Below are 70,988 nucleotides of genomic sequence, written 5' to 3'. Positions count from 1 at the left end.
CTTCCTTTTCCAGCTTGCTCAGCCAATCCGTCCTGTCCTCTGGTTCTCCTCCTCCTCCCAGGTTGCCACCGCAATACAGCTCTGCAAGGATTAATGTGTCTTACTGAGAAGCACTGTCTGTTTCTGTTTGCATCTGTTCCTGTACACCATACTGCCTTTACAGGGTGTGGCAAGATGACTCGCTCGGCTGCTTCCGGAAGTAGACTCAGGAACCCGGGTTTTCTCTGCAGGCTTTATTAAACAGCATAAAGCTCTACACTCCAGCAAAATAAGCACGGCCTTACTGGCAAAATGACAAAACAAAAGAATAAACGATAGCAGAGTCCATATGAGTATGGATTCGCCCACACAGCTTGTAGTCCTAGCCTTCAGCTCTGTTCTGCGCTGAAGCTCTCCCAGTCTGGAGACCTTGCCTCTCCAAACCTCACACAGAGAAAAAAAAAACAGGACTGAACATTTAAAGCTTGCTCAGCCACACCCTGAGGTGGAGGTATGGGGAATGACTTCCCTCCCATATCTATGTCATTACCCTAAAATCACACTTTTTAAAGAGTTAACCCCCAGCATATATCATACCAGTGACTCGTGTCACAAGGGGTTATAGAAATAAAACATCAAACATAGCAGCTAGCACTGCAGCATGTCAAAGCCAACAACCAGAAGCGCAACAGACTTGTGGCTTATTGGGCAAATGGCTGTTAGTTTATTTTCAACTAAACTGCCATCCGAGAGAGAGAAATGACTAAACTGACAGTTCATGATGCAGCTCGTTTAACAGCTAATGATGTTCTTAATGTCTGGGCAAAGGCAGGTGTCCTCACGAGACTGAAAAACATGTGGTTGAAAAAGTGGAAAGTCACTTCAAAGAATATGACAAGCTGAAGAAAAGCAAAGAGAACTAAACTAAACTTTCTGAAGGAGAAGGAGGAAGAAAGGAAAACAGGTTTAGAGAAATTGTTTGATATCACGCATGCTGGGGCTGTGGATATGACAAGAATACCTGAAGACAAGGAGTTTTGGTAGCTCGGAGACAAACTGGAGGTCGTGAAAAAAATGGGAGGGGTTGACAAAGAGTTTGAGAAAAAATAAAGAAATGTTTTATAGAGAGAAGCAAATTGCAAGAAAAGAATTGAGAAAGAGAGATAAGAATGAAATGCGAGAGGAAAAGTTGGTGTTGGAGTTGTCATCTGATGAAGTAGATACAGAAGACGATGAAACATGAATCGTCAGGGGTACTACTGTCAGCAAAACAAGCCAAAAGAGGAAGAGTTCGTGTAGTAGATGACAAACTGTCAGCAAGCCTTGACTTGGCCAAAGAGAGTGACAGAAATGCAGCATTAATTCTCACACAAACACTACAGCACCTTGGCCATGATCCTTCTGATTACAATGTAAATCATTTATCAGTATGTAGAGGAAGAATAAAACGCCCTCAGACAATGACGCTAAACCTGAAACAATAATTTCAGCCAACTTTACCTTTTAGCTTACCATCACAGTGAATTGTTCTTAGAAGTCTTCAGCAGTAGGAAAACTGTAGACAAACTTCCCATTCTGGCATCAGGAGTTGGCATGGATCAGTTTCTTGGAGGTCTAAAGCTTGCCGAAGGAACAGGAGAAGATTGTGCTAATGCTGTTTAGGCTGCAGCAGCGACCTGGATTGTTACTGACAATGTGAAGTGCATTTGTTTTGATACCACATCTGTCAACATGGGTTTCAGGAACGGCACCTGAAAACTTCTAGAGCAGAAGCTTGGCAAGGACATGCTGTGGTTTACATGCCGCTATCATATTGTAGAAATAGTGCTAGAAGCTGTGGTTGTTCATTGCCTTGGGTCCGTCGAAAGGTCCAGAAAAAATGATCGCAGGTGGTGCATGTGGTTCGGGGACCCACTGTGACACAGACCGTATTTACCCTGAAGGGTCCTGACTAAGCATCTACTTTGGTGTTTGCTGGAGCATCTAGTGGTGAGGTCAGGCTTGTGAGGCAGGTAGCTGCCAGGTGCCACTCCAGGGTGCGTCTGGTAGTAGCAGCTGCCCCTAAGTATCAGCAACATTAATACAGATTCCCAACAGTGCAGGTCTGCCACTTGAGGCAGGTTCGGACAGGAGGGCCACTTGAGGCAGGTTCGGACAGGAGGGCCACTTGAGGCAGGTTCGGACAGGAGGGCCACTTGAGGCAGGTTCAGACAGGAGGGCCACTTGAGGCAGGTTCAGACAGGAGGGCCACTTGAGGCAGGTTCAGACAGGAGGGCCACTTGAGGCAGGTTCGGACAGGAGGGCCACTTGAGGCAGGTTCGGACAGGAGGGCCACTTGAGGCAGGTTCGGACAGGAGGGCCACTTGAGGCAGGTTCGGACAGGAGGGCCACTTGAGGCAGGTTCGGACAGGAGGGCCACTTGAGGCAGGTTCGGACAGGAGGGCCACTTGAGGCAGGTTCGGACAGGAGGGCCACTTGAGGCAGGTTGGACAGGAGGGCCACTGAGGCAGGTTGGGACAGGAGGGCCACTGGGCAGGTTGGGACAGGAGGGCCACTGGGCAGGTTGGGACAGGAGGGCCACTGGGGCAGGTTGGGACAGGAGGGCCACTGGGGCAGGTTGGGACAGGAGGGCCACTGGGGCAGGTTGGGACAGGAGGGCCACTGGGGCAGGTTGGGACAGGAGGGCCTCTGGGGCAGGTTGGGACAGGAGGGCTCTGGGGCAGGTTGGGACAGGAGGGCTCTGGGGCAGGTTGGGACAGGAGGGCCTCTGGGGCAGGTTGGGACAGGAGGGCCTCTGGGGCAGGTTGGGACAGGAAGGGCCTCTGGGGCAGGTTGGGACAGGAGGGCCTCTGGGGCAGGTTGGGACAGGAGGGCCTCTGGGGCAGGTTGGGACAGGAGGGCCTCTGGGGCAGGTTGGGACAGGAGGGCCTCTGGGGCAGGTTCGGGCAGGACGGCCACTGGGGCAGTTCGGGCAGGACGGCCACTGGGGCAGGTTCGGACTGTGCGGACAGGATGGCCACTGGGGCAGGGTCAGACACACTGGTTTCGGGTAACAATTCTGATACCGCCCATGCGGCCACGGGTACAAATACTGCGGACGCAGTTACAGATGCATGGTTCAGGACAGGGTAGCAGACAGGTACCGCCAATACGGTTTAAGGATACGGACGTTGCCAAGGCGGTCACAGGGACATGGACAAACTATACTGGACTAATTGGATACAGGAATTACTTTAACAGACTAGGGATGGGGGACCTGGAAACTTACAGTTGCTCACCAAACCACCTAATAACTATAGGAGTTACTCAGACATCTCCCTATTGGGGAGGGTACCTTTTATACAGATGTCTGCCATCAATTGGCTTGGAAACACATTGCAGGTGATTACTTTAACAGAATGCTGTCAGCTGGGGGCATTTTGCCATGTGCGTGCGCTGACCCTTTAAGAACAGGGGAGCACACGTACTAGGCATGCTTCTGGAGCACAGTGCAGCTTGCAGAGGCGTAAGGAAGACACGCGCAGGGACCACAGTGGAGGGTCAGGGCGGTGAATAAGCCAGGGTCTCTGCATGAAGGGAGAAGAGACACTATGCAGGGGCGCCGGCAATGGCTCTACAATTTTCTTCCAACAGATTCAGGAACAACGGGCATATCATTGACTTGACTACCTTTCAGGCAGCACTGTCAGGACAGATCATGTCAACAGGAATTTCCCACATTGCAGCTGAAATGATAGCCTTTGTGTAGATACAATTGCTTTAGTACCAACCCCGCGAGGACTACCGAAAATTATTGGAGTTAATAATCATTTTACTTGGTGGTGATCCATCTAGAGGAATTTCATTTAGAGCTCCAGCTGGACTTCACAGAGCCAAGTGAATGGCAAAGGCCATCTGTGCGCTAAAAATGTGGATGTTCAGGAGTCAGTTCCTGCTGACAAATGAAGAAGAAAAGGCCATCACAGCCATCTGTCAGTCCGCTTTTTTGATCTATGTGAAGGTGTGGTTCCTGTCGCCGTCAGCACCATCAGCTCAACGCATTGATCTCCAGCTGCTCAAGGACATCTATCTGTACATGGAACAGAACAACTCCGTGTCAGAAGTCACGATAAAGAAGATAAAAAGACACTTATGGTACTTATCCGAGAAACTGATCGCTCTATCCTTGTCTGATGCTGACTCAAATGACACAAAACGTCTGATTGTGACATCCTACACACACCAGCTGCAGAACATCTTCCCAAGAAGATAACTGTCGATTCAGCATCAGTTGTGATGAAGAACCTGAAAGACTTTGTTACTCAGAAAATCTACAGGTTCTTTAGCATCACCGGCATGTCATCGGTGTTCCTGTCCAAAAATGTAGATCTATAGTCTGCAGATGAAGGCTACCAGGCTGCCAAGAAAACACTCAGGGGTATGAGAGTGACTAATGATACTGCAGAAGGAGGAGTAGCACTGATGGAAGAATATAACAAGATGCACACAACAAAAGAAGAACAGAAACTATTTCTGCTGCTGGTAGTCAAGGAGTATGAAGAACAATATGGAGGCACTCATGGAATAAGACACTCATGGACTGCAAATATTACCGTATTTTTCGGAGTATAAGACTCACCGGACCATAAGACGCACCTAGGTTTTAGAGGAGGAAAATAAAAAAATAAAAATCTAAGCAAAAAATGTGGTCATGATGCACTTTTAAAGGGGAGGGGGGTCTTCTGTTGACACTGGTATAGGGGTAATGTCCCTCAATTCTGACAATATCCCCCATCCTGGTATATATGCCGCCCCCCTTCCTTTTATACGTGGTCCCCACCCTGGTATGCCTGGCATCCCTCCATCCTGGTATGCATGGCACCCCTCATCCTTATCCTGGTATGCATGGCACCCCTCATCCCTGTCCTATTATGCATGGCACCCCTCATCCCTGTCCTATTATGCATGGTACCCCTCATCCCTGTCCTGGTATGCATGGCACCCCTCATCCCTATCCTGATATGCGTGGCACCCCTCATCCCTGTCCAGGTATGCATGGTACCCATCATCCCTGTCCTGGTATGCGTGGCACCCCTAATCCCAATCCTGGTATGCATGGCACCCCTCATCCCTGTCCTGGTATGCATGGCACCCCTCATCCCTGTCCTGGTATGCATGGCACCCCTCATCCTTGTCCTGGTATGCATGGGCCCCTCATCCCTGTCCTGGTATGCATGGCACCCATCATCCCTGTCCTGGTATGCATGGCACCCATCATCCCTGTCCTGGTATGCATGGTACCCCTCATCCCTGTCCTGGTATGCATGAGCCCCTCATCCCTATCCTGATATGCATGGGCCCCTCATCCCTATCCTGATATGCATGGCACCCCTAATCCCAATCCCGGTATGCATGGCACCCCTCATCCCTGTCCTGGTATGCTTGGCAATCCTAATCCCTGTCCTGGTATGCTTGGCAACCCTAATCCCTGTCCTGGTATGCATGGCACCCCTAATCCCTGTCCTAGTATGCATGGTCCCCCTAATCCCTATTATGCTGCACATTAAAAAATAAATAAACAGTCCTACTCACCTTTATTCTCTCCTCCAGCGCTGCGTCCTGTCTGCCCGCACTGATCTCTCCATGTGAGCCGTGCATGACGTCACTGCCATGCGCGGCTCACAAGGAGAGATCAGCTGCCGGAAGTCACTGCTCCCCACGCCAGGTCTTTGTGCGCGGGGAGCAGTGACTTCACTCTCCTTCATAGCCTGCACACAGCGGAGCCACGCTGCGGCTGCTGCTGTTGCTGGCTGTCTCTTGTGCCCCCTCATTAAAGGTAATGAATATTCACCCCCTCCCCATGCCCATGGTTGGAGAGAGGTTGAATATTCATGCCCTTTAAGAGCGGGCACAGGAGATAGCTGGCAGCAGCCGCCGCGCGGCTACACTGTATACCGCTATTAAAGAGCATGAGTATTCAGTGCTCCCCAGCATGAATATTCATTTTCTTTAGCAGCGGGGACAGTGTAGGCTGCAGCGGGCGGCTGCTACCTCCTGTGCCCCGCTCCTCCACCGATACCGCTCCCCCCACACCACACACAAATATACACCCCCCCCCCCCTCCCAACATTCGGACTATAAGACGCACCCCCCATTTTCCTCCAAAATTTTGGAGGAAAAAAGTGAGTCTTATAGTCCGAAAAATGCGGTAAGTGTTTTTGTTAAGAAATAAACATGATTTGTAATTGCCGATCATAATGGTTCATTTTTACCAAGATATATTCAAACTACATATCTTGATTGGTAGGGAACTGTAAAATTGAAAAGATTTTTAAAATGTTTGTGGTAAATTTAGTTTTTTACTCAAATGAATCATTTCAGAGAGTGCTCCATCCAAAAATGTAAAATATAATTTTTTGCTTGCATTAAGGACCACCTTATTGCTCACGCAACAATTTTAACCACTTCGCGCCAGAGCCTGTTTTTGCCTTCGTGACCGGACCAATTTTTTCAATTCTGACCACTGTCACTTTATGAAGTAATTACGCTGGAACACTTCAACGGATCCCCCTGATTCTGAGATTGTTTTTTCATGACATATTGTACTTCATGATAGTGGTAAAATTTCTTCGATATCACTTGCGTTTATTTGTGAAAAAATCAGAAATTTGGCGAAAATTTTGCAATTTTCAAACTTTGAATTTTCATGCCCTTAAATCAGAGAGATATGTCACACAAAATAGTTAATAAATAACATTTCCCACATGTCTACTTTACATCAACACAATTTTGGAACCCAATTTTTTTTTTGTTAGGGAGCTATAAGGGTTAAAAGTTGACCAGCGATTTCTCATTTTTCCAACAAAATTTACAAAAACATTTTTTTAGGGACCACATCATATTTGAAGTCACTTTGAGGGATCTTTATGACAGAAAATACCCAAAAGTGACACCATTCTAAAAACGGCACCCCTCAAGGTGCTCAAAACCACATTCAAGAAGTTTATTAACCCTTCAGGTGTTTCACAGGAATTTTTGGAATGTGGAATAAAAAAATTAACATTTAACTTTTTTCACAAAAATGTTACTTTAGACCCAATTTTTTTTATTTTCGCAGGGGTAACAAAAAAAAATGGACCCCAAAATTTTTTGTGCAATTTCTCTTCAGCGCGCTGATACCCCATATGTGAGGGAATACCACTGTTTGGGCGGAAGGGAAGGAGCGCCATTAGACTTTTTGAATGTAAAATTTGTTTGAATAATTAGCGGACGCCATGTTGCATTTGGGGAGCCCCTGATGTGCCTAAACAGTGGAAACCCCCCACAAGTGACACCATTTTGGAAACTAGACCCCTTAGGGAACTTATCTAGATGTGTGGTGAGCACCTTGAACCCCAAGGTGCTTCACAGAAGTTTATAATAATGAGCTGTAAAAAAAATAAAATTTTCATATTTTTCCCACAAAAACGTTTTTCATCCCTTAATTTTGCATTATCATAAGGGTAATAGGAGAAATTGCACAAGAAATTTTATGGTGCAATTTATCTTGAGTACGCCGATACCCCATATGTGGGGGAAAACCACTGCTTTGGTGTACGGCAGGGTTCGGAAGAGAAAGGAGCGCTATGTTGGCTGGGATAGGTTGCAGACACCATGTCACATTTGAAGAGTCGCTGACATGCCGAAACAGCAGAAACCCCCACAAGTGACCCCATTTTGTAAACTACACCTCTCAAGGAATTCATCTAGGGAAGTAGTGAGTATTTTTTAATTTTTAAATTTATACCATTGGGCGGTGAAAAAAGCATAATTATATTTTTACCACAAAAAAATGTTTTACCCTCAGATTTTACATTTTCACACAGGGCAATGGGTAAAAATGGTGCCGAAATGTGTCACACAATTTCTTCTAAAAGTGGCAATACCCCATATGTCGCTGTATCGTACCGCTCAGCCATACGGCGAGATCTGGGGGGGACGGAGTGCTATTTGACAATTGGAGAACAAATTATTGTAGAATAGGCATTTGGATTTGGGAGCACAAAATTTTCTGAATTTCTTTTGGGGGGCAAGGGCCATTTCGCTTTTCCAGAGCCTTTCTGCTACCAGTAACTTGGAAGTCCCTTATATTTTTAACAGATGACGGACCTGAGTGGTGACTAGCTTTTTTTGAGGACTGAGTTGAAGCTTTTATTGGGAAAATTTTACGTAACATTTATCCGGCACTCTAGGCTGAGCACTTACATCGGGGTTTCCATCTAAATTTCCAAGTGATGTAATTCAGATGAAACCCCTGTGTGATCCATTCACTGTAATGAGGCAGCAGAGTTACTCTGGACTCCGTCTGGCCTCTGTTTAGCGGTGTCCTTTTTTTCAGAAGTGCACAAAACTGTGGCCAACCGCACTTTTATGCACGGCTAAAAAAACTGACACCATGGGATCACAGCCCAGACGGCATCCACAGTGGCCTATATCTGCCTCGTTACAGGGAATCTTCCGTCATGAGTTCCGTCTGAATCACGTATTTCAGAGATTTACACGGAAGCTCTGGTGTAAGTGCTCAGCGCAGAGCGCAGGATAAATGTGAGCAGAGCAGATCTTTGGGAGACATAATAAACAAATCAGTAGCAAGTGAAGGATTGGTTTTATTTTTTTTTTTTACGCCGTTCCTCGTGTGATATAACTGATTAGATTACTTTATTCTTCGGGTCGGTGCAATTACAGAGATACCAGATTTATATCGGGTTTTTATGACTGACAGCTGTCACACACTAAGAGATGCTTTTTTTTGCAAAATCTAGTTTTTGCATCGCCATATTTTGAGAGCTATAATTTTTCCATATTTCGGCCGACAGAGTCATGTGACGGCTTGTTTTTTGCGGGACGAGTTGACATTTTTATTGGTACCATTTTTGGGTACTTGACATTTTTTGATCGCTTTCTATTCCGTTTTTTGGGAGGTAAAATTAACAAAAACCAACAATTCAGGAATTGTTTTTTGAGTGTTTTTTTTATGCCGTTCTGCGTGTGGTAAAAGTGATCAGGCAGCGTTATTCTTCGGGTCAGTACGTTTACAGCGATACTACACTTACTGTATATTTTTTTATGTTTTGGCGCTTTTACACAATAAAACAATTTTATAGAAAAAATATTTTTTTTGCATTGCTTTATTCTGAGCGCTATAACTTTTTTATTTTTCGGCTGATGGAGCTGTATGGCGGCTTTTTTTTGCGGAACAAGATGACGTTTTCAGCGGTACCATTTTTATTTCCATTTTGCTTTTTGATCGCATTTTTTTCCCCTTTTTGTTTGGCTATATGATGAAAAAGCATATTTTTTTGCTCCGTTTTATATTTATTTTTATTACGGTGTGCACAGAAGGAGTTAATCAGTGTGACAGTTTTATAGATCGGGTTGTTTCGGACGCGGCGATACCAAATATGTGTACTTTTTTTGGTTTTGCATAAATATACGGATTTATTGGTTTAATATTTTATTTTGTGGTTTGTTTGTTTTTTGAACAGTTTAAAAACATTTTTTTTTACTTTTTTTTTTACATTTTTACTTAGTGCCTGTATGGGACATCAATTTTTATTTTTCTAATCACTGATCTCATCCAATGTAATAGACATGTATTACATTGGATGAGGTCTTTCCTGACTGTTTCACAGTCAGTGTGTCCTGCCAGGCTTCAGCTGCAGGCTGAGCCTAGCAGGACACCATATATGGCAGATCTGGAGGCGGTCATGTGACCTCCAGCTGCCATAGCAACGCCAGGTCCTGGAAGGTATCAGGGGTCGTCGGAGAGGTAAGTATACGACCCCCTCTCCTCTCACTATGTTCCATATGCCACGATCACTATAGATCGCGGCATATAGAACATAGCAAAGTGTTAACATCATTGGGACCTGATCCAATCAGGTCCCGATGATGTCCCCTGTCAGAGCTAACCCTCTGCACCGGAATCGCAGCGCTTGCAGAACCCTGGGGGTCCTGAGCGCTGCGGAACCACCCACCGTTTTTAAACGTCGGCGCTGCACAGAGCCCAGGCAGCGCGGACGTTTATCTACAGTGGGCGGTCGGGAACCGGTTAACTTTTGTCTGTATTACTGGGAATATCCATACCCTTTGTTTTTATGAATTGTATTGAATTAAGTTTCCAGTTTTAGTTGGAATCATTATTTCTGCCCTGGCACGACCCTTTTTCGGTTTTCTCGATTTATGCAGTGCCTTTCTGGGACAATCATTTACTGGGATTACAATTTTCTGTAGTTTATATTAATGTTCTATCACTGTTTTTAGATTTGTTTCTTTTTAGATTTGTTCTGTGTTTTTGGTGCTGAATTGGAGATATTCTGTCATACATCTCTGTATGTAACTATAATGTGATTGTGTGTTATACCGGGGGCAGGACGGGGCCATGACTGGATGTAGTGATCATGTGAAGCCGGTAACAGCTCCGGAGATTTCTTACATGGGATCTTTCTGATTTTGCATCGTCATCTTCTCTCCATTCAGGTCCCTACAATATCGGATCCTCTCAGTGGAGATCTTCTATATAAGAGAATTTTCCTGATTGACCCTACAAGGATGGATAGTGACTGGGACAAGATGGTGGAGAGGATATTACACCTCACCCTAGAGATCCTCTTCAGGCTTACTGGAGAGGTGAGAGATTCTGATGACGTCACATTACATCATTCTTATCTATGGGAATAACAGATGGACAGAACTGGAGAGGTGAGGACTCTGGAAATGTCTGTAGTGAGATTTATTAATGTGTCTCTCCATAACCAGGATTACACAGTAGTGAAGAAGACCTCTAGTGAGCGCTGTCAGGACCCTGTGTCTGAGGGATGGGGAAGACCCCTGAGCCCAATCACGGGGCCTCCACCTCACCCCCTGATACATGAGGACATCAATGACCAGAAGATCCTAGAACTCACCTACAAGATGATTGAGCTGCTGACTGGAGAGGTGACACTGCTGAGAATGCTGGGATATTATACAGTAACGCTATGAAGGGATCGGGGGATGACGGTATCATTGTATGTGTCAGGTTCCTATAAGGTGTCAGGATGTCACCATCTATTTCTCCATGGAGGAGTGGGAGTATTTAGAAGGACACAAAGATCTGTACAAGGACGTCATGATGGAGGTTCCCCAGCCCCTCACATCACCAGGTAATAGACAGGACTAAATACACACGGCCTATAATTATCTGTATGTAAAGAATGAATTCAATCCCTGTATGTGTTTCCTCCAGTTCCATCCAGTAAGAGGACAACACCAGAGAGATGTCCCCGTCCTCTTCTTCCACAGGACTGTAAACAAGAAGATCTTGATGTTCCTCAGGATCATCAGGTAGATGGAGAGAAGGTTTCATTAGATCTCCCCTATGATGTGTAGACGGCTGTGAAGGTCTTGTGTTCAGTCTTGTTTTATCCCATCAGTATAAGTAAAGTGTCACATGGCTGTATAATTCGGACAAGCAGTGCATCACAAAGCTCGGACTGGCTTGCGGCTCATCCGACCATGACAGCATATATTTCTATGCTACTGTCACGCTTGGCTCACACACCTAATATCATGCCTCAAGTGCCAACAATGAGCAATAGCACAACCTCACTCTACCGAGCCCCACATATGAAATATGCACTACAACTACAGTCTATTGTATATACAGTGAACCCCTAAGAAACATCTCCCAATTCTCCCCACAGCTGCTGGCCTGACCCCCTGTAACTCTCCCCTGCCCAGCTGCAGGGCTGACCCCCTGTAACTCTCCCCTGCCCAGCTGCAGGGCTGACCCTCTGTAACTCTCTCCTGCCCAGCTGCAGGGCTGACCCTCTGTAACTCTCCCCTGCCCAGCTGCAAGGCTGACCCTCTGTAACTCTCCCCTGCCCAGCTGCGGGGCTGACCCTCTGTAACTCTCTCCTGCCCAGCTGCAGGGCTGACCCTCTGTAACTCTCTCCTGCCCAGCTGCAGGGCTGACCCTCTGTAACTCTCCCCTGCCCAGCTGCAGGGCTGACCCCCTGTAACTCTCCCCTGCCCAGCTGCAGGGCTGACCCCCTGTAACTCTCCCCTGCCCAGCTGCAGGGCTGACCCCCTGTAACTCTCCCCTGCCCAGCTGCAGGGCTGACCCTCTGTAACTCTCCCCTGCTCAGCTGCCTACATTTTATACCTATCACATAAGTGACTACTAGTGATGAGCGAGTATGTTCTGTTAACCCTTTCGCCGAGTATGCTCGGGTCGAGCTCCGAGTATTTACAGCTGCTCGGTGATGAAGTTGAATCGCTCCCGTGTGCATGATTTGCTACTGGTTTGACAGTTTTAATACATGTGAGGAATGTCTATTTCTTACACATTCCTCACATGTATTAAAGCTGCCAAACAGTTGCAAATCATGCACACGGGAGCGAATCAAACAGATCACCGAGCAGCTGTAAATACTCGGAGCTCGGCCCGAGCATACTCGGCGAAAGGGTTAATAAAACATACTCGCTCATCACTAGTGACTACAATAAACCATAGCATTAGCCATATAGTTACAGTACTTTTCATCAGTGTCCAGTAATTATAGTATATCCTGCAGCACCACAAATATACTTTTATGTTATGCATCAACTTTCTTCAGGAGGTGCCATCATCTTCCTTTCCTTTACACCTGGAACATGGCAGTGAGTTTTCCTTGTTTTCCCGCCTTCACAGTCCTCAGATATTAACCCTATAAAGCATCTCTGGGACGAGGTAGAATTGGTTGTTCAGAACATCTCAGCACCTTCATCCAATTTGCAGCAACTGCAAGAACCTATCCTGGTGGCATGGGCCAGTATTCCTGGGGAACAATCTCAACACCTTGTGCAATCTATGACGCGATTAATTGCTGAGGTTCTGAAGGGGAATGAAGATTCTACGTGTTACTAGATGGATGTCTCTAGTAATGTGACCATTCAGTGTATGTTTTATATCTGGTGGAGATGACAGGATAAAGCAGATCATAGACATTAGATGTTGTCTGGATCTTCTCACAATGTGGCCATTCAGTGTATGTTTTATATCTGGTGGAGATGACAGGATAAAGCTGATCATAGACAGTAGATGTTGTCTGGATCTTCTCAAATGTCTTCATCTGTCTGTGACTTTTACAATATTTCTTTCAGGGTAAAGATCTGACCCATATTAATACTACAGAGCCATATGTGAGGGGTGATGAGCGGTGTAAAGAGGAGATTCCTACAGATAACCGCACAGGTGAGTAGTGACCACTAAATGCAGAGAAGTCACAGATTCTACTCAGTCACTGGCTTGTAGAATAACTTTATATGCTCAGGTTTTTTTCGGGTGTGTTCACTTGAAACTTTTGCTGTGGATGTAGGGGCTGATATATTATGGGATTACTGGGGACTATTCTTTTTTTTTAATTTTACAATTTACTAGGAACTATAATGCAGGTAATCGCTTTCTACCTACTTTTTGTGCCTGCTGCCGATCTCTACTGACACATAGTGGTCACAGACGGCTCCTTAGTGGTGATTCAGCTTCTCCTCCACTCTGCTCTGTTGATGGGGCGTGACTGCCGATATCCTGCTGATTGATAGTTTAACTGTGGGAAACGCTGTCAATCACCATGATATCGGAAGTCATGTCTTTTCGACAGAGCAGCTCGGAAGAAGAGCTGCTCGATGTGATTCAGCTGCTCCACGTCAATCAGGAGCGGTCAGTGACCACTCTTAACCAGCACCGAGTGCAGCAAGCAGGTGCAAATTCCTGTCTGTTTAGTTTTTAAGCCCATAGTAAAAAAAACAAAAAAAAAAAACTAAGTCTTGGACAACCTTCTCAAAATTGGCACCATGCACACTAGTCTTTAATGAAGGGGCACAGTGGGGTAAGTAATGCTGAATTCATTCAGACGTCCACACTCTACTACTTCTCAGTGGTGCATGCCTCTCCGGAAATGGTACCCAAGTCAAGAACGGATTGGAGCAACATTTCTAATAGGTGTAAATTATGCACCTAGCGATGAATTTGGCGGGCACCACAAGCCCCTTTCAGGCTCCACCTACTTTGGTGCACCTTCCTTAGACTGGCGTGAAAATGCCATAAAGTGCACGGTGTTCGTAACAGGATATATAGCAAACGTATATATTCACTTGGCGCATGTCATATATATGTGTTGTGACAAAGTGTCACGGGTATGTCAGAGGTGGCACACAGTCGCCCTGCAGTTGGTTGCAGGAGATCTCTACGCTTGGCATTGCAGACAGCTTCTTAGATGAGAGGCTGTTTTTAGGACCTAGCGGCTATCTACCTCTGCTAATTAGCTCTCTGGCCTGAATGTACAGTACAGACCAAAAGTTTGGACACACCTTCTCATTTAAAGATTTTTCTGTATTTTCATGACTTTGAAAATTGTACATTCACACTGAAGGCATCAAAACTATGAATTAACACATGTGGAATTATATACTTAACAAAAAAGTGTGACACAACTGAAAATATGTCTTCTATTCTAGGTTCTTCAAAGTAGCCACCTTTTGCTTTGATGACTGCTTTGCACACTCTTGGCATTCTCTTGATGAGCTTCAAGAGGTAGTCACCAGAAATGGTTTTCACTTCACAGGTGTGCCCTGTCGGGTTTAATAAGTGGGATTTCTTGCCTTATAAATGGGGTTGGGACCATCAGTTGTGTTGTGCAAAAGTCAGGTGGATACACAGCTGATAGTGCTACTGAATAGACTGTTAGAATTTGTATTATGGCAAGAAAAAAGCAGCTAAGTAAAGAAAAACGAGTGGCCATCATTACTTTAAGAAATGAAGGTCAGTCAGTCCAAAAAATTGGGCAAACTTTGAAAGTGTCCCCAAGTGCAGTTGCAAAAACCATCAAGCGCTACAAAGAAACTGGCTCACATGAGGACCTCTCCAGGAAAGGAAGACCAAGAGTCACATCTGCTTCTGAGGATAAGTTTATCCGAGTCACCAGCCTCAGAAATCGCAGGTTAACAGCAGCTCAGATTAGAGACCAGGTCAATGCTACACAGAGTTCTAGCAGCAGACACATCTCTACAACAACTGTTAAGAGGAGACTTTATGCAGCAGGCCTTCATGGTAAAATAGCTGCTAGGAAACCACTGCTAAGGACAGGCAACAAGCAGAAGAGACTTGTTTGGGCTAAAGAACACAAGGAATGGACATTAGACCAGTGGAAATCTGTGCTTTGGTCTGATGAGTTCAAATTTGAGATCTTTGGTTCCAACCACCGTGTCTTTGTGCGACGCAGAAAAGGTGAACGGATGGACTCTACATGCCTGGTTCCCACCGTGAAGCATGGAGGAGGAGGTGTGATGGTGCTTTGCTGGTGACTTGGGGATTTATTCAAAATTGAAGGCATACTGAACCAGCATGGCTACCACAGCATCTTGCAGCGGCATGCTATTCCATCCGGTTTGCGTTTAGTTGGACCATCATTTATTTTTCAACAGGACAATGACCCCAAACACACCTCCAGGCTGTGTAAGGGCTATTTGTCCAAGAAGGAGAGTGATGGGGTGCTACACCAGATGACCTGGCCCCCACAGTCACCAGACCTGAACCCAATTGAGATGGTTTGGGGTGAGCTGGACCACAGAGTGAAGGCAAAAGGGCCAACAAGTGCTAAGCATCTCTGGAACTCCTTCAAGATTTTTGGAAGACCATTTCCGGTGACTACCTCTTGAAGCTCATCAAGAGAATGCCAAGAGTGTGCAAAGCAGTCATCAAAGCAAAAGGTGGCTACTTTGAAGAACCTAGAATATAAGACATATTTTCAGTTGTTTCACACTTTTTTGTTAAGTATATAATTCCACATGTGTTAATTCATAGTTTTGATGCCTTCAGTGTGAATGTACAATTTTCAAAGTCATGAAAATACAGAAAAATCTTTAAATGAGAAGGTGTGTCCAAACTTTTGGTCTGTACTGTATATACAGTCATATGAAAAAGTTTGGGCACCCCTATTAATCTTAAGCTTAATGTTTTATAAAAATTGGTGTTTTTGCAACAGCTATTTCAGTTTGATATATGTAATAACTGTTGGACACAGTAATGTTTCTGCCTTGAAATGAGGTTTATTGTGCTAACAGAAAATGTGCAATCTGCATTCAAACAAAATTTGACCTGTGCATAAGTATGGGCACCCTTATCATTTTCTTGTTTTAAATACTCCTGCCTACTTTTTACTGACTTACTAAAGCACTTTTTTTGGTTTTGTAACCTCATTGAGCTTTGAACTTTATAGCCAGGTGTATGCAATCATGAGAAAAGCTACTTAAAGTGGCCACTTGCAAGTTGTTCTCCTGTTTGAGTCTCCTCTGAAGAGTGGCATCATGGGCTCCTCAAAACAACTGTCAAATGATCTGAAAACAAAGATTATTCAACATAGTTGTTCAGGGGAAGGATACAAAAAGCTGTCTCAGAGATTTAACCTGTCAGTTTCCACTGTGAGGAACATAGTAAGGAAATGGAAGAACATAGGGACAGTTCTTGTTAAGGCCAGAAGTGTCAGGACAAGAAAAACATCAGAAAGGCAGAAAAGAAGAATGGCGAGATCAGTCAAGGACAATCCTCAGACCACCTCCAGAGAGCTGCAGCATCAGCTTGCTGCAGATGGTGTCACTGTGCATCGGTCAACTGTACAACGCACTTTGCACAAGGAGAAGCTGTATGGGAGAGTGATGCGAAAGAAGCCGTTTCTGCAAGTACGCACAAACAGAGTCGGCTGAGGTATGCAAAAGCACATTTGAAGAAGCCTATTTCTTTTTGGAAGAAGGTCCTGTGGACTGATGAAACCAAGATTGAGTTGTTTGGTCATACAAAAAGGCGTTATGCATGGTGGCAAAAAAACACAGCATTCCAAGAAAAACACTTGCTACCCACAGTAAAATTTGGTGGAGGTTCCATCATGCTTTGGGGCTGTGTGGTCAATGCCGGCACTGGGAATCTTGTTAAAGTTGAGGGACGCATGGATTCCACTCAGTATCAGCAGATTCTTGGCAATAGTGTTCAAGAATCAGTGATAAAGTTGAAGTTACGCAGTGGATGGATCTTTCAGCAAGACAATGATCCAAAACACCGCTCCAAATCTACTCAGGCATTCATGCAGAGGAACAATTACAATGTTCTGGAATGGCCATCCCAGTCCCCAGACCTGAATATCATTGAACATCTGTGGGATCATTTGAAGAGGCTGTCCATGCTCGGCGACCATCAAACTTAACTGAACTGGAATTGTTTTGTAAAGAGGAATGGTCAAAAATACCTTCATCCAGGATCCAGGAACTCATTAAAAGCTACAGGAAGCGACTAGAGGCTGTTATTTTTGCAAAAGGAGGATCTACTAAATATTAATGTCACTTTTCTGGTGAGGTGCCCATACTTATGCACCTGTCAAATTTTGTTTGAATGCAGATTGCACATTTTCTGTTAGTACAATAAACCTCATTTCAAGGCAGAAACATTACTGTATCCAACAGTTATTACATATATCAAACTGAAATAGCTGTTGCAAAAACACCAATTTTTATAAAACATTAAGCTTAAGATTAATAGGGGTGCCCAAACTTTTTCATATGACTGTATACCTGGTGTGTCTGAGAAGGAGTTGCCGGCTATATTCATTTCTACTTGTGAGCAGGGCTGTGGAGTCGGTAAGCCAAACCTCCGACTTCTCAATTTCTATGTCACCGACTCCATGACTCCGATTTCGACTTCCTCATACATGGCTTATGCTTAAGTGATAAATTTACTGTAGCACATTTTAATCTCAACTAATAGTCTAGACCAGTGTTTCCCAAACTCCAGTCCTCACGGACCCCACAGGTCATGTTTTCAAGATTTCCATAGTATTGCACAGGTGAGAGAATTCCTGATGCCTTGATGATACTTCCATCACCTGTGTAATACTAAGGAAATCCTGAAAACATGACCATGACCTGTGAGGACTGGAGTTTAGGAAACACTGGTCTAGACCCTTAGATCAGGAAAAGGACAGACATTTATAGGACATTTCATAACTTTCCCAAATTCTTATGAAAAAATATTCCCCACAAACTGCATTGAACTACTGTACCCAATTTATTATATATTTTAGCAGTCGGTCTGTTTTATACCGACTCCACGACTCCTACTCCACAGCCCTGCTTGTGAGGCTTAGCTGCAGCAGTACTTCCTTCTCTCTGGAGCCTGAGGCCGTGTGCATATTTGGAGTCATCTAAAGCGAAGCTATTTCCCCCTGTTTTGTCTACCCTTGTTGTCTATAGTGTTTAGTGGAGGTTGACTAGTGCTGATCTCCTCCCATCCCTAGCCGTAGCCATACGCCAGGGAAAGTAGTGCGAGGCACGCGTGTGGCGATTGCTGAAGAGGCAATATAGGGACGGTAGTTGAGACAGGGTGACGCTAGACCAGAATTGGAGGTCTCCACTTTTCCCTTTCCCTAGTGTCTGGGCTCCTTTTCCCTCTGTGTTGCACTAACACCTTGCGAGACATTATAGCCGGCCGAGCACTTTTAAAAGGGAGGGGGTGGGGGGACGACTGACATTTTGTTTTGTTTTTTTCCTTTGTGTGTTTTTGGGCTTGCACTTTTTTTTTCCTTTCTTCCTTGGTATGGATTCAGTTGCAGAGTTCGCAGAGCAGCTCTGCCATCTGTCTCTGGAGGTGCATGACCTCCGCTGTGAGGTTCAGCAGCAGTATCAGCGGTTACAGGTCGCCAATGTGGGTGTCTCTGCAGGTAGGCCTGTCCAGCCTGAACCCAAGGTTGCCCTCCTGGACAGGTTTTCAGGAGGTAGGGACAAGTTTTTTGTATTTAACGAGGCATGCAAATTGTGTTTCAAACTTTGTCCCTACTACTCCGGTAATGAGGAGCAATGGGTTGGTATTGTGATCTCTCTATTGCAGGCAGATCCTCTCAGGGCTGTAGCCCTTATCTATGATTACACTGACTGAGTCGCCTTGGCTGAGTCTAGGCTTCGTCGCCTTCAGCAGGGGATTGGGTCAGTGGAAACGTACAGTTCGGAATTCTGTAGATGGGCAATGGATTCCAAATGGAATGACTCAGCCCTTAGAAATCAATTTTGTGAGGGGCTTACTGAAAGGTTGAAAGATGCCTTGGCTGTATATGAAACCCCTCAGTCCTTGGAGGCTGCCATGTCTTTGGCCATACATCTTGATAGACGCCTTCAGGATAGACTGGTACGACCACCTTCTCCGGGGCTTTCTTGTCAGGGTTGTGTACCTCTGCCAGGAAAGCAGTCTGGCCGTGAACCAGTACTGGGGGAGATGGGGGAACCCATGCAGTTAGGGGGTATCTCTACATCATACATCACCCCGGAGATTCGCAAGAAAAAAGGCGTATGTTTTTTTTGTGGGAAAAAAGAACATTTTGTTGGGACCTGTCCTTCAATTCCTAAACAAATAGAGACTCGATTTAACTCTTTGTAGTCTGGAGTTGGATAAACGAGGGGTGCATTTGTGGCCAACCTGCAGTTCCCGCTTTGTCCTGACAGCAGAGGTAGTTCTAGAGGGCAAAACCGAAAACATTTCTGTGTTTGTTGACAGTGGAGCTGAAGTCAGCATGGTGGATGCGGAGTTTGTGAAAATTCATGGTCTTGCTTGCTGTGCTTTAGCTGAACCTATTCCCATCTTTGCCATTGACTCGGCGCCACTTGCACAGAAAGCATTTACTCAGATTGTACATAATGTACAATTGAGGGCGGGGTCGGTTCATTGTGAAATCATCCCTTGCTATGTTCTGGACAATCTTCCTACTCCAATTGTCTTGGGTATACCTTGGCTTGTTAAACATAATCCATTGGTGGATTGGCAAACCGGGGAGATTATTGAATGGGGAAATCACTGCCATGAGAACTGTCTAGATATTTCCTTTGCTACTGTCTCTACGGAAATATTACCTGCTTTTCTGTCTGATTTTGAGGACGTTTTTTCTGAGAAGGGATGCCAGAATTTGCCTCCTCATAATGCTTATGTCTGTCCTATTAACCTGACATTCCCACCCCCGAGCTAATCTACCGAAGTCCAGACTGTATAATCTTTCTGGCCCTGAGAGCTAAGACATGAAGGATTTAATTGCGGAAAGTCTGGAGAAGGGACATATTGGACCCTCATCTTCACCCGGGGCGGCATGGTGGTTCTTTGTGAAGAAAAAAGATGGTGGTCTACGTCCCTGTTTAGATTTCTGGGAATTAAATCAAATTTCTATCCGTGATCCGTATAAGAAAGTCCTTACTTGGAGCTGAAAGAGCCTTGGAAAACAGTGTAGATAATTCTTCAAAGCAGAGAATGAAGTTTATTCAGAGGTACGCGGCAGAACAGTTCAGAAAGCAGGCAGGGAAAATACACTTGACACTCGCAGGTGTCTAGATAAGCAAAACAGCATTGAGATATCTGGCGATGGTCTGGCCATGGTCTGGCCATGGTCTGGCCATGGTCTGGCCATGGTCTGGCCATGGTGTGGCTTCAGTCTGGCGATAGTGTGGCCTTGGCGGTGGACCGCCTGTAGACTGGCGATAGCATGGCGATGGAATGGCCCCGAACAACAGTATCAGAGCCTTTTTATGCATAGCTTAAACAAAGGAACTACATATTGCGGCAAAAGGCGTATACATGATAACATCATACTGCAGGGAGGACGTGCATTTTAGAACCACAATGTGATAATGCAAAATGACCATATTCATGAGTAGTTTTACCAAACTCCATTAAATCCATAAATCCCCATGTCCTTACTTAAGAAATGACATATTGACAACTATATTGTCCTAATTTCTATACCACAATTACAATAACATTATTTACTACCCTATAACACCACTTATTTACTCTCACATTGACCTGCAGCTGCTGCTATTAACCTTTGTGTATACCACTATACCTGCTAATGGCAGTGACATCATTTTAACGCTTCATTGTGATTAGGACATGTGTAGGACATGCATCTCATTAGCTGCAAAACTCTTTACTCAAACTTCTGAACAAGATGGCTGCTAGGTTTAACATGGCTGCTCAGAATATTAGGACTTCTCATTCTCTTACTAGTCCCCCTCTTGTACTCTTTCCAGAGTACAACTTTACATTGATGTAATATGCAAAGGTGAATTATTCTAAACATGATTATTACGGTAATTCATCATTTTATAAACTAGTGTCTGGAGCGGCAAAATTCCCTAAAAAAAAGCAAAAAAAAATAATACAAAGTCATTAGTATTAGTCCCAAGATAATAAGTCCTCTAATAGTTATGTCTTTTGATCCGTGTCTTCCTTTTTTCTTCTTATTCTTTGGATTTTCCTTGTATTCTCCCCCTGTCACACTAGAAGATCCCCACTGTATAGTGTGAAACACCTTCTCCTGATCATCTGGTAGGTTCATGGTCACAGGAGTCGAATATGAAAATCTTCGACTGACCTGGGGAGAAAATAAGGTGGAGTATCAATCCTTACCAGAAATGTCAGTAAGATAATTAAGAAGTCTACACTGATCAATATGAACAATTTTAACACCTTTGTTCCTGGGTTTGCTACCTTGCTCACTCCTAAAACCGTGGGGCAATTTCACTTTCAATTATTTTAGGGAAACCCCAATGTGAGAAGACATTTTTCCACAAAAGTCTAACTATAGTCAGGGCAGTATTGTTTGTGGCTGGGAGTGCCTCTACCCATTTAGAAAAGACGTTGTCTAACACAAGGGCATATTTAAAACCTCCTTTTGCTGGAGGGAAGGGACCAATATAATCAATTTGAATAGACTGCCAGGGACCCTCCGCTACTTGTATTCTCCGGAGATGGGGCTTGCCTTTTCCTTTGGGATTATTCTGTAAACAGATAAGGCATTCGTCATGTATCTCATGACACAAAGCTCTCAGGTAGGGATGCCACATTTTGTGTTATACAAGCTATAGTAAAGCCTCTGGTCCCGAATGATTACATTAATCAGGGGTTTGATCATTGTTGTGGGGATGTAAGGCTCGAGCTTGTCATTAACCCTTTTGTAGTACAGACACTCTCCTTTTTCCATGGACAGAGACTCGAGGGAATTAAACAAGGATGAGTCTCCATCCTTCTCCTGTGCTTTTATAAGGTCCTGACAGGGAGAAAAAACAAGGGGGGGCTCTTGAGGCTTTTTAGTAACAGCAGCGATCACTTAATGAAGGTATTTTTCCCCTTCTCCCATGACAGCACCACCTGAGAGAGGGTATCCGCCCACCAAGGACAGGAACCTACTGAATAAAAAGGCGGTACCTCTCCTCCGCATCAGTGTTTTTGGTTCCTGTCCCTGATGGGAGCCTCATCAGGTGGTACCTCACGTACCTGGATTATGGACGGTGCGGCCTGGAGGCCGTGGAAGCAGCAGATGGTCCCTGTTCCCAGCCCGTCTGGCTGTTGCCCGGGTCTGCGTGTGGGGAGGAGGTGCTGTTTTCCTTTGGATGCCTCCCCGTGTGCGCCGGGGCCTGCGGCCGGGTCTGCGCCTCGCAAAGATGAACTGAGCGCGCCGGCCGGCAGGTCTTCCGGGCTGCGCACGTGGGGGTCGCGTCGCACCCTGTGACGGAGCGCGCCGGAAGTCCGGGCTGCGCACGCGCGGGGTGCTGACGCGCCCTATCACGGAGTGCGCCGGAAACCGGGTCTGCGCATGCGCGGGTGGGAAGCTGTCATCCCGCTGCAAGCGCGCCGGGTGCCGCTGGGCTGCGCATGCGCAGAGGCAGGTGGATCTGCGGGTAGCGCGCCAGCTGGCTAAAATTTAAAGAAAAAGAGAGATGAGCACGCTGCCGGAAGGGGAGGAGCCTAAAGGAGGTGGAGCCCTACTGCTTTTAAGGATGGGGAGCAATCAGGATGGCAGTCTCTGCATCCCCGCCATGATGAATGAGGAACCGCAGTCACCTGGGCAGCAGCTGTCACCGCCACAGGAAGTACAGCAGCAGCCACAGCCATCAAAGCAGCGCAAGCAGCTCAAACAAATGGAACGGGAATCTTCCCATCGACAAAGTCACAGCAGTGAGGGGCGTACGAGTTCCAGCAAGACTGGTCAGAAAAGACTTCGTCAGTCCACCTCCGCCAGATGGGAGCCCTCATGTGAACGGCAACCACCGCCTCCGGAGGCGAAGAAGTGTAGTGCTAAAAATAAAAACAGGGAGTGTGCTTTATGCAAAATCGGTCTTCCCACCTCCTATGCCAAAAACCTATGCTCAGACTGTATTCAGAAAACCATTGCAGAGGAGTCCCCCAGGTTTTCTTTAGAATTAAAGGATCTAATCCAGACAGAGGTCAGAGAGTCTTTAAGAGGCTTAACCTCACTCAAAAAGAAGCGAAAACTAGTTTCTTCAGAATCAGAGGAATCAGTGGAGTCCCGTTTTACGAGAGAACTGCCTTCCTCCTCTAATCACTCCTCATCGTCATCGGAGTCTTCGGCGGGGGCTTAGACCAAAGGAGGAGACGCTCATTCCCGGTCAATGACAGGATTAAATCTCTGATAGAAAGGGAATGGAAGAAACCGGAGAGGAAGGGTCAGCTGCCGTCATCCTCCAAGCGGAGGTACCCCTTTGAGGATGAGGATGCGGCTAAATGGGACAAAACCCCTAAGATTGACGTGGCCATTTCAAAATCTTCAAAAAAATCCACTCTGCTCTTTGAGGATTTAGGAGCCTTAAAAGACCCGCTGGATAAAAAAGCGGAGTCCTTCCTTAAGCAAACCTGGGAGTCGTCAGCAGGGGCCCTTAAACCGGCAGTAGCAGCGACCTGCACTGCTAGATCTATGATGATCTGGCTTCAACAATTGGAAGACCAGATCAGGGGGAATGTGTCCAGGGAGAAAATTCTATCAGACCTTCCTCTTGTGCAGGGAGCGGCTGCATTCCTGGCAGATGCATCGGCAGATTCAGTTAGGCTGGCTGCCCGGTCTGCAAACCTCTCTAATGCAGCCCGTAGGGCGCTATGGCTCAAGAGCTGGCCAGGAGATGTGCAGTCAAAGTCTAAACTGTGCTCAATCCCTTGTGAGGGGGACTTCTTGTTCGGCAAAGGTCTAGATGACATCCTAGATAAAGCCGCAGACAAAAAACATGGATTTCCCACGGTGTCTGGTTCCCGATTTAACAGTTCCTTTCGGAAGAGAAAATACAGCCGCAGTAAAGCTCCCAGAGACCAAGGTAGCTGGAAAGACCGAAAGCCGTATAGCAGAGGCTTCATGTTTGCGGGTCCCTCCTCCGAGAATAAGAAAGCCCCTAAGTGACAGTTCCCCCCAGGTGGGAGGAAGATTGTCCCACTTCCTGCCTGCCTGGAAGAAAATTTCATCCAATTCTTGGATCTTAGGGATAATCAGGAGGGGGCTCACACTAGAGTTCAAGAGCAGGCCCAAGAACACTGTCAAAATATCAGCCCCCAGAGGTTTAGCGGAACAGATAGCCTTACAGCAGGAAGTTCTCTCTCTGCTCAGGAAAGGAGTTCTGGTGGAAACACCTGCACCCGAGCAAGGAAGAGGATTCTATTCGACCCTCTTCCTAATAAAGAAGCTGTACGGCTCCTTCAGGACCATTGCGAACTTAAAGAGACTGAACGACCATTTAATCTACAGGCCTTTCAAGATGGAAACAATAAAATCAGCCATAAAGATGTTATTTCCGGACTGTTTTATGTGCGTCCTCGATCTGAAGGACGCCTACTACCACATCCCGATTTTGCCAGATCATCAACAGTTTCTAAGAGTAGCTGTACAATTCGGCAGGCACGTAAGGCATTTTCAGTTCGCAGCTCTTCCCTTTGGCATTTCCATGGCGCCGAGAGTCTTCACAAAAATCATTCTGGAGGTCACAGCGCACTTGAGGGAAAGAGATATTTTAGTCATCCCTTATCTGGACGACTTCTTAGTAGTGGGCAGATCAAGTCAACTCTGTGCTCTAGCCCTGGCGGACGTCATGGCCAGTCTAAGACGCCTAGGTTGGCTGTTAAATCTGGAGAAGTCAAGGCTGGAACCAAAGAGGGTTCAGTCTTTCCTGGGTCTCATTCTGGACTCGGAAAACCAAACCTGTCTTCTGCCAGAGGAAAAGAAACTGAAGATCAGATCCCTAACATCTCAGGTTGTCAGCAATCCGACCATCACCCTGAGGAGTGCAATGTCTCTGTTGGGTACAATGACGTCTTGCATTCCGGCGGTTCAGTGGGCCCAGCACCATTCCAGATGTCTTCAACAGGAGATTCTGGCAGCGGACAGGCGGCTCAAAGGTCGCCTGAATGGGAAAATATCTCTTCCAGATGTTGTGATCAACTCCCTGGACTGGTGGACATCTCCGGTCAACCTATCTTTGGGGGTTCCTTGGACCTTCCAGGTGTCTGATACAATTACAACAGACGCAAGTGCGGAAGGTTGGGGAGCTCACCTAAGGGATCGTTCTGTACAAGGCCTCTGGTCGGACAGCGAGACAAGCCTCTCTTCCAACATGAAAGAGCTGTTGGCAGCCAGAAACGCGCTAAAAGAATTCAGTTCTGTTCTTCAGGGTCCTCACGTCAGGATAATGTCAGACAACAGATCAACAGTCGCCTACATCAATCATCAGAGGGGTACCAGATCTCTCCCTCTGATGTTAATAGCGGATCAGATCTTCAGGTTTGCCGAGAGTCGGCTGGTTACGCTCTCGGCACTGCATATAAAAGGGGAAGAGAACATAAAGGCCGATTTCTTGAGTCGTCACATCTTGAAACAAGGAGAGTGGGAGTTGAATCCAGCCGTTTTTCAGCAGATTGTGGATCGGTGGGGACAGCCCCAGATAGATCTGTTTGCAAACAGACACAATCGGAAGACCGAAACCTTTTGCTCCCTGAATCCAAAAGAGGGGGCGTTTGCGGTGGACGCGCTGCAGATTCAGTGGGATTTCACTCTAGCTTATGCCTTTCCCCCTTTAGTACTGATCCCTACTATCCTGAGGAAGATCCGAGAGGAACGGGCGAGGGTTATATTGATCGCCCCGTTCTGGCCCAAGAGACCATGGTTCACTTGGATGAAGAGAATGTCCCAAGCAGATCCATAGGTTCTTCCGGACATCCCGGATCTCCTCAGGCAGGGCCCAGTCTGTCATCCCCAAAGAGCGGGCCTGCATTTGACGGCTTGGATTTTGAGAGGTCGCTATTGACGCAAAGGGGGTTTTCTCCAGATCTTGTTACTACCCTTCTAGCAAGTAGAAAGCCGATAACAACTAGAATCTATGGTAGAACCTGGGCTAAGTTCTTGTCTACCTCGGGTCAGTCTGCCAAAGGGAGGGTTCCTATTGAGGCCATACTAGAATTCCTCCAGAAGGGGTTAAACATGGGACTAGCCACCAGTACTCTTAAGGTACAGGTATCGGCTCTGGGGGCACTGTATAATTATGACTTGGCAGCAAATAGATGGATCATTAGATTTATTAAAGCCTGTCATAGATCCAGACCTATTCCTGTTCCAAGAATGCCTCCTTGGGACCTTAATTTAGTTCTGGAAGCATTAACCAAACCTCCCTTCGAGCCCTTAGAGAAGGTTTCAGAAAAAATCTTAACTTTAAAGACTGCGCTATTGGTGGCCCTGACATCAGCTCGTAGAGTCAGTGACTTACACGCACTATCCGTTAACCATCCATTCACTCAAGTATGTATGGATAGAGTAATCTTAAGACCAGACCCGGCCTATCTTCCAAAGGTAGCCTCCAAGTTCCATAGGACGCAAGTAATCACTCTCCCTTCCTTCTATCCTAATCCTAGGGATTCTGAGGAATATAAGCTTCACACCTTAGATGTTAGGAGGGTGTTAGTCCAGTATTTGGAAGTGACAAAAGCCTGGAGAAAGAGTGACGCTTTATTTATATCCTTTCAGGGGGCTAGGAAAGGACTTAAGGTTACAAGGGGGACCATAGCTAGATGGGTCAGGGATACTATTACCTTAGCCTACTCTTCTAGCAATCTGCCGGTTCCTGAGAACCTGAAGGCCCATTCCACCAGAGCGGTAGCTGCTTCCTGGGCTGAGAAGGCGGATGTGCCCATCGACATTATATGTAAGGCGGCAACTTGGTCATCCCCTGCTACATTTTACAAACATTACCGTCTTGACCTTTCCTCTTCTACTGATCTGTCCTTTGGTAGAAGGGTGTTGCAAGCGGTGATCCCTCCCTCTGGTATTTAATCTCTATAAATCTCTCAGGTGGTGCTGTCATGGGAGAAGGGGAAAAGATCCTAGTTACTTACCGGTAACAGGATTTTACAGAGCCCATGACAGCACCCTATTAATTCCCTCCCCTTTATCACTGTGGTGTGCACTTTTTTTTAAGGTGTTTAGTACATATGTTGAGGTGGCAGTTATGTATTAACCTGTCTTCGGAGGCCCTCTCATGCTCTGAAACAAAAAACTGATGCGGAGGAGAGGTACCGCCTTTTTATTCAGTAGGTTCCTGTCCTTGGTGGGCGGATACCCTCTCTCAGGTGGTGCTGTCATGGGCTCTGTAAAATCCCGTTACCGGTAAGTAACTAGGATCTTTTCCTCCCCTGTAAGGGTGGCTTCCTTGGCTGCTTGTTCTACATATGCAGTGCCAAGGGTGTGGGGGTCAGGAGTTAGTTTTTGGTGACCTTTGATTTTACAAAAGGACCATCAATTTGGGAATTCTTTACCCTGCTGCACAATTTGTCTGAGAATCTCCTCATGTTGTAAGGGCTTGTTCTGTGAAGCAACCATCCTCCTCAGGGCCGTAACATTTATATACAAAGTGAGGGAGGAAACAACATAGGCACTGTCACTGAAAATATTCATAGGTTCGGTGAACGCTATAATAACTTGTAGAGCTGCTTCTAATTCAGCTCTTTGGGCAGAGAAGTGACCTGGGAGTCTGTACTGAAGCAACAACTGTTTATCGGGAAACCATACAGCATAACCTGTGGCATAGCATCCATTATACCAGTATCGAGCTTCGTCAATATAGGCACAAGGGACGCCCTCCTGAAAGTCTGCTCGGAAAGGGGGGGAGTGACATTAGCCTGTTCAACTTGACAATCGTGACATTTTCCTGCGTACTGCATCATCTGGGCTAAATGATATTTTTCACCCACTTCAACTTGTAAATCTCTGGTCTCAGTCAATGATACATTGAGCCATTCTCTGTGAATTTACCCCCAAGGCTTTTCCTTTCAACATGGTTTTTAAAGTAACATGTGGGTTTGTAGAATTAACGGAGCAAATCCCACTATGTGTCTTACTTGATTCATCGCCCAGTGCACGGCCAGTAAGTGCTTCATGCATGGAGTAAAACCTTTCTCCACGGGATGAGTAACCTTCAGTAGTAACCAAGGGCATACGACTGACTGGACACTTGAGGACTATCTTTGGGCCATTTTTGGAAAAGCACCGAGGAAATAGATATATCACCGGTGTGGCTTGAATGTAAAAGGGCTGGGAAGGGTGAGGGCTGATTAAAGCAGTAGCTGCCATAAGGGCTTGCTTCAAACCTTCTAAAGCTTGCAAGGCTTCTCCTTCTATAATGACAGGGGCGTGATTGTTATCAAATTCTTTTAACAAATCATACAATGGTTTAGCCAGATGAGTAAAGTCAAATTCTCTGGAAAAGTTTACAAGACCCAAAATTTTCTAAACTCAATAATATTAGTTGGTATGAGAACAGGTCCAATAGCATTAACCCTGTCATGCATTTTTTTTTTATCTTCTGCTGAAATTGACGCACCCAAAAATTTAACCTCTGACTTCATCAATTGTACTTTGTCAGGCTTATTTTGAGTCCCGCGTCAGGTTTCAAGGGTCTCTTTGTGTTCATATTCATCAACAGTTTGAATTAACAATTTATCAACATATTGTAAGACTTTGTCTCCATAACCAAGGGGTTCTAAGACCTGAGCCAATGCCTGATGGAAATACACAGGGGATCTGTGGAATCCCATGGGCGTCCGCATGAACAAGTACTGCACATTCTCAAAGGTAAATGCAAAGCGGAGTGCAGATTCAGGTGTTAGGGGTACTGAGAAAAAGCCATTTGCAATATCCAAACAAGAAAACACTTTACAATTACTCCCCAACTGTGACATAACTTCAGGGACAGATGCAACTAGGTGAGCTGCTAAGGGAGTGTTCTTATTTACAAGTCTCAAGTCTACAACCATGCAAAAGCTACCATCTTCCCTTTTTTTACAAGTAAAATTGGACTGTTACATGGAGAATTACCTTTTACAACAAAACCTTGTTTTTCTAATTCACTGAACGCAACCCTTATGTAAGGCATTACATCCTCAGGAATTTGGTGCTGATACTGGACAGGTGGTAGCTCTTCATTATCAATTTTAACTTGTGTTTGCATTAACACATAATCAGTTTTCTTTGAGGTCCATGATTCAGGGAACCTTTGTTTCAATTCATTTTTAAGAACATCATTATCAACATTTTCATCAGTCCATGAACTTAGGCTGGCAATGGGTAATTTGTGACTCTCCAACTCCTCCTCCACGGGCACAGTAACAGAACAAATATTTGCTTCTTTGTTCTGCCACAGAACTTTGTTACATAAATCAACAATTCCCATTGCTCCCAAAACATTGGTACCCAGAATAGTGGACCATAATTGTGGATTTACCCAAAAAGTGCATCGAAGACCTCTTTTCTTCGATCCCCCTGCAACCTGAAATTTCAGGTTAACTGGACGTTTTTTTACTGCTTGAATACAGGAGCCCTCAAATCCTACCAAAGTGGTAGTCTCAGGCAGTCAAGGGGGTGACTGCAATTTGTGTCCTGTTACTGAAACTGAGGCTCCTGTATCGATGAGGATGTCTTCCCATGGCAGTCCCTCTCTTCTCCCCCTGACATAAGGTCCTCCATCATTGCCCAGGGAAAAAGGGACAAAGAAGGCAAGGGGAACAGGGGTAGCACATTATCAGTCGGTGTTACCTGCAGTGGGAAGCCCGAAAAATCCATCATCCTCATCTGAGAAAGTTTTCTATCCTGCAGCTCCCATCTCCACCCCAAAGAGATCTTCAGTAAGAAATCAGTCCTCATGATCCAACCGCTCCTTCATTAAAAGAGCATGGAGATGAGGAGGGGTGGTTCCTCCCTGAATAACATTGATCTCCGTGCTGAACAACTGGGGGCTGCTGGAGAGAAAGCAAGAGCAGAAGGCTCCTGAGAGACAGGGTTAACCATCTGAAGACCCCTATACTGCTGATATTGCCTAGGATCATTCACAGCAGGATAAGGAGATCACCAGTCAACAAAATCTCTACAACATCATCAATAGATTCAGCATTCTGCAAGACTCCTGACTTTAGCTATAACAATTCATAGAACACGATAGTGCATATGCCCCAAATGGGGTCTATCATAATCAATATTAGTCAATGATATAGATATCCAAAAGCACTATCATAAAAGGACTAATTGAATCCCATCGTTTATTTTAAATTAGAAAACAAAAGCATACAACGAAAGAGGGACTACCAAAGGTTTTCTTTAGAAATTCATATAAAATTTATTATTAAAAAGAATAGAAGGCACAAAATAGGGAAAAAGTGAACCCGAGAACAGTGGTAACATTAAAAAAGCCTCTCACAAAGCACAGTCACTGCCCCAACGGACCCCACATATTCTAATTTGTACAATCATATTACTCAGGCTTAGAGAACACCAAACTGTTGTTGTCATAGCAACAGTGGTTAACAATCAGAATCAATAAATATATATATATATATATATATATATATATATATATATATATATATATATATATATATATATATATATATATATATATATATATATATATATATATATATATATATATATATATATATATATGGTAATCTAGTAAATCACCTCTATAGTACATAAAGAGTAGACAGGAGGGAATTACTCATCAGCTCCCTTCAATGTACAATCTCTGTAGTGAATAATAGTTGCCAATACATACCAGGGATTAAACCAAATCACGGAGTTCTATCCAGGAGGCCTGAGACCGAGGGACCCATTGGGAGAGCGAACACGTGAAGTGAAGTGCCCCGACGCGCGTTTTGAACTCCCTTCTTCAGGGGACATCTCCTGATTTGAAAGCTCCCTCTAAGGGTATTTTCTTTAAAAATTACATAAACTCTTTTCTAAACTGTTCCTCAACGCTTTCAAGATGTCTTATCACCACATTCTGTTTTTCTAAATGTCCATTCTTCTATTCTAGGTCTCCTGTCCTCAATCTTATTCCTGTCAATCTCTGCTACCCCTCCCATCTCATCAATGACTATTTGTAAAGCCCAGTATTCATACCCATCTTTCCCTACTATCTCTGCTAGCTTTAGAGTTTCATCCAGCTTTTCTACTCTCTCTCTGAACACTGCCCCTCCCTGGGTGATCACATTAACATGCTGTCTTGCAGGAAATCTATCAATGGACTGAAGAAAGCAATAACTCTCTTACACAAAGCCACTGTTTGGCTACTATCTTTCCCTAATGCCCTTTTCTCATCTAGTTCCCTGCTTTCTTTAGTTAACCACTGCATACAATTTAGCCAAGTGGATTTAACATTAACCCCCTCCAGCTAGGGTGTGCCAGTATGCTTATCTGCCTGCTTTCTCTAACCACTCCATACTGGAGGACTACAAGGACGCGTTTTCTCTGTTCTGGTATTAACAAGTGCAATTTAAGCAAAAGTTAGATACTCACACCTCTCTGTCTGGAAGACCCTTTGCCGGCTTGAGTCGACCAAAAGAGGTGTGGCCGCGTTTCCAGACTCTCTCGCTACGCTTGCCAGGCGTCTCCCTCCGCCTTTTAAAGCGTCATTGCTACCAGGCTCACAAAGTCTTCTTCACGTCCTTGTAGATAACTCACGTAGAGGTTTCTTCTTGGTTGCACATATATTTTTATAGTCCTTCACTTTTATAGTTTTCTTATAAATTCCGGCAGGTTGAAGCGCTCCACGAGATGTCCTCTATCCGGCTGGCTTACTTTGAGCGATTTACACGTGGTGCCACGCCTTTTCTGCCCTTCCAGTCTCTAGCTCCTCATCCACAATCCTCTCCTTCTGGTTCTTCTAAAGGCAGCTCCAATGAGCCGCTCCTCTTGGCTGGCTGCGCCAATTGTAAGAAAGTCCTTACTAGGAGCTGAAAGAGCCTTGGAAAACAGTGTAGATAATTCTTCAAAGCAGAGAATGAAGTTTATTCAGAGGTACGCGGCAGAACACTTCAGAAAGCAGGCAGGAAAAATACACTTGACACTCGCAGGTGTCTAGATAAGCAAAACAGCATTGAGATATCTGGCGATGGTCTGGCCATGGTCTGGCCATGGTCTGGCCATGGTCTGGCCATGGTCTGGCCATGGTGTGGCTTCAGTCTGGCGATGGTGTGGCCTTGGCAGTGGACCGCCTGTAGACTGGCGATGGAATGGCCCCGAACAACAGTATCAGAGCCTTTTTATGCATAGCTTAAACAAAGGAACTACATATTGCGGCAAAAGGCGTATACATGATAACATCATACTGCAGGGAGGACGTGCATTTTAGAACAACAATGTGATAATGCAAAATGACAATATTCATGAGTAGTTTTACCAAACTCCATTAAATCCATAAATCCCCATGTCCTTACTTAAGAAATGACATATTGACAACTATATTGTCCTAATTTCTATACCACAATTACAATAACATATTTACTACCCTATAACACCACTTATTTACTCTCACATTGACCTGCAGCTGCTGCTATTAACCTTTGTGTATACCACTATACCTGCTAATGGCAGTGACATCATTTTAACGCTTCATTGTGATTAGGACATGTGTAGGACATGCATCTCATTAGCTGCAAAACTCTTTACTCAAACTTCTGAACAAGATGGCTGCTAGGTTTTAACATGGCTGCTCAGAATATTAGGACTTCTCATTCTCTTACAATCCGTGCCCTCTTCCTCTGATTCCTGCCCTCTTCCTCTGATTCCTGATTTGTTCAGCCCGGTTGTAGGAGCTAAGGTGTTCTCAAAGTTGGATTTAAGGGGATCGAGAGTCTGGTTATGTCTTTTGGTTTGACCAATGCACCTGCAGTATTCCAGAATTTCATAAATGATATTTTCCATCATTTGGATATTTTGGTTTATTTATCTGATTTTGAGACTCATCGGGGGCATGTTACGCAGGTGCTCTAGATATTAAGGGATAACAAACTATGCCAAACTAGAAAAATGTGTTTTCGCTGTTGACGAGATGCAGTTTTTGGGGTACTTGTTGTCATCTTCAGGTTTTCGGATGGATCTGGAAAAGATCTGTGCAGTCCTTGATTGGGAACGTCCCGAGAACTTGAAGGCTCTACAACGTCTTCTGGGCTTTACTAATTTTTACTGGAAATTCATCCAAAATTACTCAGCAATTGTGAAACCCCTTACTGACATGACTAAAAAGGGGTCTGATTTTTCCAAATGGTCGGAGGCCTCCCTCCGGGCATTTTTCTTCCTTTGAAGAATTATTTTGCCACTGCACCTATACAGTCAACCCAATGTTTCCCAGCCCTTTATTGTGGAGGTTGATGCGTCGGATGTGGAGGTTGGGGCAGTGATGTCTTGGTCCGTTCCCTGGTAAATGGCGTCCATGCGCCTTCTTTTCTAAAAAATTGTCTTCGGCTGAGAGAAATTATGACGTGGGTAGTAAGGAACTTTTGGCGATCAAATTGGCGTTCGAAGAATGGCAACATTGGTTTGAGGGGGCTGTCCATCCTATTACTGTTTATTACTGACCATAAAAACCTGTCATATCTCCATTCAGCTAAACGTCTCAACCCTAGGCAAGCCAGATGGTCCCTGTTATTTTACTAGGTTCAATTTTGTTGTCACTTTTCGTCCAGGGGTCAAAAATGTCAAGGCTGATGCTTTAACAAACAAAGTAGCACTCTGTAACGCTTAGTATATAGTTATAAAGTATGAAATATGAATAGCATTACTGCTGTGGAAAATAGAGATGAATGAGAAAACCTAGCGCATAAATTGGCCAATTCATGTGTACCTGACAGATGCGATAAGGCGTTTCTCGATGTCAGGACCTACCAATGTGAATACCTCTCTAAGAGACATCCGTCTGCTTATGTGTGGGAAAGTAAGATCCTACTGCTATTAAAACCACCTGCGGCATCAGGGTGGAGTTTGTTTCTATATTTAAGCTTTGACTGAGCACTCCACCCTGATGCCGCAGGTGGTTTTAATTGCAGTAGTATCTGCTGTGGCTAATGGGAGGTGACCGCAATACTCTCCTCCTCTTCCGGCCTCCAGCGCTGTCTGCCGCGGCTTCCCGGGTGTTGCCATGACGACCCGATGTCGTCATGACAACATCCGGGTCACCAGACCGCAGGAAGATTGTTTGCTCATGCGCAGTGCAGCACTGACTGCCTGCATAGCACAGGGATGGTGCTCCATCCCTATGCTATGCAGGCGATCAGAATAAAAAAAGTGAAAATCCCACAGTGGGACAAAGTAAAAAAGTGTAAAAACTCTCAGAAAGTGAAAAAAAAAATTGTAAAAATATATAAAAAAAAAAAAATTCCACCAAAAATAAAAATATAATGTACCCATCAATAAATATTATGAAAAAAAACAAAAACAATAAAAGTACACATATTTGGTATCGCCGCGTCCGGAACGACCCGACGTATAAAACTGTCCCACTAGTTAACCCCTTCAGTGAACACGGTAAAAAAATAAAATAAAAAACGAAGCAAAAAGCAATGCTTTATCATCATTCCGCCAAACAAAAAATGGAATAACACGCGATCAAAAAGACGAATATAAATAAAAATGGTTCCGCTGAAAACGTCATCTTGTCCCGCAAAAAACAAGCCGCCATACAGCTCCATCATCCGAAAAATCAAAAAGTTATAGCTCTCAGAATAAAGCGATGCAAAAAAATTATTTTTTCTATAAAATGGCTTTTATTGTGTAAAAGCGCCAAAACATAGGAAAACGATATAAATGTGGTACCGCTGTAAATGTACTGACCCGAAGAATAAAGCTACCTTATCAATTTTACCACACGTGGAGTAGAATAAAAAAATTGGAAAAAAAACAATTCCTGAATTGTTGGTTTTTGTTTATTCTGCCTCCCAAAAGCTGGAATAGAAAGCAATCAAAAAATGTCACGTGCCGGAAAATGGCACCAATAAAAACGTCAACTTGTCCCGCAAAAAACAAGCTGTCACATGACTCTGTCGGCCAAAATATGGAAAAATTATAGCTCTCAAAATATGGCGATGCAAAAACTAGATTTTACAAAATATGTATCTTTTAGTGTGTGACAGCTGTCAGTCATAAAAACCCGATATGATTCTGGTATCTCTGTAGTCGCATCGACCCGAAGAATAAAGTAATCTCATCACTTATACCGCACGAGGAACGGCGTAAAAAATAAACGCTGGGGTTAGGGTTGTGCTAATGTTAGGGTTGAGGTCAGGGTTGGGCTAGGGTAGGGTTAGGGTTGTTTTTTTTTTTTTTTTTTAATAAAAGAAAAATAAAAAATGACGATATGGCAACTAGTGTTGAACGCAAGTGCTCGCTACTTGAGTTTGCTTCGGTTGCTCGGGTATGCATTGAGTATCGCGGGTGCTCGAGTCTCCGCCCCGTATGCTTCGCGGCCAAAAAAAACCTCGCGGGGATTGCCTGCCATGCTCGAGCGATCCCCGCATGTTTTTTTTGGGGTGCTTAATAACCGTGAAACATGCAGGGTGGGACTCGAGCTTGTCACTTGAGCACCCGTTATTCATGGTGCATACCTGAGTACCCGATGCAAACTCAAGTAGCGAGCACTTGCGCTCAAGACTAATGACAACTTATTCAATATGATGACCTAATGTCATCAAATTCTGTGTCGTACCTCTGGGTTCAAAATGTTCACTATACCCCTTGATAAAATCATTAAGGGGTGTAGTTTCCAAAATGGGGTCACTTGTGGGGGGTTTCAACTATTTAGGCACATCAGGGGCTCTTCAAATGCGACATGGCTTCCGCTCTCGATTCCAGCCAATTTTGCGTTCAAAAAGTCACACAGTGCTTCTTCCCTTCTGAACTCTGCCGTGCGCCCAAACACTGTATTTTCCCCACATATGGGGTATTGGCGTACTCAGGAGAAATTGCACAAAGGTTTTTGGGGTCCATTTTCTCCTCTTACCCTTGTGAAAATAAAAAAATTGGGGCTAAAACATCATTGTTGTGGAAAAAGTTTGATTTTTTTATTTTCACGGCTCCATGTTATAAACTTCTGTAAAGGACTTGGGGGTTCAGGGTGCTCACCACACATCTAGATAAGTTCCCTGAGGGGTCTAGTTTCCAAAATGGTGTCACTTGTGGGGGGTTTCCACTGTTTAGGCACATCAGGGGCTCCCCAAATGCAACATGGCGTCCGCTAATTATTCAAGCAAATTTTGCATTCAAAAAGTCAAATGGCACTCCTTCCCTTCCGAACCCTGCCGTGCGCCCAAACAGTGGTTTTCCCCCACATATGGGGTATCTGCTTACTCAGGAGAAATTGCACAACAAATTTTGGGGTCCATTTTTTCCTGTTACCCCTGCGAAAATAAAAAAAAATTGGGTCTAAAGTAACATTTTTGTGAAAAAAGTTAAATGTTAATTTTTTTCTTCCACATTCCAAAAATTCATGTGAAGCACCTGAAGGGTTAATAAAGTTCTTGAATGTGGTTTTAAGCACTTTGAGGGGTGCAGTTTTTAGAATGGTGTCACTTTTGGGTATTTTCTGTCATAAAGACCCCTCAAAGTGACTTTAAATATGATGTGGTCCCTAAAAAAAATGGTTTTGTGAATTTTTTGGGAAAAATTAGAAATCGCTGGTCAGCTTTTAACCCTTATAGCTCCCCAATAAAAAAAAATTTTGGTTCCATAATTGTGCTGATGTAAAGTAGACATGTGGGAAATGTTATTTATTAACTCTTTTGTGTGACATATCTCTGCTTTAAGGGCATAAAAATAAAAATTTTGAAAATTACAAAATTTTCTACATTTTTGCCAAATTTCCGTTTTTTTCACAAATAAACGCAAGTGATATCGAAGAAATTTTACCACAATCATGAAGTACAATATGTCACGAAAAAACAGTCTCAGAATCAGGGGGATCCGTTGAAGCATTCCAGAGTAATTACCTCATAAAGTGACAGTGGTCAGAATTGTAAAAATTGACCTGGTCATTAACGTGCAAACCACCCTCGGGGGTAAAGGGGTTAAAGAACACCATAACTCTGTGCTTGCTGGTCATCCAGGTGGTAAGGGAACCGCGGACCTCCTCTCTCATCGTTTTTTGTGGCCGGGGTTGCATCGGGATGTTATTTGACACATATCTGCTTGTAGTATTTGCATGTGTTGTAAGATTTCGCATACCCGTCCGTCTGATATCCTTCTTCCGCTACCTATCCCTAGTAGGCCATGGACACACTTATCCATGGATTTTATTACTGACCTACTGGTTTCAGCAGGCAAGACGGTGGTTTTGGTGGTTGTAGATAGGTTCAGTAAAAATGGTTCACTTTGTTGCATTACCTGCACTTCAAAATGCCAAGACACTTGCACAGGTGTTCATAAATGAGATTGTGAAGCTTCACTGGGTTCCCTCTGATATGGTGTCTGATCGGGGGACCCAGTTTGTTTCCAAGTTCTGGAAGGCATTCTGTTCTCGACTGGGGGTGCAACTGTGCTTTTCCTCTGCCATCCACCCTCAGTCGAATGGACAGACCGAGTGTGTCAATCAGAATTTGGAGACCTACCTCAGGTGTTTCGTCTCCGAAAATCAGGAGGATTGGTCATCCTACTTACCGCTGGCATAATTTTCCATTAATAATCATTGACAAGAATAACTGGCAGGTCACCGTTCTTCAGTGCATACGGGTACCTTTAGTGGGGGAGGAGCTTCAGGAGTTCCTGAGGAGGAACGGTTTGCTTCATCACTCTCGTTGGTATGGCAGGGTGTTCTGTGTAATTTAAAGACCATGGGAGAACGGTATAAACGTATGGCTGACAGAAAACGCTTGACAGGTCCAGACCTGTGTTCCCTACAACACTTGGAGCACTGGAAGAGGGCTATGGTCCAGAGGAGAGGATGTGGGTTTCGGCATCCGAGGTGGACGCTCCCAGGTTGGTTCGTTCATTCCATACCTCTTATCCTGAGAAACCCGGTCCTTAGTGTCCAGATGCCACTTGTAGAGGGGAAAGGGGTACTGTCACGGGTGTGTCAGAAGTGACAGACAGTCGCCCTGCAGTTGGTTGCAGGAGATTTCTTCGTTTGGCATTACAGACACTTTCTTGCAGCTGTGTCTCTAGGACCCAGCGGCTACCTTCCACTGGCTAATTAACACCCTGATCTGGGTGTATAAATACCTGCTGTGTGCCAGACTGAGGTGCCGGCGCTATTCACATGTTCCTTTGTGAAGGCTTGAGAAAGAGCAGTATGTCTTCCTCTCTGGTGCTAGAGGACGTGTGCGCATTTGTCTGGAGTCGTCTGAGGCTAAGCGATTTTCCCTTGTTTGTTCCCCCTTGTCTGTAGTGGTCAGTGGGGATCAACTAGCGCTCACCCCCCCCCCCCTTCCCTAGCCAGGACCAAACACCAGGGAAAGAAAGGGCGAGGTATGCGTGCGGTGATTGGTTAAGAGCCAATATAGGGACATAAGTGGAGACAGGGTGATAGTAGATCTACCTAGGAGGTCTCCACCTCCCCCTTTCCCTAGAGTCTGGGCTCCCTTTCCATCTTCTCTTTGTGTTGCACTCAGTCTTTCCCACATCTTGCGTGACACTCGCATTACACAAATACGTGTCCCAGAACAATAGCCGTGCCCTCAACAACGCAGTTACTGGGAAGGTCCACCTAACCACGAACACGTTGACAAGTGCTTGTGTGCAGGGACGGTACATCTCACGGACTGCACACTGGGTTAATATAGTGAAAGACGGGACCCAGTCGGACCTTGTGACGGAACATGTCCTCCCGACACCGAGGATAGCGGGCCCTGGGTCAGTCAGGATTGACCCCACGTTTTACAGCTCATGCACCACCTCCTTTTCAGCCTCTATCTCCAAAAGGACCACATCAGTCACAAGGTGAAAGCAGCAACAGGCTGTGCTGAAACTAATATGAAAGAGCAGGCAGATCTGTGGCTGACACCGCTGAACCTACCACCTAATCCATGGTAGCTTGGATCACTATATATCAATTGCCTGCCCTGTGATATCTTAATGTAGAATAGGCATTATTAATGTAACACATGTCACGTGCTGCGCACATACTCTTCTCTTGTATGGTGTACCATTGTTTCTACATATTTAATAAAGGTTTTTTTATCCTTAGCCATTATTCAATTGTTTTCTATTGATCTAGGGACCGTATGTTCGGTTGTTCTTTTCTCTTTTCTTATGCACCCTTACCGAATGGTCTGCCATTCTATGGTCCTTGTGCTGACTTCCATAATTTGGATTTCATGCCGGAGGCTGGATTCCAATACATTCTCATACCTGTATAGTTTTCCAGTGTTTTTTTTCTTCTAAAATGGGGCAGTACCAAAAGGCCCTTGTTGTGGAATTATAAAAAAAATTCTCATCTGAAAACGGTGGTGGCAGCCATCACAGTTCTTTGGACAACCAAGGAGTACAGGCGAGAGAGACATAAATCCGATCCAGGAGAGGCAGGGGAACACTGTCAAAGTTCTGGGACAGTTTTCTCAGCCCCTCCCATCGGACAGGCCCTGATGCGCTGGGTAGTTTTACACGGAGGGAAAAGTTTGGGAAGATGCTGAAGGAGTATCTTGCCGACCATACCAACATCCTCCGTGATTTTTCTATGCCTTATAATTATTAAGTATCCAAGCTGGACACGTGGCATGAACTGGCTCTCTATGCCTTGGAGGTCCTGGCCTGCCCTGCCACTAGCGTTTTGTCAGAGCAGATTTTAGTGCCGCCGGGGGAATTATAACGGATAGGCACATCCGCCTGTCAACTGAAAATGCTGACAGGCTGACTCTTATAAAAATGAACAAGGGCTGGATTGGGCCAGACTTCTCAACACCTCCGAATGATAGCAGCGTAACACAAACTCAAATCCAGTGTCTTTTTTTTTTTTTTTTTTTTTTTTGGGGGGGGGAGGTCTATTCCTATGCACCTCTTCACAGCCAGACGTGGGTGTATGCTTCCTGATTTTGTCTATTTGCTGTTGTTCTCCTCATCCTCCACCATATCACCAGGGTGACCGTGATGCAACACCTACATAATTTTTTCCTGTAGGAAATGTTTGTTAAACAGTATGTTCATGTATACCCCAGGGGTAAATGCTTGTCAGCCTATGCTCTTCATGGGCATTACAAGTATAGAAGACCCGCTCCTTTCTAATGGGAACATTTTTGGCAGCACTTGCATTCACTGTATAGACAATAACAGTATGGGAGACCCACTTCCTAATAATGGGAACATTTCTTTTTTTTACTGACGCCCTCCTCTACCCTTCAAAGGGGTATTGGGGTGCATCCAATTTTCGGCAGCACTTGCAGTCATTGCATGGGCATTAACACTATAGGAGACCCACTCTTTAATAATGGGAACAAAGCATAGCCGGCTGATGGCTCTCTAACAATAGTGAGGGCCAACTTCTGGCCCTTTAAGAATAGTAAGAGCCGCTTTGTGACTTTCAGAGTCCCTCCTTCATAAATGAAACAGAATGTGTCTGTTCATGTCTCGCACACCACATGGGAAGATAAGGTAGTAAAATGTTAAAATGACATTTACCGATAAATGTATTTTTCACCGTTGAAAGCAATGTAAAAGTGCAAAAGCGCATCAAAACGCTACTTGTGAACATAGCCCAAGGTGTGGAGGAGCATTTTTGTTTTTGGTTATTTATTTTGCCTTATATACAAGTCATTACCATGGAAAGGATGTTCCTTAACATTTTTCCCAGGAAAATCCATTTTGGTTTTGTTTTTGGATGTTTTATTGTGAGTCTGAAAAAGTGACTTAATTCTTACAACATTGTTGACAGCAGTGACCTGGGAGTCAGAGATGCTCCCAGGGGTCTCCCCTATGCTGTTCCCATATCATTTGAGCACTGTTCCCATAGATTTTGGCAACTTTTAGGCCCTCTGCAGACCTTTGGGTGGGGGGGAGGGGACTGCTGGAAAATGCTTGAGTTTCCAATAGACTTACATTGGGCTCATTGCTCGGATTGAGCACTCGGTCATTCCAATTTGTTGGACTCGAGCAACGAGCACCCGAGCATTTTAGTGCTCGCTCATCACTAGTGTAGATCTGTCCAAAATACTGTGATATATAGTATCCTGTTTATGTCTACTGGATTCATATCTGGGTGACCTACAGCTGACCTACACAATTAATCAATGTCCAAGATAATGTGATATATGAATCCAAAAGACCTGCAGATAGTATATCTAGGTCAGAGATACAGAGTAATAATAACCTGTGGAACTCTGGATCAAGACCTAGGCTGGTTCTGCCAGTTGGCAACCTAGATTTAGGAGATTTGGCTCTCCTTGTCTTTCCTTTTAAGACAAGCAGCATCAAAGATGTAAATATATAGGGAGACCCCTGTAATATAGTAACATAGTAACACAGGTTGAATAAAGACCTAGGTCCATCAAGTTCAACCTTCCTCCCCCAATTGTACTAACTAACTGGGACTAGGCCTCACAAATGTATTATTATTGCCATTTTTATTATTGATGCTCTTTTACAATTAAAAATGATCCAGTTTATATTTTTTTAATTAGTTTTAGATTTTGCATTGCTCTTGTGACTCTAATAATGGTATTATTAAAATCCCTATGCCTAAATCTGTTGATCCAGAAGAAGTCAAAAACCACAGGACACATTCAGCCAATTTGCGTCACGGGGAAAAATTCCTTCTTGCCCCCGAGAAAAGGTGATCAGTCCTAGAACCCTGGATCAAACCTAATTATGATACTAGTTATGTAATTACTATTACTGTACTAATATTTTGTCTAATTTAACTGTAACCCACAATGTTGTGTATCAAGGAAATCGTCCAGCACTTTTTTGAAAGCCGTTCTGGTGTCTGCCATTACTACGTCTTGTGGTAGGGCATTCCACAGTCCAACTGCTCTGACTGTAAAGAACCCTTTACTGTTTAGGTGCCAGAATTGCCTTTCTTCCAGCCTTAATGAGTGCTCCCTGATCCTTAGTATGGTCATGTGCTAGTCCTTTGTACTGACCACACATATTTTTATACATGGAAATAAGATCCCCTCTGAGGCGTCGTTTTTCTGAGCTAAACAAGTTCAACTTTTTCAACCTCTCATCATATGAGAGGCCTTCCATCACTTGTAATAATCTAGCTGCCCGCCTTTGAACTGACTCTAACTTCTGAATATCCTTTTTAAAATGTGGAGCCCAAAACTGGATCCCATATTCCAGATGTGGCCTCACCAGTGATCTATCAAGGGGTAACAGGATGTTAGGATCGCGGGATTTTATTCCTCTTTTTATACATACTAATATCTTGTTTGCTTTTGCGGCTGCTGCTTGACATTGAGTACTGCTGCTCAGCTTACTTGTAACCAGAATACCCAAATCCTTCTCCTGTTCTCTATTTGATTAATTGTGTATGTCAGCTGCAGGTTACCCAGAAATACTATCCTATAAAGGAATTTTTACTGCACAGGTTTTTTTTGTGCTTTTAATATAATTTAATAAATAATTGTTTAACGGGTATATATGTTCACCATTCAGTGCAATGATGCAAATGTAGACCAACGCTATGGCTCAGGGGAAGGTCATTCTGTATTCTTGCGTGCGCTCCTGTCTCTGCTTGAGGTCACTGTTTGAATTCTCATTAAAAAGCCATTCAGACGTCACGCTGCTGTAGACATGGAGTGTGATAAGACTGGATGCAGATGGCCAAGTCAAAAATAGTTAGTCATGTTTGCAAACTGCGTACTTGCTTGGCTCCCTGAGCAGCTTTAGATTTGCATTTTGGGTGGGTGCAAGAACTGTCTTCTTTTGCATACAATATCTGAATCCATTAATTGGACCATAAAAGAGTGAAGATTAGCAAATTGATTTGATGCAAATAGAATTTCTGTAGCATTTTAGATAGCTCTTTTGTCCAGGCAAATTTGAACAATTTTGATTTGTGTGAATCACCACTTTTCACTTTGCAGATAATTGCATCCTCCACAGAATGTTCCTGTGACCTCCAGCATGGCCACGTGGGCTTTCCCATGATGCCTTGCAGCTATCGCATTGCAAGGTGTTGATGGGCTGGCATCTTTTCTTGCTTCATTTGCGTTACTATTTTTTTTTTTTTTTCAAAATTCTTCATGCCTTAGAAAGCAGCAAGCCAGCACAATATTTGTAAAAGAAAATCTATACTTGGTGTCAGTCAAAGAGAATGTGCTTAAAAAATGTGCTTGTTACGAGCAACCAACTGTACTGAATTTCTCAATTTCTTTTGTATTCATTTTTGTGAAGGGAGGGATAGTTGTATTTAAAAAATACTAAATAAAATTGACCAAAATTCAGACATATAAGTGTAACTATCTACCTCAATAAGTGATGTGTATTTCATTATTTTTTTAACACCTACTTTACTAGTAAAATTTCACATACATATATACCACACCAATACAGCTGTAGTGACTGAGTTTTCAGCAGTGTATCTACTTCGTTTTCCCGCTTCAAAAAAAGTCAAAGCTATTTTGTTAAAAACGAACACATTTTTTTAAAAATCCAGTCATTTAACTGTACATGTCTGTTCTTGTACACATGTTCACTAGTTTATTTTGATACCCTTACACGCGACACCAATACAACAGCATTTTGTTTTTATTGGCTTGCATGAAATATATAAAAATATGTAGGACTTGTTCTCCTTTCTTGTATCCACGGTTTAGTTACATTAATAAAAAAAAAAAACTTACTTTTTATCCAAAGCCATGACTTGTGTACATGACTAATCTCCTCCCATTGTTCTTTTCTCTGTGCTATAGTGCTTACACCTGTCAAAGAATGTATCAGATGGAATTGCATAATAAAACTGATTACAGATCCCTTTTAGGCTATTTGCGCATGTTCAGGATTTGATTGTGGAAATTTCTGCAGTGTTATTGCATCTCTTGGCAGGAAAAACGCTGCAGAAAAAAACACGCTTTTTGGCTAGTTTTCTTTTTACGCTTTTTTTAATGTGTTTTTGTACATCAATGAATGCTTTTTAGAGCTAAATAAAGTTATTTGAAAATAAAATGTGGGACATTGCTTTAACCTTGGATTAGTCAGAATTGGGTTGAGTATATTGGTTAATTTAAATGATTAAAAAATGTCTGTTGTATTTCAAATAGTGTTTGCTCTGTGTGTTTATTTAAGTCTTTACTTTAGTTTCATTTGGTTTGGTAATGAAAGAGTCTGAGACCTTGTCATCATCAAACAAGAGCTAGGTGTCAGCTAAATCCCATACACTCAATCTCATTAGCATTCCCATTCAAGTCATTTCTGTGGCAGCTGTGAGCTGCTATTTTTAGCCTAGGAAGGTGCCATTAGGTCAACATGTTCCCTGGCTAATAATAACATCTCACAGCTGTTTCATTAGCCACTACGTCCCCCTGTTCAGCAACAAACAGCGCTTTGGACGCTGTGTAGTTTTTCTGCGTCCAAAATGCTGTGTTCTAATACCGCACTTTTTTTGTCAGTATATGTGAATCCACCGCATATAATGACACTTCAATCGGTCAAAATCTGCAGGTTAGACTAGCGTGTCCGCTACAGAAATTGACATGCTGCCGGTGAGTTTGGGTACGTGGCCACGGTCAGGAGCCACTGCACGTTTGAAGCTGCGTGTTTATATAGCGTCAAACCCGCAGCGTCCAGATGTTACAGAATAGTGGATGGTATTTGTAGAAATCCCATGTCCACTATGCGTGTATCTGTGCCTTTGGATCACCCGCGGACACTGACATGCCACACGTCTTTCAGGACCGCAGCATGTCAAATTCTCTTGTGGAGTCACTAGTCTCCGCAACCGAAATTTGACCTCTAGAATGTATAGAATAGGGTAAATCCGCATGGTTCCGTGAACACATATGGATTTACCTGCATTCAATAAAATGCAACGTTTTGGACGAAGCAAAAAAAATGGCATGGGCTCCCGAGTCATTTTCATAACCAGCAGAGGCAAAGCCGACCGCTGGGGGCTGATATTAGTAGCCGGGGAAGGGGACATTAGCCAAAAATGTTCACTGGCTATTAATAATAGCCCACAGCTGTTTGCTTAGCCTCTACTAGCTAGATTACTGGGGGACCCCAGAAAAAATTGACGTAGGGTCCCCCTATAAAATCTAACCAGCAAAGGGTAAACAGACTGCTACGGGCAGATAGTAATAGCCAGGGAAGGGGCCATGGATACTAGCCCCCTTCGCAGCTAATATCACCCCTCAGCAGTCCCAGAAATGGCGCATCGCCTCCGCTTTTCCCACTACCGTGTAGCAGTGGGGTAATGGGGTTGGGGTTCATGTCAGCCTTGTATTGGAGGCTGACGTGCAGCCCAGGTTAGTAATGTAGAGGCAGACGCCCTCATTAATAACCACGTAGAAAAGTTTTCAACGCTTTTTCAGTAAAAGACACTGCCAGAGTAAAGTGTTTTATTGAAATAAAATCACACACGGTTTTAATAATTTTTTTTATTATACAACCAATCCCCAAAGCCCTCGATCTTCTGTATAAATAAATAAATAAAAAAACAACCATATCCCTCACCTGTCAACCGTCACGACGTAATCCAGATTGTCCCTCGGCGATCCTGGTCACTTCTACAGCAGTCACATCAATCACTGATTTGACTGCTGTAGAAGATAGCACTGTACACTGACAGGAGTGTAATCACTCCTGTCAGTGTACATTGCTCTGCTGCAGGAGTGAGGTCACTTGGGTTCATCAGCTGATCAGCTCCGGTGCCCTCAGCATCAGTGGTACGTGTGAACATTCTCACGAATGTTCCCACGCAGCACCGGTGCGTAAGTGAGGTCCCAGAGCTCTCAGCTGATCGCCAGCTGTGAACTCACGTGACCTCAGTCTCGGCAGCAGCGTACAGTGCCGGGAACGAGCACGCTCCCGTCAGTGTACCGCTGGGTGATCAAAACGCCGGGGGACATCGCGAGGATGGCGGGGGACGCCAGACAGGTGAGCATAAGTGTTTTTTTTGTGTTTTTGTTTTTTTTTACTTTACATAGCGCGCACACAGGCTCCGGCTCGGCTGAGCAGACTACTGCTCTACTCAGCTGTGCTACTCTCGCTGTTATCAGCAGGAACGGTGTTCGGATGATGGGAGAAGTAGTATTCCCTAGCCAACCCGGCTACCACGCTACGTGCATTTTTGCAGCGTGTTTGAGCCATTGACTCCACAGATGTATTTATACCTACAGGTTTGCTGCGGTTCAATTAAAGTCAATGGGGAGGAAACACTGCATTTACGTTACATAGAATGGACATGCTGCATATTTAAAAGGAATGACAATCCTGAGCAGAAAATTCCACATCATGTGCACAGCACATCAGGATTGTTATTGCATTGGCAGACGGATTACCTAGCGTTTTTGATGCATTTCCACGCGAAAAAAACGCTGTGAAAACGCATCAAAAACGCACAGTGTCCACTTAACTTTATGAGCCTGCTCTGAACTTGTAACTGGAACTGATTTATGACAGACACAGGGAAACCTGAACTGAAAATATGGCTATAATAGAGAAGGGAAAGTTGAAAGGACATAACGCTGTAATCTCAATCCCTCTTTAGTGGACTGTAATTAGTCTGTCAATAATGGAATTTTTACAGTTTGCATAGAAGTACTATAATGTATATAATAATATAAATAGTAATATAATTCCAATATAATGTTGCTGACACATATCATTTTTATTCTTGGCAGATGACTGTACCAGAAGCTCAGAGGGACATCTGATATTCTCTGATTTTTCAGCAGATAATCTTGTTATAACACCCAATACTTGTGAAGAACATGTCATTACGCCGGATACACCTCAAGATGTTACCAGAAACAATCTGTCATCTGATCCTTATCAACGGGTTCTTTTTTCTGTTTCATCAAAAACAAATATGGAAAACAAAAGTCACAGAAGGGCTGTTGACCATGAAATAGCTCACATAAGGGAGAAACCATTGTCATGTTCAGAATGTGGGAAATGTTTTACAGTGAAATCAAGTCTTGTTAGACATCAGAAAATACACACAGATGTGAAGCCATTTTCATGTTCAGAATGTGGGAAATGTTTTAATCGGAAAATACAGCTTGTTGCACATCTGAAAAATCCCACAGGGGATAAGCCATTTTCTTGTTCAGAATGTGGAAAATGGTTTACACAAAGAACATGTCTTGTTACTCATCAGAGAACTCACACAGCAGAGAAGCCATTTTCATGTTCAGAATGTGGAAAACATTATAATAAGAAATCCAAACTTTCTAGACATCACAGAATTCACACTGGAGAGAAACCATTTTCATGTTCAGAATGTGGGAAATGTTTTATAGAGAAATCAAATTTTGTTGCACATCAGAGAACTCACACTGGGGAGAAGCCATTTTCATGTTCAGAATGTGGGAAATGTTTCACAGAGAAATCAGGTCTTGTTAAACATCAGAGAATTCACACAGGGGAGAAGCCATATTCATGTTCAGAATGTGGGAAATGTTTTAATAGAAAATTGCATCTCATTACACATCAAAGAATGCACACAGGGGAGAGACCATTTTCTTGTTCAGAATGCGGTAAATGTTTTATAGAGAAATCAAGTTTTGTTAAACATCAGAAAATTCACACAGGAGAGAAGCCATTTTCATGTTCAGAATGTGGAAAATGTTATAGTGAGAAATACCAGCTTCTAACACATCAGAGAATTCACACAGGGGAGAAACCATTTTCATGTTCAGAATGTGGCAAATGTTTTGTAGAGAAATCAAGTCTTGTTGCACATCAGAGAACTCACACAGGGGAGAAACCATTTTCATGTTCAGAATGTGGGAAATGTTTTGCAGACAAATCAAGTCTTGTTACACATCAGAGAAGTCACACAGGGGAGAAACCATATTTATGTTCAGAATGTGGGAAATGTTTTACAATGAAAACAAGTCTTGTTAAGCATCAAAGAATTCACACAGAGGAGAAGCCATTTTCATGTTCAGATTGTGGGAAATGTTTTACATATAAACCAAGTCTTGTTACACATCAGAGAATTCACACAGGTGAGAAGCCATTTTCATGTTCAGAATGTGGGAAATCTTATAGTGAGAAATCCATACTTGTTAAACATCAGAGAATTCATACAGGGGAGAAGCCATTTTCGTGTTCAGAATGTGGGAAATGTTTTAATTGGAAAGGAAGTCTTGTAAATCATCTAAAAACTCACACAGGAAAGTAGCCATTTTCTTTTCAAATTCAACATTTTATTGATTTTGCAATGGCATCATATAACAAGAAACAGAAAATCAAAGTCTGGAAGAAGAACAGAAAAAAAGGAATATATAGACTTCATTACATGAAGCATTAAAGCATATGAATTAATAGAGATAATGGCACAAATGCCATGAAATCGATGTAGTATATCGATAAGCAAGACTTTCTGAAAGGTAGTCTAGTACGATAACTATTTTGTTTTTTTTCATAAATCTTATTATGTGCCTCTCAATACATCCATTGTGTTTTTAGTAATGTTAATGATCTAGAAGGGTTAATGTTTTTTTTCTCTCTGCTCTATATTACTCTACATTCTCTAGATGCCTGTCCTTTCTCTATCTCATACTTTGTTTAGAATTATCCAGTCTCGCAGTCTCTGCTCAAAGATCTTTATGCTTCTTATCTCATATGCAACATCCTGCTAATTTCTGCTAAAACCACTGTATGGGTTTCTGTATAAATAGAAACTGATGTGCTCACAATCCGTGTGCAGTCATTTCTCCAAGCGCTCGTAATATTGGAGGGCCTAATCTCTTATGCCAGATCACCAGTGTGGCCAAATTATCTGCCTATTGGGTCAGAATCAAACCAGCTACAACATTACCTTTTATCATTTTCTAGCAGCACGTTCTCGTGACTGGCTGCAGCTCTGATGGGGTTAATCGACAACTTCCTCTCTCCTTGCTTCCTGTGTCCTAATGCTACAAGTTCCATCATGCTTTGCAGTGACCTGTAAGCCAGCACCTATCACACCCACTCAAAACCCCTCGCTGCCCTCCTTCCAATATCTTCAATCTGCTACATCTTATTGTGAGAATACAAGCTAGTGATGGGCAGTCCTGTTCTTTTTGGTGATCTGGCTGTGCTCCCCAAAAAGAGTCGGCTCTTTTTGATCCTGAATTGATCCCTATTAAATGTGTTCGCAATAGGTGAACACATATTTAAGATGATGTTAATGCGACCGAAACCCAGCTCGCCTGAGGCCAAAACCCCGCCTACTTGCAGTCAACCAATTAAATTGTTCAGTGGGTGGAGTTATGTTGGGATGGGCGGAGTTAAGTTCGCCAAACAACGCAATTTTACACTCTGTGAGAGCTGTTCAGAGAATTTAGTGGTTCACCCTGGGGTGCTGGCTCCCATCATTCACAGCAGGGAACCGAATCTTTGTCTCTGATCGTTTGCGACCAACCCTTCACTAGTGCAAGCACCTACTTCTGAGAGTGAAAGATCACATCACCAATCACTGCACAACCAGAGAAATAAAGCTTTTATTTTTTTCCTCTTTCTGATACAGTATATACAGTTGTGCTCAAAAGTTTACATACCTCGGCAGAATTTTTGCTTTCTTGACCTTGTTTTAGAGAATATGTATGATAACAAATAAACTTTTTCTCCACTCATGGTTATTGGTTGGATGAAGCCATTTATTGTCAAACTAATGTGTTTTCTCTTTCTAAATCTTGATGACAACCAAAAACATCCAAATGACCCTGATCAAAAGTTCACATACCCCAGTTCTTAATACCGTGTATTGCCTGCCCTAACATTAATGACAGCTTGAAGTCTTTTGTGGTAGTTGTTGATGAGGTTCTTTATTTTCTCAGACGGTAAAGCTGCCCATTCTTCTTGGCAAAAAGCCTCCAGTTCCTGTAAATTCCTGGGCTGTCTAGCATGAACTGCACGCTTCAGATGTCACTTTGTTCTACTGTAGCTAATTATAGGTTGACTTGGTCTCGTGTTTTGGATCGTCATCATGTTGGAATGTCCAAGTACGTCCCATTCGCAGCTTCCGGGCTGATGAGTGCAAATTTGCCTCCAGTATTTGCTGATAACCTGCTGCATTCATCTTTTCCTTCAACTTTTACCACGTTTCCTGTGCCTTTGTAGCTCACACATCCCCAAAACATCAGCGAACCACCTCTGTGCTTTACAGTAGGAATGGTGTTCCTTTCATCATAGGCCTTGTTGACCTCTCTCCAAATGTAACATTTATGGTTGTGGGAAAACAGTTCAATTTTGGTCTCATCACTCCAAATTACCTTGTTCCAGAAGTTTTGAGGCTCGTCTCTGTGCTGTTTGACTTATTGTAGGCAAGATACTTTGTGGCATTTGCGCAGTAATGGCTTTCTTCTGGCGACTCGACCATGCAGCCCATTTTTCTTCAAGTGCCTCCTTATTGTGCATGATACGTTCAGTATTTGGTTAGTATTTTACCTCAGTATTTGTAGCCAAAACCAGTAGTGGAACAGTCAGAGGAAATGTATAATACAAACACGTCACCATTTCTGTATTTTTCACCCACTCCTGATTTTGTCTTACAAATACTCAGGTAAAAAAACAATTGAAAGTTGCGAGATAATAGCCTCGAGATCAGAGGGAACATCAATGCACAGATAGTTGATATTATTATTTGGGGGCCATTTAATGGTGAAGTTGGACTTCAGAGTGTCCACTGATTATCTTGAAGTTGAACCATTTCTCGAAATGCATCAATTCAGTTCAATCAGAGAGGGGACAGATCTATGTGGATTGGTAATATAGATCAGGAGATCATCAGCAAATGGTGAATATTTCTATTCTCTCCCTGCAATCTTGATTTCATGTTTATTAGGGTTGGCACGTATGGCTGGCAAAAGATTTTCCATAATTTTCATATAGAGTAGGGGGGATAAAGGACAGCTTTTTCACGTGCCTTTATTTATGGAAAAAGGGTTTGATAATGAACCATTAATTTTTAGTCTGACCGTTTGTGAGTGATATTGAGCAAGTATTTTAGATATAAATATTGGCCCTAGACCAATATGGTCCAGAGTTTGTGAGAGGGAAGGCCAGGAAATTATATTAAACCTTTTTGGGGTCCAAAGACGGAATCATGAGGGGAGCTTTAAATTAGTGTGCAAAATTAATGATGTCAAGTGTTTTGAGGGTGTTGTCAGGTGCCTTTCTGTCCGGGACAAAGCCCACATGAGTCAGGGTGAGTTAAGCCTGGAAGATAAGGGTTGAATCTATTTGCAAGTAATTTAGCCTACATGTTCAAGTTAATATTTAAGTGGGAAATTGGCTGTAGCTTTTCAGGACTGGGGATCCTTTCAGGAATAACTGTAATATGTGCAGCTGTGAAGTGATATGGGAATGGGGTAGAATCTGAGATGGAGTTAACCCCTTTATCCCCAAGGGTGGTTTCCATGTTAATGACCAGGCCAATTTTTACACTTCTGACTACTGTCACTTTATGAGGTAATAACTCTGGAACGCTTCAATGGATTCCCCTGATTCTGAGATTGTTTTTTCGTGACATATTGTACTTCATGATAGTGGTAAAATTTATTCAATACGACTTGCGTTTAGTTGTGAAAAAATCGGAAATTTGGCAAAAATTTTTCAATTTTTCAATTTTTAAGATTTTAATTTTCATGTCCTTAAATCAAAGCGATATGTCACACAAAATAGTTAGTAAATAATGTCTACTTTTATATCAGCACAATTTTAGAACCAGAATTTTTTTTGTTAGGGAGTTATAAGGGTTAAAAGTTGACCAGCGATTTCTCATTTTTACAACAAAATTTACAAAACCATTTTTTTTAGAGGCCACACCACATTTGAAGTGACTTTGAGGGGTCTATATGACAGAAAATACCCGAAAGTGACATCATTCTAAAAACTGCACCCCTCAAGGTGCTCAAAACCACATTCAAGAAGTTTATTAACTCTTCACGTGCAATTAATCGAACGTGAAAGGAAAAAATTAATTTAACTTTTTTTCACTAAAATTTTACTTTAGACCCCAATTTTTTTATTTTTACAAGTGTAACAGGAGAAATTGGACCCCATCTAAATAATTTCCTTAAGGGGTCTAATTTCCAAAATGAGGTCACTTGTGGGGGGTTTCCACTGTTTAGGCACATCAGGGGCTTTCCAAATGAGACATGGCATCCGCAGAAAAATTCCAGCGAGTTTTGCCTTGAAAACGTGCTCCTTCCTTTCCGAGCCCTGCCGTGCGCCCAAACAATGGCTTTCCTCCACATATGGGGTATCAGCATACTCGGGAGAAATTGCACAACAACTTTTGGAGTCCAATTTCTTCTGTTACCCTGGTAAAAATTAAAAAATTGCAGGTTGAAAATCGTTTTTGTGGAAACTAGACCCCCCAAAGAATTTCTCTAGATGTGTGGTGAGCACCTTGAACCCCCAGATGCTTCACAGAAAATTATAACGTTGACTTGTGAAAATAAAAAAAAACACATTTTTTGCACAAAAATGTTAAAAAAAAATATTTTCCCAAGGGTAACAGGAGAAAGTGGACCTCAAAATCTGTTGTGCAGTTTCTCCTGAGTACGCTGATACCCCATTTGTTACTGTTTGGGTGCATGTCAGGGCTCAAAAGGGAAGGAGTGACGCTTTGGAAATTCAGATTTTGATGGAATGGTCTGTGGGCGTCATGTTGCGTTTTCAGAGCCCATGGTGTGCCTAAACTGTGGAAATGCTCAACAAGTGCCCCCTTTTTGGAATTGATACCTGATTTGTGAATTTTATAATGTAATGTCATACATCAGTTGTGTCGGACAACCTGACGAACACTGCACAACTGACGTAGGACAACCCGACGAACACTACTGCTGAACTTACGACGTAGAAGTCTGGCCTGCACATCGTGATAGAAGGAAATCGTTGTGCATTGCATCTGTACAATGTGCACGGCCAGCTTTTTGTACCACACCTTGGCCTTTCTCAAATCACTGTACGGCTGGAGGACTTGATTAGAGAGATCAACTCCCCCCATGTACTTGTTCTACCCCACTACACAGTTTGGTTTGACGACCTGTGTAGTGGAATCTCATACAGTGCTGAGGGTGCTGCCATCCCCATGTATGGTGGTCAAGAGAAGGACATCCCTCTTGTCCTTGTACTTGACCACCAAAAGGTGGTTGCTACATTGGGCTCTGCTCTCACCCCTTTTGAGCATCTGCCCAATTAGCGTCTTCGGGAGGACTCTCTGATTTCTGCGGACAGTACCGCAGTACCCTGAGGTACTCTCACACAGTTAAAACAGCTTGATTCCGTACCTGGCCCTCTTACTAGGCAGGTACTGCTGGAATCCAAGCCGTCCCTTAAAATGGATTAAGGACTCATCCACGCAGATGTCCCATTGGGACACGTACACTTCAGCAAACTTGTTGAAGTGCTCGATGACTGGCCGAACTTTGAAAAGACGATCAAAGTTCGGGTCATCGCGTGCAGGACACCTTGCATTATCGTTGTAATGCAAGAAGAACTTGTAGATGGCCTCACAATGGTTCCGGATCAAAGCCATTCAGAACACTGGAGTGTTATACAAAACGTCAACACTCCAGTATTGTCGAACTTCTGGCTTCTTCAGGATCCCCATATGAAGGACCAGGCCCCAAAACTTCATAATTTTTACTGCGTTTACCGGAGACCAGTTAGAAAATGATGAAAAGGGGTTTTGCTCCAAAAATTGATGAGAGTACAAATTAATTTGGCCCACCATGAGATTTACAAAATCCTCAGAGAAAAAGACTTGGAAAAAGTCTATTTCTGTGAGGCTGGTGGTGTGAACCCTGATTCCGCCACAAAATCAGGAATCAGTGGCTCATAATTTTCAGGGGGCGAGGTCCATACAGGGTCAGTAGTGGGGGTCGCTGGTTCATCTTCTCTCCTGGGACGACTGCGTGGTGATTCAGCAGCACCTGAGGAGGAAGAGGAGGACGATGAGGAATCCGAAAAATAAAGAAAGGTGGGATCCTCTCCCTTGCTGTCAGAGTTGGAGGCAAGGAAAGTGTATGCCACTTACCCCTGAATAGCGAGTTTGGGATGATTTATTACTTTATTTAGAGCGTTTGTGTTTGTCAGTGTGCTTAGTGTAAACTTTTTTTTCTGAAAGAAAAAGATAAAAAAGGAACAACCATAGATGGTGCAAACAGCGAGCACGAGTGCGGATCAGTGAACTATGTCACCGATCAACACTCAACGGCTGCTGGATGTGCACACGGATGTGGTGCAAAGGAGGGGGGAAGTGTAAAACAGCGAGCACGAGTGCGGATCAGTGATCTGTGGTCACTGATCAGCTCTCGGCCGCTGCAGGGAGCACGAAAAAAAACTGACAAAAGTCGAGAAATCAAGTACTGATCAGCACTTGGTGGCAGAGTGGGGTATGGGAAGGGGGAGAGGGGGATTGGGGTGGATGAGGACGGATCAAAAAATCCTACTTACAGTTGTCTTCTGTCAGATGTTTTCTGTCAGATGTCTGCTGTAGCAGCAACAGGAGCGGCGATTGTGGTGTCACAGGCTTCTGTGGCACTGCAAGGCCCAGCACGGCGCACAGACAGCGCGACGGCCTTCTACAAAAGAAAAAAAAGTTAGTGGAAAAAAAAAGTAGCAAGCACGAGTGCTGATCGGTGATTTGCTTTACCGATCAACGTTTGGCGGCTGCTGGATGCACGCACGAAGGTGGTGCAAGGGGGGGGGGGGGGGGGGAAATGGACGGACAAAAAAAGTCCTGGAAACTAGCGAGCACAGACGTTGATCAGCGCTCGGCGGGGGTAAAAAGAGGGAGAGTGGATTGGGGTGGACGAGGGGAGATCAGAGATGGGCTTACCAAAGTCTTCTCTGTTCTTTCAGCTGCAGCAGGATCAGGCTCTGGAGCAGCTTACCGCAGCAGCAGGAGACTGAGGAGAACGGAGCAGGTAAGAAAATGGTCTTGTGGTGTCCCAGAGAATTCTGTGGCACCACAATGCCCAGCACAGAGAGATCAGACATGTGACAGGGGGTGATAGGGTGGTGACAGCCAGGTCACCTTCCAGTCAGGCAATCTGATTGGTGCGATCAATGTCATCATTGATCGCTCCAATCAGAGCTGGCTGGAGTCAGAGCTGCCATCACTGGGGGTCATAGGACGGTGACAGGCAGGTCACAGCGCCGTGAATGCCTGGTCACTTATGGTCAGGCACTCTGATTGGTGCGATCGATGTCATCATTGATCACTCCAATCAGAACCGGCTAGGGCCTGTGCAGACACCACAGGGGGTTATGGGGCAGTGACAGGCAGGTCACAGGCCGGTCACTGCGCAGTCACGCCCTGATTGGTGCGATCGGTGTAATGGGTGATCGCGCCAATCAGAGCTGATTGGGGGCAGGGCTGGCATTGCTAATAAACAGCCTAGGATCAGTGCGCTTAGGAGTGCTGATCCTAGGCTGCACATCACTGTTTCAGGCAATCTGATTGCATGTAACAGTGAGAAGTGCTGTGATTGGCTGTTCAGAATTGAGCAGCCAATCACAGCGATTGTGGTTGCAGGGGGGGGGGCGGCGACACCATCTACCCTACGGAAAGATGGCGCCTGAAATTTAATGCGATCACCGCAATTCGGTCACGGGCCAGCATTGAAGATTGCATGTAATAGCTCGTACCTGGTCCAATAGGCCTGGGCCAGTGCGACATACTATTACTGACCACGTCAGAAAGGGGTTAAAGACTTTTATAATCAGGGGGGTTAGTTGCTCGGAAAAAGGATTTATAAAATTTAGATGTGAGATCATCTGGGCCTGGACTTTTATTTCTTGGTAGTTATCCTATTAATTTTAGCAGTTCTTGGTAGCAGTACTTTTACACCAAAGTACGCATAATACACTTTTCTAATGAAGTCCGTAATGTTCTTTCATTGTTTCTTCACTAAAAAACAACTGCAAATGTAGCAAAAGTTGTCGGGTGAATTACAATTATGTTGTGAGAAACAGAAGCTTAATGCACCACAATCACTATATACTAAAAGTATCGTGGTAAGCGCACCACCACAATCTTATGAACAGTGTCTAAAAGAAAATCTGCCTTTGCTCCTCATAGTAACCAATCACAGTGCAGCTTCCAGTTCTTATACTGCTGGTAAAATGAAAGCTGTGCTCTGATTGGTTGCTATGGACATCACCACACTGTTATGAAATGTGACTACATAAAATCTGTCTTTACTGCCCATAACAACCAATTACAGCGCAGCTTTCATTTCTTATACTGCTGAGGTAAAATGCAAGATATGATATGGACACCACCACACTCCTTGGAAGATGGGATAAGAAAACCTCTGCCCACAGCAGCCAATCGCAGCACAGCCTCCATTAAGCCAATCACAGCACAGCGTCCATTCATTTCTAACCAATCTAATGACACCAAAATCATCCACGTAAAGGGGTCCAAGTATGGTGCAAGAGAAAGCCCATGGAGTCAGTGTTTGTGAAAAAACTGTACGTGATGGAATTTTTTCAATATTTTCAGCGATCGAAAGTATATAAAAATCACCTCTTACTTTTCTAACAAATTTACCCTTGCAGACCTGTGTTGTTGCATTATTGCTGCATTTTTTATGCCTTTTCCTATTTGATGTGTTTTTGGTCAAGATGTGAATCAGGATTTTAAAGCATTTTTAATAGCACAGGAAAGTTTTATTTCTACTCTTAAAAATTCAACAGTGGATTTTTACATTTGTTTTTTTTCAGGCTCCACATAGAAGCTGTCGTCGCGACATAATGTGAGACGTTCTGAGACGTTGTGCCTGTTCCAAATTAAATTGTAAAATTCAAATATGTGCACGGAAGAGCCACGACTGATACATTTGAGCATCAGTGCAGATCTGTCTTTATTACACAATAGGTCACTTGTATAGCTTGTTATAGTCATACATGGTAACAATATAATTGGCTCAGCTTATCTACATATGTGCTGACATGAGCAAACATACATCTCATTGGCTAAAGGTAATTCTATCTACACTCAGCTTTCTGACTTTAGGAATATCTCACTTTTTAGCTTCGTTTTCTTCCATATGTGTTTTTTCTAAGACTTTAGACAAAGACATTCCAAAGACTCCTTATCTCCACACAGATGCTGGCTCAAACTCCATTCTGGTAAGCAAGAGATACACGTACAAAAATCAAAATGGAGTCAGGATCAATAAAGTATAACTCCTGCACTCACAAAGCTTATAGAAAAAAATATGCACCAAAGCCGTAGAGTTCAGCAGCATCTGTAGACCACAGTGAGCGCAGATCTTATGAAATCACATGCACTTTGCTTTGACATATAGGCCGTGTTCACATGTAGCGTAAAAGTTGTGCTTTTTTTTCTTATGCTGTTTTGGACAGAAATTCTGCTGTGTTAAACTGTCCAAGCAAATTAGATGTGATTTCATGAAAACTTCTCATTATTGTGCGTCCAAAAACTTTGCTGAACTCTGCGGTTTTGGTGTTTTTTTTCCTTCTATATAATTGTCTATGTGGAGCCTGAAAAGAACTAATGTAAAAAATATTTTAGGTGTGAAATTCAAGGGTTTTTCTGTGGTATAAAAAACAAATTAAAAACGCGGCTTCACATCTGCATCAAATAACGGGAAAAGGCCTAAAAAGTGCAGCGAGAATGTAATAACCAGAGGAGATGGTTATTGTGTAGTTGGGTGTGGAGACCTGCAGAAATAAAGAAACAAAGTATATATGCAAGGTGTGAACATGGCCTTACAGACATGATGTCGTATAGAGAAGATTATGTAATAATGAGAAAGTTCTATCATCTCCGACTGTGAATGATCACAAATAATCCAGAGGTCGCAACCGTCCCAGATACGGCAGACAGTCCGGGATACACAGGACAGTCCAGGATACAGCGGACAGCCACGGATACAGAGGTCAGTTCCGGATACGGCGGACAGCTCCGGATACGGCGGACAGTCCAGGATACAGCGGACAGCCCCGGATACAGAGGTCAGTCCCGGATACGGCGGACAGCCCCGGATAGAGCGGACAGCCCCGGATAGAGCGGACAACCCCGGATACAGAGGACGGCCCCGGATACGGAGGACAACCCCGGATACAGAGGACAGCCCCGGACACGGCGGACAGCCCCGGATACAAAGGACAGTCTTGGATTTGGGTCTCTGCCCTGCAGTCTCGGGCGTCTGCTGAATGCCCCTCACTGCCCTCATGCCCCCTCCGACATCTCCTCCTGGTAAATGTCTGTGGCTGGGGGCGGTAGGGGGGAGAGACATTTCCCGGCGCTGAGCAGAGTTTATCCCTCTTTCTATTCGGTAAATGCTAGAATGTATGGGCTCCTTCCAGGTATGACGTCATTTCTGGGGGGCGTGTCCTGATTGTACATTAAGGGCGTGTTCTAGGGACTGGGAGACAAGCTGCTGGTGAAGCTGCAGGAGGAGGTCAGTGCTGCGGGCTTGTGGGGGCTCTGGGTGGGATGCACGCTTGGGGGCTGGTGGTGGCTATGTGGGGGATGCTGCGGGCTCTGGGGACATGCTGGGTGCTCTGAGGGGATGCTGTAGGTTTGTGGGGGCATGCTGTGGGCTCTGGGGGGATGCTGCGGGTTTGTGGGGGCATGATGTGGGCACGGGGGGGATGCTGTGGGCTCTGTTGGGGATGCTGTGTGCTCTGGGGGGGCATGCTGTGGGTTTGTGGGGGCATGCTGTGGGCTCTGGGGGGCATGCTGCGGCCTCTGAGGGGGATGCTGTGGGCTCTATCGGGGATGCTGTGGGTTTGTGGGGGCATGCTGCGGGTTTGTGGGGGCATTATGTGGGCACGGGGAGATGCTGTGGGTTTGTGGGGGGGATGCTGCAGGTTTGTGGGGGCATGCTGCGGGCTCTGGGGGGATGCTGTGGGTTTGTGGGGGCATGCTGCTGATTTGTGTGGGCTCTTGGGTAGGGGGGTATGCTGTGGGCTCTTGGGGGGGCTCTGGGGGCATGCTGCGGGCTCTGGGGGGATGCTGTGGGTTTGTGGGGGCTCTGGGGCGGATTCTGGGGGCATTTTGTGGGGGCTCTGGGGTGATGCTGCAGGTTTGTGGGGGCTCTGGTTGGGATGCACGCTTGGGGGGCTCTGTGGGGGCTGGTGGTAGCTATGTGGGGGATGCTGCGAGCTCTGGGGACATGCTGTGGGCTCTGGGGGGGCATGCTGCGGGTTTGTGGGGGCTCTGTGGGGCATGCTGGGGCCTGTGGGATGCACGCTTGGGGGTTGGTGGTGGCTATGTGGGGGATGCTGCGAGCTCTGGGGACGTGCTGCGGGCTCTGGGTGCTCTGGGGGGATACTGTGGGCTCTGGGGGGCATGCTGCGGGTTTGTGGGGGCTCTGGGGGGATGCTGCGGGTTTGTGGGGGCTCTGGGGGGCCTTTGGGGGCTGTGGGGGGGATGCTGCGGGTTAGTGGGGGCTCTGGGTGGGATGCACGCTTGGGGGCTGGTGGTGGCTATGTGGGGGATGCGGGCATGCTGTGGGGCTCTGAGGGGGGCATGCTGTGGGGTTCTGAGGGGGGGGCATGCTGTGGGGCTCTGGGAGGGTTTGTGGGGGCTCTGGGGGGATGCTGGGGGGCATGCTGGGGCCTCTGGGGGGATGCTGCGGGTTTGTGGGGGCTCTGGGTGGGATACACGCTTGGGGGCTCTGTGGGGGCTGGTGGTGGCTATGTGGGGGATGCTGCGAGCTCTGGGGACATGCTGCGGGCTCTGGGTGCTTTGTGGGGATGCTCTGGGGGGGGCATGCTGTGGGCTCTGGGTGCTCTGTGGGTATGCTCTGGGGGCATCCTGCGGGCTCTGGGGGATGCTGTGGGTTTGTGGGGGCTCTGGGGGCATGCTGCTGGTTTGTGTGGGCTCTTGGGGAGGGGGGGCATGCTGTGAGCTCTTGGGGAGGCTCTGGGGGGATGCTGTGGGTTTGTGGGGGCTCTGGGGCGGATTCTGGGGGCATTTTGTGGGGGCTCTAGGGTGATGCTGCAGGTTTGTGGGGGCTCTAGTTGGGATGCACGCTTGGGGGCTGGTGGTGGCTATGTGGGGGATGCTGCGGGCTTGTGGTGGCTCTGGGTGGGATGCACGCTTGGGGGTTGGTGGTGGCTCTGGGGACATGCTGCGGGCTCTGGGGGGGCATGCTGCGGGTTTGTGGGGGCTCTGTGGGGGATGCTGGTGCTGGCTCTGTGGGGCATGCTGGTGCTGGCTCTGTGGGGGATGCTGAGGGCAACTGGTGGCTCTGGGGGGACGCTGGTGGCTCTGGGGGGATGCTGGGGGCAACTGGTGGCTCTGGGGGGATGCTGGGGGCAACTGATGGCTCTGGGGGCAGCTGGCGGCTCTGGGGGGATGCTGGGGGCAGCTGGCGGCTCTGGGGGGATGCTGGGGGCAACTGGTGTCTCTGGGGGGATGCTGGGGGCAGCTGCTGGCTCTGGGGGGGCATGCTGCGGGCTGGTGGTGGCTCTGGGTGAATTCTGTTTGCTTGTGGGGACGCAGGGGGCATGTTGCGTGCTCTGGATGGTCTGTGGGGGCTCTGGGGGGATGCTGCGGGTTTGTGCGGCCTCTGGGGGGATGTTGGGGGCTGGTGGTGGCTCTGGGGGGATGTTGGGGGCTGGTGGTGGCTCTGGGGGGATGCTGGGGGCAACTGGTGGCTCTGGGGAGAAGCTGATGGGATGCTGGTGGCTCTGGGGGCAACTGGGGGCTCTGGGGGGATGCTGGGGGCATGCTGCTGGCTCTGTGGGGGCATGCTGCTGGGGGCTGGTGGTGGCTCTGGGGGGTGTGGGGGGGATGCTGGTGGCTCTGTGGGGGCATGCTGCTGGCTCTGTAGGGGCATGCTGCCGGCAACTGGTGGCTCGGGGGATGCTGGGTGCAACTGGTGGCTCTGGGGGGGCATGCTGCGGCCTCTTTGGGGGCATGCTGTGAGCTGGTGGTGGCTCTGGGGGGATGCTGCGGGTTTGTGCGGCCTCTTTGGGGGCATGCAGCGGGCTGGTGGTGGCTCTGGGGGGAAGCGGGGAGCTCTGGGTGGATGCTGCGGGTTTGTGGGGGCTTTCTGGGGGGGATGCTGCGGGTTTGTGGGGGCTTGCTGTGGGCTCTCGGTGGATGCTGCGGGCTTGTGGTGGCTCTCGGTGGATGCTGCGGGCTTGTGGTGGCTCGTGGGTGGATGCTGCGGGTTTGTGGGGGCTCTGGGTAGGATGCACGCTTGGGGGCTGGTGGTGGCTATGTGGGGGATGCTGCGGGCTCTGGGTGCTGTGTGGGGATGCTGGGGGCATGCTGCGGGCTTGTGGTGGCTCTGGGGGCATGCTGCGGGCTTGTGGCTCTGGGGCATGCTGTGGGTGGATGCTGGGGGGATGCTGCGGGTTGGTGGGGGCTTGCTGTGGGCTCTGGGGGGGATACTGCGGGTGTGTGGGGGCATGCTGTGGGTGTGTGGGTGCATGCTGGGGCCTCTGGGGTGGATGCTGCGGGTTTGTGGGCGCATGCTGGGGCCTTTGGGGGGGTGCTGCGGGTTTTTGGGGGCATGCTGGGGCCTTTGGGGGGGATGATGCAGGTTTGTGGGGGCATTCTGGGGGGGGATGCTGCGGGTTTGTGGGTGCTGTGGGGGCTCTGGGGGGGATGCAGGTTTGGGGGCTGGTGGTGGCTATGTGGGGGATGCTGCAGGCTCTGGGGACATGCTGCGGGCTCTGGGTGCTCTGTGGGGATGATCTGGGGGGCTTGCTGTGGGCTCTGGGGGGGTATGCTGTAGGCTTGTGGGGGCTCTGGGAGGGCATGCTGCGTGTTTGTGGGGGCTCTGGGGGGATGCTCTGGGAGGTTTGTGGGGGCTCTGGGGAAGGGGGGGGGCGGAATGATGGTGCATTCCTGTGGGGGATGGTGCTCGCTTTTGGGCCTCTGGAGGGGGGGGGATAATGTTTGTAGAGGGCAGTCTGCTGGGATTTGGGGTGGGGGTTTATGCTTTGGGGCCCTCTGGTTGATGTGGGGGGATTAATGCTGTGGGGATTTGGGGTGGTGGGTTAATGTTTCATTGGGGGACACAAAAAAACATTGGTGTATGTTGCTGACACTATGCAAAAAAAACTTAGCTCTTCCCCAGAAGGGTGCATCATCAACTGGCATGAAGCTAATCCGTTTTAGCTTAGTGTCAGTAGGAGGCAGACATGGGTCTGGTCCCAGGCCCATCTCTACCCTAGGGTGTTTTCACATTGCGTTCCGTGTCGCCGTCGGGGCATACGTCTACTGTGTCTGAGAGTCCGCCTCCTCTAGGCGTACACTCCCGAAAAAAGTGCATGTTCGTTCTGCCATCACCATTGCAGTCTATGGCCCCCGTCAGCGCATACGTCAGACCCCGTTTTGCTGCGGATTTCGGACGTATACCCCGACTGGGACACAGAACGCAATGTGTATGTACCCGTAGGATTTTTTTTTATATATTAATGATTCCCCTTTTTCTTTCAGATACTGTTTGTGAGGGCGACAGTGGAATTGTTTCACTACTGTATCCTCTGTGGTCTACGAGGTAGGACCCTAACACAACAAGAGTGTTTGGGATTCCCTGGCAGACTGTCCTTGGCACTAATTCTTCTGCCCGCTCGCCCCCCTAGATCCAGAAGGATCAGGCTATCTCATGCCCAGCTTCATCATCGGTCTGCGAAGAAGGATTCAGGTTCTTCACTATAGATATATCCTACCAGGCAGTGAGGGTGCTCGATTCACCACCTCCACGTTTTCCAGAGGCTCCTGCGGCACCTCTTTTAAAAATCCAGACTTCAGTCTAGACTTTCTCCGGTGGCCGGGCCACACACCTAGCTGCCTAAACAATCACGCACGCTGGCTCTCCAGCGCTTTCCGCCCTCCACCTATCAGGGAACACTTTGCATTCTGGTGCGCAAGATCCCTGCACGTGTTTTTCCTGTTACTGCCTCTTTCTCCTCCTTCTACACGGCGCCATCTTTCTGTCGCCAGTTTATAACACTGCCGCAGCTCACCTGAACTCTGCTGCCTCATTGCCTGGCTCTGCTGGATCACCGCCACCTTCAGCCTCTCAAGGTCTTCAGGATGCAGTGTCTGAGTAACCTCTGCCACTGGGGGCAGCTCTTTATCCACAGCCTAGCTCCCCTCTAGCATCTGTTTCTTTCTTTTCTCTCTATACCTAACCCCAGGGAGTCTCATTTTGCATGTTTCTCCTGTAACAAAAGGTTTCCTTCAGGTCAGACCTGGTCTCTCTGCCAGGACTGCAGTCTGCCCACAATGTCACCTCCCCAGGAGCTCCTCACTGCCTATAACGAGAGTGTGCCCCCCCCTGCAGCCTCCTATTCAGCCCTGGCAGGCGGCAACATCACCATCCACATGGCCTCATAGCTGAAATCATGGAACGTGGATTCAGCTTCCAAAAGGTCCACCAGCCTCACCTTCCAGGGCTCCCGTCTTTTCGAAGAGCTAGATAAGATGATCTCTAATGCCATGGGGGCTAAGAGTATTTTGTTTCCTCAACAGAGGGCCAAATGCCCTCCTCCCAAGAGACGCGCAGTCCAGGTTTTTTTCGTACTTTCGGAAATTTTCAGTGTAGAACAGCAGCCAAAAGGACAACTCTCCGGCCCGCCAGGAAAAGAAGAGACCTTCCTTTAGGCTAGCCCCCTCCTGGCATCAACGAACTCGCCAGCGCCGGTACGGATCTAGCAGATTCTCTTCGGTATGACGCGGTGTTCCCACCTGAGATGTTTCTGAGGGTGGATGGCAGTCTCCTTTTTGGTTCTGGGATGAGTGGCTCTCAGTAGTCAACAATGCTTGGGTCTGAGATGTTGTCGACTACAGCCAAAAAATAGAATTTTCTACGCTGCCTTGTATTCGAGACCAATTTCCCCAAAGACCCCCTTCCCTTATTCCCGGGTTTTTCAAGGCTATTGATTTGCTATCCAAAGCAGGCATCATGATCTCCGTTCCAGGACGCTGAGACATCAGACACCGGAGGCAGGCCGAGGGGTTGGGGCAAAGCCAAAGACCTTACCCACAATCCTCCCATAAATGACCTTTTATAAAATTAGAATTATTTCTATACATAATGTTAAAATGTTATTTCTACAATTAAACGTTTGAGATTTCTGTGGTAATGGTTATTTGTTTCTGTTCTGAATGTAAATAAAACATTTCTGATTAAGTTTCCACATTGTATTTTAGCCTTTCATTTTACTCATGGTGCAGGAAAAGCCCATGATGCATTTGTGTAAACCATGTAAAAGGTACTATAATAACATGGCTTAGACAGGTAACCCACTTTTGAAACAATGAAGTTCACTTGTACAAGCTGCATAGATGAAAACCTGCTTAAAGGGAATCTCACCTGGTTTTCCCCATATAAAGTACGACCACCACCTGTATGCCCTAGAATGCTGTATATAAGTCCCCAAGCCGATCTGCATAACGTAAAAAAAAAATTATATTAGACTCACCTACAGGGTGGTCCCGTCCAATGGGTTTCTCTAGTGTTAATCCGGCGCCTCCTCCTGAGATTGCCGTCCTTCTTTCTTCAAGTGGATGACGTGTCCTACATCATCCAGACAGGGTCTTTCATTGCACTTCTGCGTAGGCGCACTTCTCTCTGCCTTTTCTCCGCACAGAGCAGAGAAGTGTGCCTGCGCAGGAGCGTGATGGCAGAGGCTGTGTGGCTGACGTTGGACGTGTAATCCACATGAAGCAGAGGAGGATGATTGTGTCGGATGAAGACCAGCGACATCAATAGGACTGGATGTTACTAGATTGTGCCTGCTGTGCCCTTGACCACAATTGAGGACGGCACTAGAGTGCCTGCTGTGCCCTTGACCACAATTGAGGACGGCACTAGAGTGCCTGCTGTGCCCTTGACCACACGTGAGGACGGCACTAGAGAGTGCCTGCTGTGCCCTTGACCACACGTGAGGACGGCACTAGAGAGTGCGTGCTGTGCCGCCGACCACATGCTGCAGAAAGGCAGTTATCTAGAATATAACCGGAGATGTGCGTCTCAGTTTGAAATACACTGCTCAAAAAAATAAAGGGAACACTCAAATAACCCATCCTAGATCTGAATGAATGAAATATTCTCATTGAATACTTTGTTCTGTACAAAGTTGAATGTGCTGACAACAAAATCACACAAAAATCATCAATGGAAATCAAATTTATTAACCAATGGAGGCCTGGATTTGGAGTCACCGCCAAAATTAAAGTGGAAAAACACACTACAGGCTGATCCAACTTTGATGTAATGTCCTTAAAACAAGTCAAAATGAGGCTCAGTATTGTGTGTGTGGCCTTCACGTGCCTGTATGAAATCCCTTCAACGCCTGAGCACGCTCCTGATGAGGTTGCGGATGGTCTCCTGTGGGATCTCCCAGACCTGGATTAAAGCATCTGCCAACTCCTGGACAGTCTGTGGTGCAACGTGACAGTGGATGGAACGAGACATGATGTCCCAGATGTGATCAATCGGATTCAGGTCTGGGGAACGGGCGGCCAGTCCATAGCTTCAATGCCTTCATCTTGCAGGAACTGCTGACACACTCCAGCCACATGAGGTCTGGAATTGTCCTGCATTAGGAAGAACCCAGGGCCAACCGCACCAGCATATGGTCTCACAAGGGGTCTGAGGATCTCATCTCTGTACCTAATGGCAGTCAGGCTACCTCTGGCGAGCACATGGAGGGCTTTGCAGCCCTCCAAAGAAATGCCACCCCACACCATTACTGACCCACTGCTAAACCTGTCATGCTGAAGGATGTTGCAGGCAGCAGATCACTCTCCACGTCGTCTCTAGACTCTGTTATGTCTGTCACATGTGCTTAGTGTGAACCTGCATTCATCTGTGAAGAGCACAGGGTGCCAGTGGTGACTTTGCCAATCCTGGTGTTCTGTGGCAAATGCCAAGCGTCCTGCACGGTGTTGGGCTGTGAGCACAACCCCCGTCTGTGGAGGTCGGGAATCATACCACCCTCATGGAGTCGGTTTCTTACTGTTTGTGCAGACACATGCACATTTGTGGCATGCTGGAGGTCATTTTGCAGGGCTCTGGCAGTGCGCCTCCTGTTCCTCCTAAAACAAAGGCGGAGGTAGTGGTTCTGCTGCTGGGTTGTTGCCCTCCTACGGCCCCCTCCACGTCTCCTGGTGTACTGGCCTGTCTCCTGGTAGCACCTCCAGCCTCTGGACACTATGCTGACAGACATGGCAAACCTTCTTGCCACACCTCGCATTGATGTGCCATCCTGGATGAGCTGCACTACTTGAGCAACTTTTGTGGGTTGTAGATTCCGTCTCATGCTACCACGAGTGTGAAAGCACAACCAACATTCAAAAGTGACCAAAATATCAGCCAGAAAGCATTGGTACTTAGATGTGGTCTGTGGTCCCCACCTGCAGAACCACTCCATTATTGAGGAGTCTTGATAATTGCCAATAATTTCCATCTATTGTCTATTCCATTTGCACAACAGCATGTGAAATTGATTGTCAATCCGTGTTGCTTCAAGATGACCGTTTGATTTCACAGAAGTTTGATTTATTTTGAGTTCTATTCTGTTGTTTAAGTGTTCCCTTTATTTTTTTGAGCAGTGTAGTTTAGAGCATATCTGCTATGTTATAGAGGCCTCATCCACACTAAAATACTTTCTTCTGTTACTTCATACTCTGGGGGACATCTCAGGGTGCCAAGGGAGGGTGGTTCACTGCGATTGAAGGGGGGTTGGTGGTACCAGACAAATTGTTAGTGAAGGTGCAAGAGGCGAGGAACAAATGGAAGAGGTGATGGGGGCGAGCAACAGTCAGAGCATGAAGAGGATAATCATCCCCTCTCTGTTCGTCTTTGGTGGGAGGGGACAGAGGAAACAAGCTTCAGAATTACCCAGCCACCAACACAGCATGGGCTTGAACCTCTTCGAAGAGCCCAACATATGAGTGCCTTCTTGCTGCACTATCTGCAACATGATCCCCGTATAGTTATGATTCTAAATAATGCTGACTACTGGCTAGTAATTCTTTTCGATCCATATTATAAGAGTAAATTTTGCCACATGCTTCCCGTCCTGAAAAAGGACCCTCGAATACTGGAGTATTGAAACACGTTTTTACAAAACCTTAAGAGATTTTTTCCCAAGACAGCAATGAGGCACACAGAATGCACTGCAGCTCTACACTTCCAACCTAGCACGTCAATTTATCAACGCAAAAATATTAGTAGCAGCAGTAGTGTTAGTGGCAGAAGCAATTTCTGTGAGTCCTTTCACACATTTATTAGACCAGCTCATGCACCAGCACAACAGAGTACAAGTCTGACACATGAACGACTGGAGAGGATGGTGCACTCCTGATTGAGTCTCCATCTGCTGGGTTGGCTGTAGTGGAAGAGGTTTTGGTCTCTATTATAATAGTTATACTTTAGTGAAATAAATTTTTTGGTGCAGATATTGATCTCCACACAGGGGTACACAAACATGTTAAACTTAAAATTGATTTTCAATAAACAACTATTAGCCAACCCATCAAACGCATCTGCTGCTTCTTCCTCCTCTTTTGTTACCATGCCAAGTATTGTCAAGCAGGTGTCCGACTGCAGAACCTCCGGTTCTTTACCCACTTCAGTCAGGCTGAGTGAGAGCCCATCACATGTAATGGTTAAGGACATGCCTGCTGTTTTTGACCGATCTCCGAGAACGAGCACACCACAACCTTATCCATTGTAACATCTCCATCTGCATCTCACTCACGGTCCAGCTGTTTGTCCGGTCCACCGTATTCCGCCCTTTCTAAGCACTGCAGCCAGCAAAAGATTGTTTCCTCCTACACATGACAAAGCTAAGAGACTGAACTCCACCATCTCCAATCTGTTGGCCACGGAAATGGTGGTGTCAGGTCCTAAATTTTTGAAATGTGAACACTCCTGGTTGGGTCTTCGTTTGCTGGATTCGCTGTAGTTGGTGTCGGTCCCCATTATACTAGTTCTATATCTAGTGAAATTAATTCTTTGGTACAGATATTGTCACAGGAGTACACATGATATAATCAAAATTGGTTTTCTTTGTACTGTACTGTAGTGATTCAGTGGTTTCTCAAAAATTACCCAGGTCTGCCAGAGCTGCTCATGAAAACGTCGCGCATGTGCCCATTTTAGAAAGTCAGCTACAGCTTTCGCCACCCTGGCAGTGGTTCAGCAGCGTTTGCAGCTTCCAGCTCACCGACTGGTGTGTAATGTGACCATACGTTGGAAATCAACATTGCAGATGTTGGGAAGGATTTGTGAGCAGCAGAGGGCAGTTGTTGAGTGCCAGCATCAATATGCTCGTTGGAATTCAGGTCAGCCTCCACACATAACAGCTGATGAGTGGGGATGGATGTTTGACATCTGTGTTGTCTCCAAAACTTTGAGGATTCCACGAAGATGGTGAGTGGCGATGACGCCATAATTTGCATCATCATCCCGCTTCTCTGTCTACTGAAATGCTCGCAGCTCACAAAGACAAGGCCTTGCAGGCAGAGCAAGGAACTATACAGGGTGATGCTACATAGCCCAGCCTCATCTTATCTCAAGGCGGATTGGGTGATAATGAGGAAGAGGAGAACATGGACAGTCGTCCTCTTAGTGAGGACAGGGAAGTCTTGGCTTTCTTGGAAGTCTTAATACCCCTCTTTCAGTCTGTGGTAAAGCTGTATGAGTTTCGCTTAATGATGACCTTCAGTGGCTTTGCTTATGCATGTTATTTCTGAAAACACATTGTAGATCAGGCCATTGCCCAACTCTGTAGTCATGAAATTCAAGGTGCAAAGAAACATCTTTGTGTGTTGAAGCACCACCAAGAAGTGTGACCTGATGTTGGGACGGGCTGTCATTGCTTATGGAAGAAGTTGCATTAAAGGACTTTCCTGGGAGAGATGACAGCCGGCGTAGATACGGTTTTCCTCTATGCCAGTCCTTTCACCAAGCTAAATAATATGGCTGTGGTGAAATACAATTGTCACCAAGAAGCAATGTCAGACTGAAGAACAGTGGGCCCACTAGAGGATTTGATTTTGAGGGCTCACCTTTCTCCCCTGCTCAAGAGCCCCATAGCAGCTTTAAGGTTTGCATTATGAACTCTCCTGAAGGAGAAGCCAGGGCCCACCGGGGGAGTCTCCGGTTCTCTGGTGGGCCCGTGCAACCCTGCCGAGAAGCATGCCTGGCCAAGGTTCCCGGACACTCTATGACTACTTTTTAACTGTGGACTGGCTCCAGCAATCTATAACATTGCAATCTATAAGATCCATTCACTGGCTCCCAATTGCCTAGCGCATCCAGTTCAAACTTGCACCTACTGCCACTCAGTGTCTTCAGCTCCTTTGTGAGAAACTAATATTTGGGCAGCCATTCTACCAACTAAAATTCCTGAGATATAGAAATTGTGGATGGCTTCATTTCTGGTACTGGGTGCTAATACCAAACTGTAGCGTGCCATTCACTGGATATTCCTGACTGGTTGGAGACCAGCTCATTCCCACAGAAAAGTACCAGCAGCAAGCTAAGGAGATAGTGGCCTCTGTCATCATGAAGGAGTTTGCTCGTTGTCTAGGGGACCGATCACTGCTGTTGTCTACCTTGTGAACATTGTGTTGAAGCTTGCGAGGATTAAGAGGTTATATTGGCGAGTCTGGTTTTTATACTAACGATCCTACTGTTTTTATATTTTTAAATGAGCACACACCGACCGTGGTTTCTGCAGCAGCGCATCCAGGCCGGGATAGTGGCGGAGAAATTGCTGTACCATCAGATAAAGGATGCAAGACATGCAAGGCACATGTGTGAGGTTGCCCCGGTGTGTGAGGTTGCCCCGGCATAGGGTCGCCACCAGGTTTGCACCGTTATTGCACACGACCTTCCCTTGCTCCAGGTTCAGTGGAGACAGCCATTGCTCAAACTCGGCCTGGAGAGCTGTCCACAACTCTTCAGCTGTATGACTGTGATCTCCAAGGCATATTCATTTTAACACTGCCTGATTGCGGTGAACCATGGCTGCGCAGTACGGAGGTGGGGGGATTCTTTCTGCACTGTTGGAACATGTGTCTCTTTAAGGCAGAGGTTGAGGGCGCAGATGGAGGCCCTAGAGGAGGCACAGGCATCGGACGAAGTGTTAGATATAGAGGTTTGTCCCACAAGCCTTGAGGATTCCAACACTTGCTGTCTAGGGACACCTTGATGTCTAGTGGTCCAGTTCTCCATCCCCTGGTGTGTAGTAATTTAGTTCTCCAACCATAGCTGTTTAGTGGTTTAGTTTTCCAACCCCTGTTGTCTGTTAGTTTAGTTCTTCATGTTCTGGTGTGCATTTGTTTCATTCTCCAACCTTAGCTGTTTAGTAGTTTAGTTCTCCAATCCCTGTTGTCTGTTAGTTTGGTTCTCCATCTTCTGGTGTCTAGTGGTTTAGTTCTCCATCCCCTGGTGTATATTACTTTAGTTCTCCAACCCTAGCTGTTTAGTAGTTTAGTTTTCCAACCCCTGCTGTATATTAGTTTAGTTCTCCATGTTCTCGTGTGTATTTGTTTCATTCTCCAACCCATCCATGCACACCTCCAGGGGTTAACGTCTGATGACGAGGGTTTGGATTCTGTTCGGATCCTACTTCGTCCGGGCCTGGATCAACTGAAAAAAAAAATTTGGGCATTGCTACACATGCTTTCCCCCTCTCTTGAGTCTGTGAAGCTTTGTATCACACCTCTGATTCCCCGGAATAGAATGTGTGAACAGCTCTGCAGACTCGCCCATTTCTAGTTCCCCACAGTCAGTTGAGCAGTTG

General features: G+C 45.5%; 1 protein-coding gene and 1 long non-coding RNA gene across 2 annotated transcripts; both read left to right on the top strand.

Moving 5' to 3' along the window:
* The first annotated feature begins 10,485 nt into the window (after nucleotides 1–10,485).
* On the top strand, nucleotides 10,486–48,925 carry LOC141270728 (uncharacterized). Its single transcript, XM_073680825.1, has 6 exons — nucleotides 10,486–10,626; nucleotides 10,756–10,935; nucleotides 11,018–11,141; nucleotides 11,225–11,322; nucleotides 13,123–13,213; nucleotides 46,901–48,925. Exons 1-6 carry the CDS (start codon nucleotides 10,549–10,551, stop codon nucleotides 48,406–48,408), a joined length of 2,079 nt encoding a protein of 692 aa, XP_073536926.1. The 5' UTR covers nucleotides 10,486–10,548; the 3' UTR covers nucleotides 48,409–48,925.
* A 9,671-nt stretch (nucleotides 48,926–58,596) lies between these two features.
* Nucleotides 58,597–64,361, top strand: LOC141270775 (uncharacterized). Its single transcript, XR_012321739.1, has 2 exons — nucleotides 58,597–58,657; nucleotides 62,659–64,361. It is a non-coding gene; the product is annotated as an uncharacterized lncRNA (long non-coding RNA).
* Nucleotides 64,362–70,988: the final 6,627 nt, after the last annotated feature.

The sequence above is a fragment of the Phyllobates terribilis genome, unplaced genomic scaffold, assembly GCF_046119375.1.
Source record: "Phyllobates terribilis strain yellow unplaced genomic scaffold, ASM4611937v1 Scaffold_5__5_contigs__length_657084704, whole genome shotgun sequence".
Lineage (NCBI taxonomy): Eukaryota > Metazoa > Chordata > Amphibia > Anura > Dendrobatidae > Phyllobates > Phyllobates terribilis.
Note: the sequence above shows the minus strand (reverse complement) of the source record. Positions and strands in the feature narration are given on the sequence as shown.

What these genes read in the sequence shown, in the direction of transcription:
- LOC141270728 (XM_073680825.1), top strand. Translation starts at nt 10,549, where the DNA reads ATGGATAGTGACTGGGACAAGATGGTGGAGAGGATATTACACCTCACC. An exon ending in CCAGCCCCTCACATCACCAG is followed by an intron (nt 11,142 to 11,224) that starts GTAATAGACAGG and finishes TGTTTCCTCCAG; the next exon opens with TTCCATCCAGTAAGAGGACA. An exon ending in TCCTACAGATAACCGCACAG is followed by an intron (nt 13,214 to 46,900) that starts GTGAGTAGTGAC and finishes TATTCTTGGCAG; the next exon opens with ATGACTGTACCAGAAGCTCA.